General features: G+C 39.9%; 10 protein-coding genes across 10 annotated transcripts; all 10 read left to right on the top strand.

Annotated features, from left to right (window-relative positions):
- Window positions 1–5080: 5080 nt before the first annotated feature.
- LOC136959994 (olfactory receptor 4C3D-like) lies at window positions 5081–6019 on the top strand. Its single transcript, XM_067254275.1, has one exon. It carries the CDS (start codon window positions 5084–5086, stop codon window positions 6017–6019), a length of 936 nt encoding a protein of 311 aa, XP_067110376.1. The 5' UTR covers window positions 5081–5083.
- Window positions 6020–10730: 4711 nt separating this feature from the next.
- LOC136959989 (olfactory receptor 4C3D-like) lies at window positions 10731–11669 on the top strand. Its single transcript, XM_067254246.1, has one exon. The coding sequence runs from the start codon at window positions 10734–10736 to the stop codon at window positions 11667–11669; it is 936 nt and encodes a 311-aa protein (XP_067110347.1). The 5' UTR covers window positions 10731–10733.
- A 12879-nt stretch (window positions 11670–24548) lies between these two features.
- LOC136959961 (olfactory receptor 4M1-like) lies at window positions 24549–25411 on the top strand. The gene is given in 3 exon segments (XM_067254216.1): window positions 24549–24751; window positions 24753–25122; window positions 25382–25411. Coding segments are annotated over 3 exon segments (603 nt in total).
- Window positions 25412–26379: 968 nt separating this feature from the next.
- LOC136959952 (olfactory receptor 10J4-like) lies at window positions 26380–27327 on the top strand. The gene has a single exon (XM_067254205.1). The coding sequence runs from the start codon at window positions 26380–26382 to the stop codon at window positions 27325–27327; it is 948 nt and encodes a 315-aa protein (XP_067110306.1).
- A 1936-nt stretch (window positions 27328–29263) lies between these two features.
- On the top strand, window positions 29264–30211 carry LOC136959944 (olfactory receptor 2K2-like). The gene has a single exon (XM_067254193.1). It carries the CDS (start codon window positions 29264–29266, stop codon window positions 30209–30211), a length of 948 nt encoding a protein of 315 aa, XP_067110294.1.
- A 5723-nt stretch (window positions 30212–35934) lies between these two features.
- LOC136959934 (olfactory receptor 2B6-like) lies at window positions 35935–38255 on the top strand. The gene is made up of 3 exons (XM_067254182.1): window positions 35935–35954; window positions 36096–36366; window positions 37587–38255. The coding sequence occupies exons 1-3, from the start codon at window positions 35935–35937 to the stop codon at window positions 38253–38255; spliced, it is 960 nt and encodes a 319-aa protein (XP_067110283.1).
- Window positions 38256–39685: 1430 nt separating this feature from the next.
- On the top strand, window positions 39686–40824 carry LOC136964956 (olfactory receptor 5AN1-like). Its single transcript, XM_067258939.1, has 2 exons — window positions 39686–39695; window positions 39869–40824. Exon 2 carries the CDS (start codon window positions 39871–39873, stop codon window positions 40822–40824), a length of 954 nt encoding a protein of 317 aa, XP_067115040.1. The 5' UTR covers window positions 39686–39695; window positions 39869–39870.
- A 3104-nt stretch (window positions 40825–43928) lies between these two features.
- On the top strand, window positions 43929–49603 carry LOC136959926 (olfactory receptor 4C11-like). The gene is given in 3 exon segments (XM_067254170.1): window positions 43929–44468; window positions 44471–44564; window positions 49569–49603. Coding segments are annotated over 3 exon segments (669 nt in total).
- A 6205-nt stretch (window positions 49604–55808) lies between these two features.
- LOC136959917 (olfactory receptor 1D2-like) lies at window positions 55809–56756 on the top strand. Its single transcript, XM_067254157.1, has one exon. The coding sequence runs from the start codon at window positions 55809–55811 to the stop codon at window positions 56754–56756; it is 948 nt and encodes a 315-aa protein (XP_067110258.1).
- A 4158-nt stretch (window positions 56757–60914) lies between these two features.
- LOC136959909 (olfactory receptor 11A1-like) lies at window positions 60915–62012 on the top strand. The gene is made up of 2 exons (XM_067254147.1): window positions 60915–60934; window positions 61076–62012. The coding sequence occupies exons 1-2, from the start codon at window positions 60915–60917 to the stop codon at window positions 62010–62012; spliced, it is 957 nt and encodes a 318-aa protein (XP_067110248.1).
- The last annotated feature ends 2847 nt before the right edge of the window (window positions 62013–64859 follow it).

The following is a 64859-nucleotide window of genomic DNA, read 5'->3' as shown; positions in this document are numbered from 1 at the left end:
ATGGAATGTTTTCTTGTGTAAATATACAAGGATACAAATTACTCAAATAACATTATTGGTACCAGAACATCATGAATTCCATTTCAACTGAAGTATAACAACTGTACCTTAAGAAAAAGTAACTGCCTTATCAAAAATAAATCTGCTGTACTAGGAAATGCCTTCCAAAATATAAAATGTACTGTATGTCTTTTAGCATATGTCTCTCTGGAATTGACACCAATTTTCCCATATGGCAGGTTGCAGAAATCTCTCTGACCTCACATCTGTGTGAAATGTAATATCTGTGATATGACAACACCAGTTTGAACATGAGTGATTAGATTTGGTCAACTGCCTGTGGTTTAAAGTGTGGTCAACAGCATTTACTTGACAGTTTTATACATTTATCATTTCATTACCAACATTTTTTGTTAGGGCTCTGGGGAGGAGTCCATGAGAAAACTAAAAACTTAATGAACGCTGTCATTGTGTATTTTGTGAGATATATCTTATATTGCTTCCTCAATTTTAGGGTGGTTTGTTTCCCAAAAGTTAACCGTGAACATGTGGAGTAACATATACAATAAATCCTGCTATTAATTTATTTTAAACAAGTGCAACAACCATGAAATATCAATGTAGCACAGCAACACAGACTATAGAAAATGTAAACAGTAAACAGCAAACACACAATTCACCATACATACTGTACATACGTAACATAACTACTTTAGAAACAGCATGAACCAAGAACACATTCAAAATCATGCCTACTCCTAGGATGATGTCAATCTATATATATGAATTGGGTGTGAAGTCAACAACATGACCTCTTGAATTAAGAAGGAGAGAAGCCTCTCACAGAATTTCTGCATATCACATACTAAAATGGACAATACAGTGAACTACACTTTCAGATGTTTTGAAGACCAAACAAGCCATTGAGACAAGGGGGCCTTGTCAGCCATGGGACTTTGCAGCCAGTTGGCCTTGTTACCGACGCAAAGCCTCAGCCCAGCCCTTTACTCCTGGGTTGGGGAAGAGAGGTCCAACGAGGCACACGTGTTGCTCATCTACCCCACTCCTGGTGAGTACAAAAGGGGACAAAAAGGGGTGATATGTTTGTTGATGTGGACACGTTTTATGCTACACAGACTCGCCGAAAGGAGAGAAGAACCCTAAAGATTGAGCCAGGAGGGCCAGAGGCTAAGAGACCTGGCGACCGAAGAGACACGCCAACATAGTTTCCTTATTACTGTATTTGTAGGGATGGGCAAACCGAGGCTTTCGGAAACAGAAAGACAATTGAAACATTTGAGTCGGGGCCTTTGAAACGCTCGAAACTTTTACTTAACAGTGACATCTGCTGGCATCTACGACTATGGTTTAAACAACAGACTTATAGCTAATTCCACAACATAATTGTAATGGTCTTTGTAGTTGAACGGAATTATTGCCGTTCTGCAAAGCAAATGGCGTGGTATCGAATACGGGAGCAATGGTTTTCATTAAACAAAACAATCGGGTCAAATCATGATTTTCGAACTGTTTGAGACGATAAACTCAGTGTTAAGTTGTTACATTCATTCATTTCATTTATTCATTCATTTAGTCATTTAGCAGACGCTCTTATCCAGAGCGACTTACAGTAAGTACAGGGACATTCCCCCCGAGGCAAGTAGGGTGAAGTGCCTTGCCCAAGGACACAACGTCATTTTGCACTGCCTGGAATCGAACCAGCAACCTTCGGATTACTAGCCCAATTCCCTCACCGCTCAGCCACCTGACTCCCCTTACATATTCATAAATATATTTATACATCTTGAAGTGGCAGACAAATGATCAAACAGGATTTGCTGACAGCTAATGGTACACAAGCAACTAACTTTCTCTAACCTTCTCTAACTTTCTCAATCTCTCTCAAACTCTCACAATTCTCTCAACCAAGGTCTCACACATTCAAAACTTTTGGTTTTGCCGCCTCATTTTATGGTTTTACACCAAAAGGTGCTATTAAAAACCCTAGGGCTTACCTTCTCTCTCGCGAGTCTGTCTCAGTGCTTCACAAAGTGGTGGAGAATGCGGGCATCAACGAGCCCCAGTAAAGCACCCACGGCCTCTCCCGAAGACGGTTCCGGGAGGAACGGGTCTATCCCAGACCCCACCAACCCAACAGCGGTCCTCACTCACCTGTTACAGGTGACGGTAGAGCAGCAGAGTGCCACAACCAACCTGACGGACAGGCTTGGCCAGATAAAAGAGGAGCTGATCCATATGCGTGTCGCTGAGGGCGGGGTCCGACAGGCTGCATCACGGCATCTGACGAAGATGACCGACCGCGACCGATGATCCTGAAACCTATCTTCACACCTTTGAGGTGATTGCCCGGCGTGAAGGCTGGAACCCGGACGAGTGGGGTGGCATCCTGGCACCCTTCCTCACAGGGGAGGCTCAATGGACCTACCAGGCGTTAACCCCAGAGGACGCCCTCCAGTACCCGCTGCTGAAGGAAGAAATCCTGAACCGCCTCGGCCTTTCCCCACTGATGGCAGCGCAGCAGTACCATGCCTGGAGTCAGACCCCCAGCCTCCCTATCCGACAGCGAATTGATGATCTCCACAGGATCACACAACCTTGGCTGCAACCCGACCACCTCAACTCTGGCAAAATCACAGAACGTGTAACCGTAGAGCTGTTCCTGAGGACCTTGGGGCCCGACGAACGCCGCATGGCCAGCATACACACCCCATCCAACCTACAGGAGCTAACGCTGGCTGTCGAAAATGCTGAGGTTTTCCGGACCATCCCAGGCGCCCGGAAAACGGACTGGGAAGCTGTGCCTTTCCTCCCCAACCTCAAGGGGCTACCTCCGGTCAATCGGAGAGAAGATTGGCCCCGTCCAGGCCCGGCCTAAACCTTCCGGGGACCCACTGCCCGGGACGAGCCCATGCCTACAGACCCAGGCTTGACCACCAACCGATCCAGGCAGGTCGGGTGTGCTGTACATGGCTCGGCAGGGCCCAAAGCACCAACCCGGCCAGTGAAGGTGGGATGAAGGACCGTAGAGACCCTGCTGGATACAGTGGAATTATGAGCGGTGCCAAAGAAAAGTAAGTAACAAAAGTGTCCTATCTACCTAACCAAAAGATGTCCCTATACTAAAAAACATACATGGGTGGCACACACTCCTTACCTAGGGTGTTTTAACAGAGGTTAGCTACGTGATGGGGTGTATGCCCATGGGCAGCTTACCTGTTCCAAAGCCCCTGTGCGACTGAACTAATAACGAAAACAACGAAAAGCACGATACTGAGTATCGCCACTAACTGAACAAACAAACAGGAGGATGACAAACGTGCAACGATCAACAGGTCTCAAAGTATTGTCGATAGCGGAAAATTGGCACAAACACATACAGCTGAACACTCCAGTCAGTGTGGGAGGGGGGTATGTGAAAAGGGGGCCTTGTCAGCCATGGGACTTTGCAGCCAGTTGGCCTTGTTACCGACGCAAAGCCTCAGCCCAGCCCTTTACTCCTGGGCTGGGGAAGAGAGGCTCAACGAGGCACACCTGTTGCTCATCTACCCCACTCCTGGTGAGTACAAAAGTGGACAAAAAGGGGTGATATGTTGGTTGATGTGGACATGTTTTATGCTACACAGACTTGTCGTAAGGAGAGAAGAACCCTAAAGATTGAGCCAGGAGGGCCAGAGGCTAAGATACCTGGCGACCGAAGAGACACGCTGACATAGTTTCTTTATTACTGTATTTGTTTTACACCAAAAGGTGCACTAGGGCTTACCTTCTCTCTTGCGAGTCTGTCTCAGTGCTTCACAAAGTGGTGGAGAATGCGGGCATCAACGAGCCCCAGTGAAGCACCCACGGCCTCTCCCGAAGACGGTTCCGGGAGGAACGGGTCTATCCCAGACCCCACCAACCCAACAGCGGTCCTCACTCACCTGTTACAGGTGACGGTAGAGCAGCAGAGTGCCACAACCAACCTGACGGACAGGCTTGGCCAGATAAAAGAGGAGCTGATCCATATGCGTGTCGCTGAGGGCGGGGTCCGACAGGCTGCATCACGGCATCTGTCTCAGTGCTTCACACCATGTGCAGTAGCATATGGTACAGGGCCTTGGTGACTTGCACTATCACCTTACAGCTACATGATGATGAAACCACATGTGACGATTCGTCCCCTCCGTCACCGAGTACGTTCCCCCCCCCCGGGTGCAGGACAGCAAAAATGAGACGCTGAGACGGTCAATTGCAGCAATACTTCAGTTATATTTCTCTTGTTTCTTTTAAGCGGAGCCAGCCAATAGTAGACACACTGCCGTACTAGGTATTCAAAACGGGCAAAATAAACACTTCGCGTCAAACAAAGAATATCAGTAACTGGACAATTCTCCGGTGGTCCCTCAACCGCCGTTGCACCAGTCATTCTCCGGCTCCACTCCTCCCTTCCTTCATCTAATCGGGACCTTTTAAAGCAAGCACAATCAGGAATATGAGGTACACCTGTTTACTTGATCCCATCAATTAAGCGTCCTTAGGCCTACCTCCCAGGAGAGGGTGCCCCCGGACCCTGTATTCCACCTGACCCCTCACACACATTATTAAGTTTAATATTATTAGTGTTGGTATATATTTAACTTAAACTTAAACTGACTATTCACATTAACCTTCTCAGCCATATTTAGCCATGTTCAAACCTTTAGAAGCCTTGCAATAATTTACACTACGTCAACCAGTGACCATCTCTGTTGATATGCAACAACTGGTCGGGGTTAGAGTGAAGGTTAGTCAATAGTACGTTAATGTGTATCAATGTTTGAGATTTGATGCACAAACTATTGCAATAGTGTTACCATCGCCTGTGTTACAATTACACATTTTGTGAACACAAAGTAAATGTAACACTTGTTCCACACTGAATATGTCAACAAAGTTTACTGTTGCTATGCAGTCAGTGTCAAGGGTCCTGATGACAACTTGTAAACAGGACAGTGAGAAACATTAAATTGACACACGCAGCACGAGGAATCACATTTGTGGAAGGAGCCAAGACAACGGATCTTTACTTCAAGATTTAGTATTGATGGATAACATATCCACTTCATTTACTCTTTCTGGATTGGATATGACAATAGACTACAGAGCAACACTCTTCTCTCTCACTCTAATGTGTTACTGTGTGATTATTATGGTAAATGTTGCTCTCATTTTGACTATAGTCCTGGATGAAAACCTCCATGAGCCCATGTACATCTTCCTGTGTAACTTGTGCATCAGTGGACTTTTTGGGACTTCAGGATTCTACCCCAAGTTCCTTCTAGATCTACTGTATCATTATCATGTGATTTCTTATGCAGGATGTCTCATTCAAGCTTTTGTAATATATTCGTCTGCCTGTAGTGACTTTTCAATTCTAGCAGTGATGGCATATGACAGGTATGTGGCAATATGTAGACCACTGCAATATCATTCTGTTATGACTAAGCAGTGGGTCACTCAGTTAGTCTCTTATCCCTGGCTATCTACATGCTGTTTTTTCACTGCTGCTTATACATTAACCAGTACATTGAGGTTGTGTGGATCCCATATAGACAGACTTTACTGTGATAACTGGTCTATTGTTAAGTTATCTTGCACTTCAACCATTCCAAACAATATCATTGGATACATAATCATAGTCTTCTATTTTGGTCATTTTATTTTCATTGTGTGTTCTTATGTATATCTGATCAGATCAAGTTTAAAGTCTATTGAAAGCAAGGCAAAGTTCATGCAGACCTGTATGCCACATTTTCTGTCATTATTTAATGTAAGCGTTGCTTTGCTTTTTGATGTATTGTATACTCGATATGGTTCAAGAGATTTGCCACTAAGTCTTAAGAACTTTTTGGCAATAGAATTTCTTGTTGTCCCACCAATTCTTAACCCCTTAATTTATGGTCTTAAATTGACTCAGGTTCAAAACAGAATACTTCGTATATGTACAAAAGGTGAAAAAAATAAAATGTCTTTAATGTAAAATATATTTTCAGAAATATCTAAATTAATTTTGTGAAAGCACCTACCTTGTCATTGTCCATCAGTTAAACTGTTTAGTTTCACTTGATTGTTCTTGCTGACTGTGCCAGCTGAAAAAAAGTCTGAATTTCAAGAGCTAGGTTCAATGAATGAATTTAGAACCAGCGTTAAACATGCAAGCAAGCTGCCATTGTTTTTTTACTGTTAAATGTACCACATGTCTATGCTCTTAGACTTAGATGTGCTTAGATCTTTTAAGTAAGAGATTTGTTGTTTTGATATACAGAATGACGGAATGTTTTCTTGTGTAAATATACAAGGATACAAATTACTCAAATAACATTATTGGTACCAGAACATCATGAAGTTTCATTTCAACTGAAGTATAACAACTGTACCTTAAGAAAAAGTAACTGCCTTATCAAAAATAAATCTGCTGTACTAGGAAATGCCTTCCAAAATATAAAATGTACTGTATGTCTTTTAGCATATGTCTCTCTGGAATTGACACCAATTTTCCCATATGGCAGGTTGCAGAAATCTCTCTGACCTCACATCTGTGTGAAATGTAATATCTGTGATATGACAACACCAGTTTGAACATGAGTGATTAGATTTGGTCAACTGCCTGTGGTTTAAAGTGTGGTCAACAGCATTTACATTTATCATTTCATTACCGACATTTTTTGTTAGGGCCCTGGGGAGGAGTCCATGAGAAAACTAAAAACTTAATGAACGCTGTCATTGTGTATTTTGTGAGATATATCTTATATTGCTTCCTCAATTTTAGGGTGGTTTGTTTCCCAAAAGTTAACCGTGAACACGTGGAGTAACATATACAATAAATCCTGCTATTAATTTATTTTAAACAAGTGCAACAACCATGAAATATCAATTTAGCACAGCAACACAGACTATAGAAAATGTAAACAGTAAACAGCAAACACACAATTCACCATACATACTGTACATACGTAACATAACTACTTTAGAAACAGCATGAACCAAGAACACATTCAAAATCATGCCTACTGTTAGGATGATGTCAATCTATATATATGAATTGGGTGTGAAGTCAACAACATGACCTCTTGAATTAAGAAGGAGAGAAGCCTCTCACAGAATTTCTGCATATCACATACTAAAATGGACAATACAGTGAACTACACTTTCAGATGTTTTGAAGACCAAACAAGCCATTGTGACAAGGGGGCCTTGTCAGCCATGGGACTTTGCAGCCAGTTGGCCTTGTTACCGACGCAAAGCCTCAGCCCAGCCCTTTACTCTTGGGCTGGGGAAGAGAGGCCCAACGAGGCACACGTGTTGCTCATCTACCCCACTCCTGGTGAGTACAAAAGGGGACAAAAAGGGGTGATATGTTTGTTGATGTGGACACGTTTTATGCTACACAGACTCGCCGAAAGGAGAGAAGAACCCTAAAGATTGAGCCAGGAGGGCCAGAGGCTATGAGACCTGGCGACCGAAGAGACACGCCAACATAGTTTCCTTATTACTGTATTTGTAGGGATGGGCAAACCGAGGCTTTCGGAAACGGAAAGACAATTGAAACATTTGAGTCGGGCCTTTGAAATGCTCGAAACTTTTACTTAACAGTGACATCTGCTGGCATCTACGACTATGGCTTAAACAACAGACTTATAGCTAATTCCACAACATAATTGTAATGGTCTTTGTAGTTGAACGGAATTATTGCCGTTCTGCAAAGCAAATGGCGTGGTATCGAATACGGGAGCAATGGTTTTCATTTAACAAAACAATCGGGTCAAATCATGATTTTCGAACTGTTTGAGACGATAAACTCAGTGTTAAGTTGTTACATTCATTCATTTCATTTAGTCATTTAGCAGACGCTCTTATCCAGAGCGACTTACAGTAAGTACAGGGACATTCCCCCCGAGGCAAGTAGGGTGAAGTGCCTTGCCCAAGGACACAACATCATTTTGCACTGCCTGGAATCGAACCAGCAACCTTCGGATTACTAGCCCAATTCCCTCACCGCTCAGCCACCTGACTCCCCTTACATATTCATAAATATATTTATACATCTTGAAGTGGCAGACAAATGATCAAACAGGATTTGCTGACAGCTAATGGTACACAAGCAACTAACTTTCTCTAACCTTCTCTAACTGTCTCTAACTTTCTCAATCTCTCTCAAACTCTCACAATTCTCTCAACCAAGGTCTCACACATTCAAAACTTTTGGTTTTGCCGCCTCATTTTATACCCTGACACGTCAGAGTCTTTTGGCAAGTGTGACACATGTTCCGTTCAAGATCACGTCACAAAATGTTTCGAAACACTGTCACATGACCGGAAGTGTTTTTAAAACCCGTCTCGAAACGTTGTTCCGATGCAGTGAGTGTTGAATGTGTCGAGACGGTATCGACACCGTAGTACCGAGCGGTCCATCACTATGTATTTGTTTTACACCAAAAGGTGCTATTAAAAACCCTAGGGCTTACCTTCTCTCTCGCGAGTCTGTCTCAGTGCTTCACAAAGTGGTGGAGAATGCGGGCATCAACGAGCCCCAGTGAAGCACCCACGGCCTCTACCGAAGACGGTTCCGGGAGGAACGGGTCTATCCCAGACCCCACCAACCCAACAGCGGTCCTCACTCACCTGTTACAGGTGACGGTAGAGCAGCAGAGTGCCACAACCAACCTGACGGACAGGCTTGGCCAGATAAAAGAGGAGCTGATCCATATGCGTGTCGCTGAGGGCGGGGTCCGACAGGCTGCATCACGGCATCTGTCTCAGTGCTTCACACCATGTGCAGTAGCATATGGTACAGGGCCTTGGTGACTTGCACTATCACCTTACAGCTACATGATGATGAAACCACATTTACATTTACATTTATTCATTTAGTAGACGCTTTTATCCAAAGCGACTTCCAAGAGATAGCTTTACAAAGTGCATAGGTCACTGATCATAACAACAAGATAGCCAAAAAACATAGCGAGTAGCCAAAACATGAAGCACACATTGTGAACAACCAAAGTAAGTGCCAAAGGGAAGAACCATAAGAGCATGTAGTTAAACAAGTTACAATTAAACAACATGAACCGCTATAAGTGCAAGTGTACCTGTGGAAAAAAAAAGCAAGCAACAGTAATAAAAACAATATATCCCAGCGAGAACAACAATTTAAAACAATTACCACTAACCACAAGAGCAACAAGTCTCTAAGCAAGAGTCATTGTGATCCTTGAGGAAACTGACATTGGGTCAAGCGAACCATTCCTAAGTACCGTTGTACTCCCGGAAAAAGTGTGTCTTGAGCCTTTTCTTGAAGGTGGAGAGACAGTCAGTATCTCTGATGGAGGTGGGGAGTTGATTCCACCACTGGGGGGCCAGACAGGAGAAGAGCTTGTGTTGGGACCGGGCGGTCTTGAGCGGTGGGACCACCAGGCGGTTGTCTGAAGAAGACCGTAGGTGACGGGTGGGGGTGTAAGGCTGCAGGAGAGACTTGATGTAGACGGGTGCAGTCCCGTTCACTGCTCGGAAGGTCAATACCAGGGTCTTGAATCTGATACGGGCCATGATAGGTAGCCAGTGGAGAGAGATGAGGAGCGGGGTAACATGGGAGCGTCTGGGTAGATTGTAGACCAGGCGGGCCGCTGCGTTCTGAATCCTCTGAAGAGGGCGGGTTGCACATGCTGGGAGACCAGCGAGCAGCGAGTTGCAATTGTCCAACTTGGAGAGGACAAGTGCTTAGACTAGCAGCTGGGTGGAGTGCTCAGATAAGTATCTCCTGTCAGATGTGTCACATGTGACGATTCGTCCCCTCCGTCACCGAGTATGTTCCCCCCCCCCGGGTGCAGGACAGCAAAAATGAGACGCTGAGACGGTCAATTGCAGCAATACTTCAGTTATATTTATTTTGTTTCTTTTAAGCGGAGGCAGCACGCTAGTAGACACACTGCCGTACTAGGTATTCAAAACGGGCAAAATAAACACTTCGCGTCAAACAAAGAATATCAGTAACTGGACAATTCTCCGGTGGTCCCTCAACCGCCGTTGCACCAGTCCTTCTCCGGCTCCACTCCTCCCTTCCTTCATCTAATCGGGACCTTTTAAAGCAAGCACAATCAGGAATATGAGGTACACCTGTTTACTTGAGCCCATCAATTAAGCGTCCTTAGGCCTACCTCCCAGGAGAGGGTGCCCCCTGACCCTGTATTCCACCTGACCCCTCACACACATTATTAAGTTTAATATTATTAGTGTTGGTATATATTTAACTTCAACTTAAACTGACTATTCACATTAACCTTCTCAGCCATATTTAGCCATGTTCAAACCTTTAGAAGCCTTGCAATAATTTACACTACGTCAACCAGTGACCATCTCTGTTGATATGCAACAACTGGTCGGGGTTAGAGTGAAGGTTAGTCAATAGTACGTTAATGTGTATCAATGTTTTGAGATTTGATGCACAAACTATTCAAATAGTGTTACCATCGCCTGTGTTACAATTACACATTTTGTGAACACAAAGTAAATGTAACACTTGTTCCACACTGAATATGTCAACAATGTTTACTGTTGCTATGCAGTCAGCGTCAAGGGTCCTGATGACAACTTGTAAACAGGACAGTGAGAAACATTAAACTGACACACGCAGCACGAGGAATCACATTTGTGGAACGAGCCAAGACAAGGTATCTTTACTTCAAGATTTAGTATTGATGGATAACATATCCACTTCATTTACTCTTTCTGGATTGGATATGACAATAGACTACAGAGCAACACTCTTCTCTCTCACTTTAATGTGTTACTGTGTGATTATTATGGTAAATGTTGCTCTCATTTTGACTATAGTCCTGGATGAAAACCTCCATGAGCCCATGTACATCTTCCTGTGTAACTTGTGCATCAGTGGACTTTTGGGGACTTCAGGATTCTACCCCAAGTTCCTTCTAGATCTACTGTATCATTCTCATGTGATTTCTTATGCAGGATGTCTCATTCAAGCTTTTGTAATATATTCGTCTTCCTGTTGTGACTTTTCAATTCTAGCAGTGATGGCATATGACAGGTATGTGGCAATATGTAGACCACTGCAATATCATTCTGTTATGACTAAGCAGTGGGTCACTCAGTTAGTCTCTTATCCCTGGCTATCTACATGGTGTTTTTTCACTGCTGGTTATACATTAACCAGTATATTGAGGTTGTGTGGATCCCATATAGACAGACTTTACTGTGATAACTGGTCTATTGTTAAATTATCTTGCACTTCAACCATTCCAAACAATATCATTGGATACATAATCATAGTCTTCTATTTTGGTCATTTTATTTTCATTGTGTGTTCATATGTATATCTGATCAGATCAAGTTTAAAGTCTATTGTAAGCAAGGCAAAGTTCATGCAGACCTGTATGCCACATTTTCTGTCATTATTTAATGTAATCGTTGCTTTGCTTTTTGATGTATTGTATTCTCGATATGGTTCAAGAGATTTGCCACTAAGTCTTCAGAACTTTTTGGCAATAGAATTTCTTGTTGTCCCACCAATTCTTAACCCCTTAATATATGGTCTTAAATTGACTCGGGTTCAAAACAGAATACTTAGATTATGTACGAAAGTTAAAACAAATAAAATGTCTTTAATGTAAAATATATTTTAACTTCATAATTTGTAATGATGTACACTACATTACCAGGTTATTATGAACTCTTAATCTAAAATAATTTTGTGAAAGCACCTACCTTGTCATTGTCCATCAGTTAAACTGTGTTTAGTTTCACATGATTGTTCTTGCTGACTGTGCCAGCTGAAAAAAGTCTGAATTTCAAGAGCTAGGTTCAGTGAATGAGTTTTGAACCAGCGTTAAACATGCAAGCAAGCTGCCATTGTTTTTTACTGTTAAATGTACCACATTTCTATGCTCTTAGACTTAGATGTGCTTAGATCTTTTAAGTAAGAGATTTGTTGTTTTGATATACAGAATGACGGAATGTTTTCTTGTGTAAATATACACACTATACATCTGTGCAAAGTTTTGCACTGAAATTAGATGATCATCTGGTGAAAAGAAAGTCTGGGATACAAAGTACTCAAATAACATTATTGGTACCAGAACAACATGAAGTTCCAATTGAACTGTACATTATCAAAAAGTAACTGCCTTATCAAAAATGTGCTGCACCGGGAAATGCCTGCCAAATATAAAATGTACTGAATGTCTTTCAGCATCTATCATGTCTCTCTGGAATTGACACCAATGATTCCATATGGCAGGTTGCAGAAAGTGATCTGACCTCACATCTGTGTGAAATGTAGGCCTAATATCTGTGATATGACAACACCCGTTTGAACATGAGTGATCAGATTTGGTCAACTGCCTGTGGTTTAAAGTGTTGTCAACAGCATTTACTTGACAGTTTTTTACATCTATCACTTCATTACCGACATGTTTATTTAGGAACCTGGGGAGGAGTCCATGAGAAAACTAAAAACTTAATGAACGCTGTCATTGTGTATTTTGTAAGATATATCGGTAACACTTTACAATAAGGGTGCATTAATGAGCGTTCATTAATGCTTTAACTAATCCTTGAATCATCATAAATTAATACATAACTTAAAAGGTACTTAATTATGCATTAATCTTTAACACATCATTTGTTGATAGGGAGTCAAATATGTTTACAATTTATTAAATCTGGCATCATGGATCAATTCCTATTGATATTAACACATGAACTGATATGTGAGTTAACTGCTTTATTTAAATGTGTAAACTAATACTGTTAGTTAACTGTGTGAACTAAAACTCTGAGTTAACAGGGTAAACTAATGGTAATACCGTTAATTCATGTGTTAATTACCACAATGGCGGCATCCATGGATTGAGACAATACTTAATCATCATGGCCGGATTAACCATATGGGCAATTGGGCAACTGCCCAGGGGCACCAACACTCCAGGGGCACCAAGCAACCGATGTATTTTTTATAATAAAAAAATAATAATAACTAACTACTTACTAACCGAGTGAGGTCATGCCGGGAAATATCAAACTGATGTTTTAACGTATCGACCGAGCGATAGCGAGGCAAATCCGAGGCAAAGCGAGGCAAAGACGTAGTTTGATATTTCCCGGCATGACCGAACGGTCGAGGTTAGTAAGCTGTTTATTATATGGAATTTTTAGCTCTTCATTTAAAACATGTCGTTTTGTTCAGCTCTACTCAAGTCTTCTCACGGTGTGTTTCAGGAAATCGGAAATCTGAGCAACCAAACCTAGCAATCTGCCTAGCGCTTGTCGTTTTTCTCTCTGTGTTCACACTTTTCTGCTCTTTTAGAAAGTTAAGAATGTCCTCATCGCTGTTGATGTCTTCATTGTCATATGGATACTAAAACTCCTCGATATCGCTCATTTTGAAGATGACATTAGCGGAGGGCAATAAGAATACGTATCAGACCGCAGACCGGCGATCAGGTCAATACGCGGCTGGCATGACTACCCATTAGCCAATCAGAACGCTCGTACTGTCGTTGCCATATAATAAATAAATGTATTACTGTTCTTAATGCAGTAGAATGCTCCATTCACTTGAATGGGGCTTCCCAAAGTTCTGCGGTCAATTAGGCAATTTTTTATATTTGACCGTTGCTATGTATAATTGACCGCTGTCAAGGGAAGTGGCCCTTTGCCTCGGATTCACGTCTTTCGTAGCCATAGAGTTAATATAACTAGAGGAAGCAACTTTTGTCTTCCAAGATGGCGTCCCCATTCATTTCTATGAAAAGTGCTCAGTGGCGCAGTGAGGCAAGCGAGAGTACGAAACTGGACCGCGCCATCTTTCCACTTCCGACTCTTCTGGTGTAGCTTTAAACAGTGGCTCTTTTTTCCCCCTAGCTCCGAGACCTCGTGCACGCTTGCAACTAGCTGTACACGTGGGGGGGGGGGCTATCCGTCCACTGCAAAAACTTATCATATTCTCATGTAGGTTAGTGCATGACATGTGCACCAGCAGATACTATTTTAAAAGAAATTCCTGCATTAAAATAATGTATCATGACAGTTTGTATGATTTGGTCATTTATTATCACACTAGCATTTAATTATCACGGCAAACAATTACACTGCACTAAACTGTAAGTGTAAATGTAAAGTGAAAATAACAAAACCAGTCAGTATGATGACTTGAGCGAATGTCATTCACATCTTACTAAAACAGCGGCCACGCGAAAGGGAATGAGGAAACTGTTTCCTCTACTAAAAAATACAATGCGGGTCACGTGAAAAAAGATCCAAAGACTCGTAGAAAGACAGAGTCGGGAAATTAACGAATCGTTCGTTTCCTCTAGCTACCAGTACAGAGCCTATGCAGGTCACGTGAAAAATGATCCAAAGACTCGTAGAAAGACCGAGTCGGGAAATTAACGAATCGTTCGTTTCCTCTAGCTACCACTACAGAGCCTATGCAGGTCACGTGAAAAATGATCCAAAGACTCGTAGAAAGACCGAGTCGGGAAATGAACGAATCGTTCCCTCTAGCGTTTCCTCTAGCTACCACTACAGAGCCTATGCAGGTCACGTGAAAAATGATCTAAAGACTCGTACCCGAAGACCGAGTCGGGAAATGAACGAATAATTTCTGCTTACTTGGACGAGCCTATGCAACAGTCCCGATGCGCGGCCACGAGAAAATGAACGAATCACTCTTTGAGAGGACTCGTTACTCCCGAGTCCTTGTAAGGATTCGTTCAAAATGAACGAATCGTTCACGAACGACACATCACTACATTGCAGTGGCAGAATGGGGTACAAGTCCGATAAGAATCAGAGACATGATGCAAACTTTACGGAAATGTATGCTGTCACTGTATAGTATTCCTTTCACTTGTTTTTTAGAAATAGGCTATAGGGCTAAATATAGGGCTATTCTAGATGGAACTCATCACATGTTGTTTTTTTTCTTCGTGATTTGAGTATGATTTCCAACGCATTGTATCGGATTAAATAAACTGTTAACATGAACACTTAGCTCCGCCGTTGTTCTCGCCAGGCAAAGAAAGCTTAATAGTTATTTTTGTAACAGAAATCTTCCATAATGCAGACTTACCATAGCTTACTGTCAACTTTATATTCAAACGAAATGCCACGAAAATCACACTGCCTTCAATTTAACATCAGTGTAGAAATGTGGCTTGTGTTTTATATGTTCAACCTACAATTGGTTTTGTAGGGTTAACCCTAACCCAAACGCCTATTAATGGATATAACGTGATCTAACAAGACTTGGTAATAATGTAATAAATTGCCAAAAGGGAGTCAGTTGGCTGAGAGGTGAGGGAGTCTGGCTAGTAATCCGAAGGTTGCCAGTTCGATTCCCGGTCATGCCAACTGACGTTGTGTCCTTGGGCAAGGCACTTCACCCTACTTGCCTCGGGGGAATGTCCCTGTACTTACTGTAAGTCGCTCTGGATAAGAGCGTCTGCTAAATGACTAAATGTAAATTGAGAAGTGTGTCTAAAATATAATCTACTTTATTGAACGTGCCTTTGAAAGGGGCATATTAACAGAACTATATACAAGACGTTTCCATCAGATTTAAGTGGGGGTGAAACACAGGGGCGCAACTACCCAGTGTCGGAGGGGTATGCAGCAACAATTTTGGCGCCCCCCCCCCCCCCCACCAACATGCCGTGCCTTTGCACTTGCCCATTTATCTAGTATTGCATCAAATGAAATACTTCGTGCCACACTGTTTTCTATTGAAATGACTGCTAATTGGGTTAAGCGATCATTACTCATGTTGGAACGAAGGTATGTCTTAATTGGGTTAAGCGATCATTACTCATGTTGGAACGAAGGTATGTCTTTATCAGGTTTAGCTTGCTGAACGATCTCTCCGCAGAGGCAACTGTCATAGGCATTGTCAGGAAAACTCTCAGGGCTACCGTTAGATTTGGAAAAACCAAATCAAGGTTCTCCTGTAGGAGGACATTTAATTTATCCAGAGCCTTTTCATGACCCCTAAGTAGACGGCTTGCTGGGTAAATTTCCTGAATGATATCACTTGAAACATCATTGGTAGCCAGGGCATATCTTGTCACTGATTCCTCCAACTCAGCTTTTGTCATGTGTTCCATTTTAAAGATGAACTTAAACTTTTCGGACATTAGCTGAAGATTGATAAATCTGTCAGACAACTCCTGAATTACTGTGTCAACAATTACATTGAAAACCATGCACCTAAAATGGGTCTCGGGTTCCTGCTCATAATGGCCAGTGCTGGAATCATCACCATGAAATCTCTTTTGCTTTCTGAAATGTCTGTCTCTAAACTCAGGGGAAGCATCCATCTCAATGGCTATTTGGCATGCAATGTCAAGGGATTTTTGAAAGCCCTCCACTCTATACTTAAGCAAGAATTCTTTAAGAGAATCTATCATTCTAATGGCAGTGTCCATTGAGATGTTCACTGCTTGCATTGCCTTGCTGACATAGGTGATCTCTGACAATAGATCATACCAAACCAAGAGGCACATGAGAAACTCCATGCTGACAATCTCGCCAGACAGTGACTTTGCTTCTGAGACAGTTTTGCCATCTTTTTCCACTTCCTCAAGCTTTTCCAAAGCATCAAGAATCCCCCTTAACTGGAAAGCTTTGACAGAGTCTAGTTTTGCCTCCCACCTGGTATCACTCAGAGGCTTCAGTGTAATGTCCACAAATTATTTTAAAATATCCCACCTCTTCACTGAAGCCGAAAACATGGTGTACAGTCTTTGGAGAGTGCCAAAAAAGGTAAGACACACTGTTTGATGACGCAGCATCGCATAACAGGAGGTTCAGACTGTGGCTACAGCAGGGGATGAATAGTGCCTCTGGACACTTCTGCTGCACCAATGCTTGCACACCCTTGTGTATACCCCTCATATTTGAGCCATTGTCATAGCTCTGCCCCCTACAGTTAGCCAACTCCAAACCCAGATTATCCAGCACCCCAGTCAGTGTTTCTGTGAGGCCTTTACCAGTTGTGTCCTTCACGACTGTGAAGCCAACAAAAGACTCATTGATGGTGGCATTCTTGTTGTCGTCTGTATGAACATACCGGATTATTACTGAGGCCTGCTCCTGCTTTGAAATGTCAGGTGTGCAATCCAACTCCACTGCAAAGTACTTGGAGGCTTTGACCTGGGCACAAATTTTAACAAGTACACATGCTGAAATTGAATCTAAAAATTCATTTTGAGTGCACCAGGAAAGATATCCTGTGGTTTCTTTAGAGGCTACCTTTCTGAGATGCTCTGCTAGTGTGACATCATATTGTGCTATGACCTCAAGGACACCCAGGAAATTTCCATTTTTAGGATCTCCTAACTTAGCATTCTTCCCCCTCAGTGGCAAGTTCCTTTCTGCAAGGAAGAGTATGCAGTCGATCACTCTCATTAACACACTTCTCCAGTGTGCCTTTTCAGCATCTATGGCTCTTTGCAATGTTCTGTCAATGGTTTTACCAAGGCCTAAGCGGGATGCTAATTCGTTCCACAACAGATAAGCATTTATGTGATAACCACTGGTTTCATGGGGCTGCAACGTTTTTGAAAGACACTGCCAGTTATTGTACCCCACCACAAAGAGTGTGTTAACAACTCTAGCTCCACCAAAAAGCTTACATACAAAACAATAAACTTTATTCGTACTTTTGGAGTACAGTAACCAATCCCGATACACTTTTTCTCCATTGGACATTGAACGAAAACAGTATGCTTTGGAAAAACACCTTCTACTCTTGTCTGATCTTGGATACGGCCCATCAGGACATTTCTGTGGGCCATTCTCAACCATACACTGCCTAAACGAGTCCTCAATCTGGTGTGGTGGTGGCCAGTCAGATGGATCTTCTGAGTAAGGCCTTGTCTCAGTCCTCTCCTCTTCACCTCTCTGTTCCACATTCTCTTCCACCTCATCTTCACCTATCTGTTCCACACTCTCTTCCACCTCATCTTCACCTCTCTGTTCCACATTCTCTTCCACCTCATCTTCACCTATCTGTTCCACATTCTCCCCCAATTCCTCCTCAGTGGTGAGTGGCTTTCCATCTCTGTCTGCACTATTTTACCCCCCAAAAGGACACAATGAATAGGTTGGTCAACAGAACTTCAAACCATACTGGACATTTCGTTTTGTGTGGTCTAACTAACAGAACTCCTACCTGATGTCATCACTGGCCTCATCTCTACTTGCCATCGCCGACATCATGTCTGTCTCATTCACTTGCCTGTGTTCTTCTCCACTAACACACATTGTCAAAAAAACATTATGTAATAGATTTTCCATATGAGTTTTTCCATATTAATAATATTAAGAAATTAATCTGTTGGTATCAAGTGGCTCCCCCTACACTACCACCTAATGTTAGACCTACCTGTTGTCCTCCCGTGTCTTTCCTGATCCACCATCCTCACACCTGAATGAAATGAACTCACTGTTAAATATAGCAGCCTACATTCATTTCTTAAATCAGCCTAGTGATAGCATCAGATAAGACAACTATTATGCAGTAAGGTTGTGCTGCTGTTTTAAAAAGTAGAAATATGGAGAGCCACTTAGCACAGACAGAAAGAGAGATATGTGACCCTGTAATTACAGCTTCCATGTCACCTAACAGATGTAACTAACGCTATAGCCTGTATGTCTGACAGCACAGCTAATATGAACAGCTAATGGTAAAACTGAATATATTATTGATTCCATGGTAAACCAGAGTTTTTGCACAAGTTATGTTTTCCAGCTTCTTGTCATTTATTGTGCAGGCTACCTTATATTTACCAGTTGTTATTTTATCTTAATAAAATTGAGATATGTCATGCATGGGATTGGTACCATTGGGTTTAACCAAAATCTAAATCTTGCTATCATAAACATTGGTTTGCATTAAGATAGCCGTAAACCCCACTTCAGCTGCTAGTGTTAGAAAACACTAGCGTTAGCTAATCTGAGAACAGTCTGTTAACATGAATATTTGCAAGCCTCCAAGTTTGGTATCTAGCTTGATGCATGATGGTAAACCAGAGTTATTGCATTAGTTATGTTTTCCAGATTCTTGTCATTTATTGTACATGATGCTACTTTTTATTTTCCAGTTTTCAACCTCGTTTTTGCATATTCTAAACTAGCCTTAAACCCCAATTTGGCTGCTACATTCCCAGTGTTGGCAAACGCTAGCTGTTAACATGAATATTTGCAAGCCTTCAAGCACAGGCGTGACACTTGTAATCCTACCTTTTGGCTTTCACAATCCACGTATTCAATTGCTGTTGCATCCCTCGACATGTCATCTCCCTTTCCCTCTTTCTTTTTCTATTTTTCGCCCCCGACAACTTTTTTGCTTTATCCATCTTCGCTCAGCGCTCACGGCGCCCCCTCTCCCTCTTCTATTTTAAAATTCTATGACGGAGTCTTATGAGATAGGGCGCCTACTCTAGCCTGTTAGTCCTCTAAAATATTATATAACATTGAGGAAATGCAGAAACGCACAACAGAAGCTAAATATTGAAAATATATATATATATATATATATTTTAAATTTATTATTTTTCACCATCGCATTGGCGCCCCCATGGAGCTGCGCCCCTATGCGCCGCATATAGAGCATACCCACTTTTTGCGCCCCATAGTCACTGAGGACCTTCATTGTCCGACAAAAGCAGTCTGGCTTTGACACGATTAAAAAAATAATAATGAGTGTTTAACAAAAGCTTCTGAAGGCAAGACTAATATTATTTAAATATATATATCATTTCCTATTGTGGTTATCAGTTAAAGTACTATTAATCTTCGTCTTTGCTCCAGATAGACATGTCAACAATCTATGTTCACGCTTAACATAGGCTAATATAATATTTGCCATCATGTCATGAACGTTTTTACAAAAATAAAATCAATTTTAAAATAACGGGAATAAACTATATTAACAACATTTCATGTATGTGTGACAACCATTTGCTAAACTTGCTACAACAGGGCAGGCAACTCAAGCCATTTCTTTCAGCTCCAGGTAAATCGGCTATCGGCCAATGTGAACCTTTGTGCTCGTGCCCTGTTAGTATCCGCGAGCACATTTGCAGGCAACTTTTATTGACGTAAGCAAATAAATGGGGTGCTAGTTTACCCATTTCGGATTGGTTTCAAACTTAGCAAAAATCTGGAAAAATTCTTCTATGAAAAAGCTAGTAGTATGACCCAGGTTTGAGAATCTAACAAAATCTTTTGGGGGAGATAGTTTTGTAAATGTTGACTGGAGTTAATAGAATAAAAACGACCGGAAGAGTCGGAAGTCAAACACGAAATGCGATACCACCTACACCCACCGGGGCCGTTGCTTCAAGCCGAGGGGCGAGGGGTGGGGGCTTGTTCGTAGCACTCCGCAAGTAGTCCGGTAACTTTTCAACCCCAGCGTACTCCGTTGCTTAGCGACGTTAGTGAAGTTATACATATTTGGCGAACTATTTAGTCTATCTGCTGATCAACACTACGAATGGTAACAAATAAATTGTAAAGAGACACACTGTGTTAAGTTAACACTTGGCAAGTTAGCTGTGATATAAGCGGGATAATGCACTGGGAGCAAGTGAGTTATGGAAAATAACCGCACTTCAGGGAGGTAAACGGATCCCCCTGTCGTACGGTTATTTTCTCATAACTGACTTGCTCCCAGTTTATTATTCCTTACATAGGTCACATCAATGTATGGAAAATGTAGTGGAGCAGCATTAAGCAAAAAGTATGTATAAAAAAACAATAAAGTAAAGTACAGATACTCAGAAATAATACTTGCGTACAGTAAGAAAGTATTTCTACTCAAGGACCAATACACCCCTGTGGATAGGTATGGTTTGTGTTCTGCTGGGTGGGGGTAGGTGGGCACCAGAGAGTCACTGTTGCCCAGGGGCACCATGAAGTCTTAATACAGGCATGTTAATCATTTGTTAATAGTCATGTGCCTCCCCAGGTAAAGTCATAATATAATGATACATTCACAAATCATTAAAGATCCTGTAAAGTAAATTCCATGTTTTGCTTCTAAGTACATTATATATGTGTGAAATGCGTTCCTGAAAGTATGTGCAAAGCGCTAAAACTTTGTCGCACTGAAATGTGGAGTTAGACCGAAGAACAGTTTCTCTTCCGTTTTCAGATCAGGTTTTAATGGGCAGAGCCCAAAAACTACCTATCTACGTCATTTCGACCTATTTACGTCAGATCACTGAATGGCTCCTTCTGCTGTACTGTTATTGTAGCTTACATCAGCTAGCTAGCTAGCTTCAGGATGTCTCTCACCACCCGCAACTGCATCTTCCCTGATGCAAGAACTCCAGCTGCGCTGCAACATTTACATTTACATTTAGCAGACGCTCTTATCCAGAGCGACTTACAGTAAGTACAGGGACATTCTCCCGGAGGCAAGTAGGGTGAAGTGCCTTGCCCAAGACACAATGTAATTTTGGCACGGCCAGGGATCGACCCAACAACCTTCTGATTAATATCCCAACTCCCTAACCGCTCAGCCATCTGGCAACGCCATTTAAGTTCCCTATTGATAATGAAAGGAAAATAGGTGGATAGATTTTGTGAAGATCCACGCTCATGGAAAGCTTCGGATAAACTACAACAGCCGCCTCTGCACTGACCATTTCACGGCGGACAGTTTTAACATGGACCAGAGACAGACGGGGTTCACCAACACACGGCTTCTCTTGCAGCGCGGAGCCGTTAGGCTACTCGGTGTAGAATTGGCGTCAGGTGGCTGAGCGGTTAGGGAATCAGGCTAGTAATCTGAAGGTTGCCAGTTCGATTCCCGGCCATGCCAAATGATGTTGTGTCCTTGGGCAAGGCACTTCACCCTACTTGCCTCGGAGGAATGTCCCTGTACTTATTGTAAGTCGCTCTGTATAAGAGCGTCTACTAAATGTAGAATGATGGTATTTTGGTGAAATGATAGCTAATGTGCTAGAAGTAGTTGGAGAGCTCACTGTCTGCTGTCTCTGTCCATTTTTACTCCTGTGTTACAGCTCAGGGGAACATTTCATTTATATGCATCTGTATGTTTCACTCATTGAACAAATAAATTCTATACTGTTTTGTTCGGCTTGACGTAGCGTCCATTATCTGGGTCGTAGGTAGCTCACTTGAGAGAGGTGGCGCCTTCCAGCGAGGGGCGGAGCTTCAGCTCCTTCAGGCGACACACCCCCCAGTCTCGAACAGAGAAGACTGCTGATTTTCTTACGATTTAAAAGCCTAATTTAACATACTTGTCAGTGTTTTTTTTCCATTCGAATTTGGATGGGTAGTTAATAACACATTATTCTGTGGAGTGGTGAACTTGAAACTTGTTTTTAATTCCACTTTACAGGATCTTTAACTAATTATTCACAAAAAAAAAAACTTAGTTTTTTCAGAGAGACAACTATTATGAGTTGGAATCCTGCATTACAGTCAAAATCACTTTTTTGACAAATTGATAACTACCATGCCGTTCGCAAAACTTTCGGACAACACATGCAAGGCCACCTTTCTAAGACGATGAAGTCCACTCAAATTTTCGATCAGATCTTCTGTAGAACATGCCTGGCTGCAACACATCCTGGAGTCTGGACCGATCCATGACGGTGAACTTCTATCTTCGAATGATAACTTTCCACTATCCCCTAAGCTCAGCATCAACTTGAAAAGGGTGAAAGCTGACAGAGAAGAATTTAGCCTTTGAAGGGTAAAGGCAAACTACGTAGAGCTGACTGCCCTCCTCAACTCATACAAACTTAACAATGCTTTCTCCATGGGTGACTTGCACTATCACCTTACAGCATGAAGGTCTATGGTTCGATTCCCACTTGGAACACAGTTTGGTCCTTGGGTGTCACCCTGGCTCGTCTGTTCTCCCCGTGCACCCATGGGTTTCCTCCACCCCAAAGATCATGCTAAAAAGATGGCCAGGACATTGGTGAGCACTGGAACTTGGCCCGCGGTTGCGTTGAAATGGCTGGTCAGTGCACCTGGCTGGTCAGTGCACCTGGCTGGTCAGCTTTGCTTCAACAATCACTGTAGTATTCATTGAAAACCCAACAAGACTCATAGAAACTAGCTACTGCATACGGAATGGGTTTCACAAGAAACCAAAGAGTCAAGGATAGGTTTCCTGTTATATGAGGAAGCCGTCAATAGAGGTAAAGCATGGCTTTTGTCACCACATTAGTTTGGGATAAATGCTGGCTCTCAGCAGCTAACGTGAGCAAGAAAGCTACCCACATGAAAAACTAGTTGTATGGCCAGCTTGCTTTAGTAGAGGCTAAGCTGACAAAGTTATTCAGGAAATTGTGAAACATGGAAATGTACAAGAGAATGCACATTCTGTCTAACTGGAAAAACTGGCAATGAGGCACAGTCTGAAAAAAAAAAAATTAAGATAGCAGAAGATACATTCACACTTCATAACTACTCAGTTTTGGGCTCTGAATGTGTCTGTATGAGCTTGCTTTAACCCTTGTGTTATCTTCGGGTCATTCTGACCCATCAGTCATTGTGACCCACCGTCGTATTGCGACAAATTTACCTCATACAAAAACAAAGTGAAGCATTTTCTTTTAACTGTCGGGCTGTCTCAGACCCCCCACATTGGAATGGTTAAAAGAAAATGATTTTTATTTGTTTTTGTATTGGGTAAAATTGGGTAAACACAACGATGGTTCGTTATGAACCTTTGGGTCACGTGACCGGAAGGCAGCACGAGGGTTAACAATGTGTCATGTCACCACAATGAAGTGTCAGTGTAGCTTGGCAGTATCGTTTTCCTCCTCACATTCCCTGCACCAGACCTTTACCAGTGAAGGTCCTTTACCTACGAACATAACAGACATCTTGTCATAAACATTGTTTCAGTCAGCTACAGGGTCAACGATCCAAGAACTTAATAGGCTGGTTGAGCTATGTTTACACGTTAAATTTAAAATGTATAGGTATGATAGTAGATTATCCCGTATGTTTCCTGCTAATATTAGACAGCCCTGGCTTAAATGTGTACAGATATCCAACTTGAAGCCTATTTTAGGTCTATATATTTGTGACATAAGCAACAAAAATATTAGAAGCAAGATGGCGTATAATCATTGTGCTGTAACACTTTCAAATTTTGTATAATTTGTTTACAAAGAGTTGACTCAAACATAGGACTATATTTACATACATTTGGTATTCTCTCATTTAGTCAAAGTCAAGACAGCATCCTCTAAGGCTTTGTGAGTTGCCGCTGTATAAAACTACCACATCTATCAGTGCCTACAGTGTTGTAAAGTGCAAAGTGTTGTGATCACACAGGTCCCTTCTATGGAACCACCAAGCACACAAAACAGGTATCTGCTTTCTCTTATGTTTTAAATACATGACACACTTGAATTTCTTAATAAGCTTGAGCTGTCACAATATGGTGAGAAAACCATGTACATTGTATGTATAAAACTAATCAATAATAAGTGAAAATGTCTTTTTTCTTCCCAGATATTATTTTGGATGAAAATGTCTCTATCATTACAGTGTTTACTCTTTCTGGGTTGGGTGAGACAATGGACTACAGAACCACTCTCTTCTCGCTCACTTTATTGTATTACATTGTGATTATTATGGTAAATGTTGCTCTCATTTTGACTATAATTTTGGACGGAAATCTCCATCAACCCATGTTGATGTAACTTGTGCATCAGTGGTCTTTTTGGCACTTCAAGATTCTATCCCAAGTTCCTTCTGGATTTGTTGTCCTATCATCATGTCATCTCTTATGCAGGATGTCTGTTTCAAGCTTTTGTAATATATTCTTCAGCCTGTAGTGACCTTGCTATTCTGTCAGTGATGGCTTACGACAGGTATGTGGCAATCTGTAGACCACTGGAGTATCACTCTGTTATGACTAAGCAGAGGGTCACTCAGTTTGTCTGTTATCCATGGATTTTGACTTTTTCTTTATTTACTATTGCTGTTACAATTAGCAGTCAAATGAAACTATGTCAAACTCATATTGAAAGACTTTACTGTTCAAACTGGTCTGTGGTTAAGCTCGTCTGTGGGGGGCGAAAGCTCGCCTTGGGGGGGGGGGGGGGGGGGGGGGGGAGAGTGAAGCTCGTGAAAGCGTGCCTCGGTGTGTGTGTGTGTGGGGGGCTTTTGCGGGGGGAAAATTGGGGTTGGCCCCCCAAAATACCAAATCTCACTCCAAGGTTTTTGGAAAAGTTTTTTTTAAAGCCTCCTGCCTTCTCTTAAAAGAATGCCACCAGCCAAGCGTTTAGAGCTCAAATTCAATATACACCGCTTGTTTTATGAGGCAGAGGCTGAGTTGCGGGCCACAGAGTGACAGGCCTACTAAATAAAAATGTGTCACTGACAGAATCTTGTGTCCATTTTATGTAATTGGTACTATGAATCGTTGGTATACAAATAAATATATATATGACATAACAATAGGTTGTGCTCTTGCCAAAGGCAACACACCCAATTACACAAATACTGTCAGGGTGTGAGGTAGGGCATGACCCAAATGCAAGGGAGTTGCGAGGCATTGCGTTGAACAGAGGGTTTATTATCAAAAACGGGAAAACAGCTAGGGTACTCACAGTGACATGGGTAGTAAAGACAAGACAAAGACTGGACACAAAACAGAAACCTAAATACACAGAACCAAACGACACACTGTGGACACAATGACGCTAACGAGACAGGTGAAGACAATGACAGGGAAACACTAGGGCAGGGCAAAAAACTGAAACCGGGGGGGCACGGCTGTGGCCGTGACAAATGCTGTAAATTTTAAACACTGATTAGACATTGGAGGTGTTGTGTACTGCAAGACCAGAACAAGCAGACTTCCATGACATAAACACATCTGTAGTTTACAAAGATCTATGGTCAATACTATGACGTTTAAATAAATCACTAAATTGACCAAACATATCTAGACAACAGCCCCTCACTAGAACATAAAATATAATGACAGTGATTTGAAGTCTGTGATTCTCTCTCTAGTCAGTTGAAAAGGTCATAAAAATGGATGACCAAAATGACCAATACCTGATGTTCATTATCAATGATATCAGTTAGGGTATATATACGCATTACCTTGTGAGTTTAACTTTTTCAAGATTTTTTATATGATCCCATTTACATGTTCTGTATCCAAAGATTTAAACATAAACCTGGATATACTTCATTTATACTTCATATTTTTACAATAATTGCTGCAAATTCACCACTGTGTGACCAGCTGCTGTACTGATCTTTGTTTTGTCTTAAGTTACTGTACATCCAGCACCATCAGTAGGTCACATGGAAAATGACACTTCTCCATTCTACTTCACCCTCACCCTCTTTAAGGACCTAGGATTGTACAGATATCTTTATTTTATGATATGTTTCCTTCTGTATGCTTTAATGTTGTCTCTAAACATCATGATCATAGTAATCGTATTGTTAGAGAGAACACTGCATGAACCCATGTATGTTTTTATTTCATGTCTATCCATCAATTCTCTTTATGGCTCTACTGGTTTATTTCCTAGACTCATGGTGGATCTCTTCTCTGACACGCATCTAATCTCCCGTCCTGCTTGTTTTACACAGATTTATGTTGTTTATACGTATGCATCCTATGAACTCATCATTCTGGGCATCATGGCTTATGACAGATATGTTGCAATATGTAAACCGTTACATTACAACAGCATCATGAATTCAAAGACAGTTGTTCTCTTAGTGGGTTTTGGTTTGGTCTATCCAATTTGTTCCATTGGATCTTTACTGTACCTATCTGTTAGGTTGCCGTTATGTGGTAATGAAATAGCAAGGGTTTTTTGTGTCAACTGGCCTGTAGTCCAGCTTTCATGTGTGGACACCACACAAAACAATGCTGCAGGACTGCTTGTTACTATTACAACAGTATTTTTACCACTGGGCTTTGTTTTGTATACTTACTTTAGAATTATAGTTGTTTGTCAGAAAAGCTCCACTGAATACCGTGGGAAAGCCTTAAAAACCTGTTTACCTCATATTGTTACATTTGTTATCTATTCCATAGCTTTGTTTTGTGAAGTATCTCTAAGTCGATATAAACATGATGAACTGAATCCAGTTGTGACTGTGATTCTGTCACTTGAGTTTTTAATAATTCCACCTATACTAAATCCACTTGTTTATGGTTTAAACCTGCCACAAATTCGAGGCATGATATTGAGATTGTTACAGACACCTAGAATAGTTGCCTGCATGTTACGATAATTACCTTCTATTTCAAGGCAAAAACAGAGCCTTCCTGCACATGGAAGGCAGTATGGATGTACATTTTCTTCTGTCTTTTTCAATGTGATACTTGGCTGGTCAGGAGGAAGAGTTACTTAGCAGCAGAGCAGGATTTTGCAAACTGATTAAGTTCTTACTCTCATTTCTATACTTTTTTCAAAACATTTGTTTCCAACTTAATATTTATAGTCTTATTTTTTCATATAATGCTTTGATTGTACACCATTTGTTTATGGCTTTCATCCAGGACAATGAAAATAATAAATAAAACGAATTCTCTAGATATCTGATTTGTACAGTATCTGGATACAACAGGTTTACTCTATGACCTCGTTCAGTAACCCTCCACCCCCCTCACATCCACATCAGTATCAAAGGACCTGACCCATATGTTCATCCACTAGGAATATGATCATAACGTTACCTTAGGACAATAAATAACGATGACATGTTGTGTGAACTGTGAGAAGCTCTCATCTAAAGTCCCTCCCAACCTGAGGAACAGTATCTGCTGACAGTATCTCTCTGTGTCCAACTGCTACGTGGAAGGAGCACAGTGGTAGAATTTTGAATGAAATGTTTTTGCTTCATTGACATGATGAATAATGCATCAGTAGTTAAATTGTTTACTATTTCTGGGTTTGATGAGATAATGGAAAACAGAGTAACACTCATCTCTTACATTACTGTTACTGTGTGTTATACAATTAAATGTGCTCTTATTTTATTATTTGATAAAACACCTAAAGAAGCCCATGTATATACTTGTTTGTGACTTGTTCATGAGTGGACTTTTTATGGTCTTAAACCGAAGCAGATTAGAAACAGAATTTTGAGTTATAACAAGTGAAATAAAGAAAGAATTGTCAAATACCTGCATTTCTGCTGAAATTGATGTGTTTCAATGGAACATTTCAAAGCATACACAGTCTCAAATGTAAGAATTATGTTTATTTCAAAAGATAATCGACTCATGTAAAAAGGCCACATGATGTAAATGAAACATATTGTTGCTGTGAATGTTTGGTCATCATTCCTTACATTTTAGCCTTCATTCAACAAAAATCTCACGTAATAAAATACACCAACACTACATAATGAAAGGTAATGAAATGAAGACTGAAGAAAAATAATTGCAACATTGCACTTTTATACTGCAGAACAAATACCCAAAATATTGGGTGTTAGCTGACTTTTGCAAACTACTGTAAGTAATAACAAAGCAGTTTGTGTGCAATCAAAGATTGTTTTTTGACTTTAACATACAGCATCGTCACAATATGGTTTTCGGGTTGGGTTTAAGGAGTTTAGTCGTAGACTGTCTATTGAAATAACATATTTAGATTTTAAACAGCCCCATCTTTAGGTGCTGCTTTTTCTCTGAGTTCACTAAATAGATAAAAACAGATTTAAGGGTTAGGGCCTGAATTCCCTGTCCTTCCACATAGTATATTATATGTATTTACATTTAGTTATTTAGCAGACACTCTTATCCAGAGCGACTAACAGTAAGTACAGGGACATTCCCCCGAGGCAAGTAGGGTGAAGTGCCTTGCCCAAGGACCCAACGTCAGTTGGCATGACCGGGAATCGAACTGGCAACCTTCGGATTACTAGCCCGATTCCCTCACCGCTCAGCCACCTGACTCCCTGAGGTAATCGTGCTAGAGGGCATAAAATACTGCTACATGTAGGGTGCATCGGTGACTCTTAAAATATCTCATCGATGGTGTATCCCAACACAAGGTAATGTACATGTATGTGCTGAATCTATTTGTCATGTACCATTGTAGCCCTTGCACTGTTACACTGTGATTTTCTTTACAAATTAACCATACCTTACTATGGTAAGGTATGGTATTATGGTCTCTGTGTAAGAAGCACAATTATTATAATATTTTTTTTCTTTACAGATATGACCTTTGTCGACAATGCATCAACAGTGACATGGTTTACTCTTTCTGGGTTTGATGAGATGATGGGACAAAGAGCCACATTCTTCTCTCTTACTTTACTGTGTTACTGTGCGATTATACTAGTAAACGTTGCTCTAATTTTGACCATCATCCTGGATGAAAACCTCCATGAGCCCATGTACATCTTCCTGTGTAACTTGTGCATCAGTGGTCTTTTTGGCACAACAGGATTCTATCCCAAGTTCCTTCTGGATCTACTGTCTGATCTGCAGGTTATCTCTAATGCAGGATGTCTCACTCAGTCTTTCGTTATATACTGTTCAGCCTGTGCAGATGTTGTTATTCTAGCAGTGATGGCTTATGACAGGTATGTGGCAATCTGTACACCACTGGAGTATCACTCTGTTATGACTAAACAGAGGGTCACTGTGTTAGTCTATTATCCCTGGCTTTCTATATTCTGTTTATTCAGTGTTGGTATAGTAATAACTAGTAGACTCAGGTTGTGTGGATCACATATAGAGAAGCTCTACTGTACTAACTGGTCTATTGTTAAACTTTCCTGCTCTTCAATTACAGCAAACAATATAATAGGGTATATTGCTATTCTGTTCTATGTTGCACATATAATATTAATTGTTTGTTCCTATGTATATCTTATCAGGACATGTTTGAAGTCTATTGAGGACAGGGGAAAGTTTATGCAAACCTGCATGCCACATTTGCTGTCATTACTCAATGTAGCAGTTGCTCTGTTGTTTGAGCTCATGTACAGTAGATTTGGATCATCAGATTTGTCACAAAGCTTTCAGAATTTCATGGCTGTTCAATTTTTAATATTCCCTCCAATTCTAAATCCTCTTATTTATGGTCTGCAACTGACACAGATTCGTATTCGAATGCTGAGTTTTTGTATAAAATCAGGAAAAAATAACATTCTAAAATGAAAGGGGGAAAATGTATGCTGACCTGCAGCCACCCTTACTCTTAATATGAAACAGACAGTTGTTTAGCATTTTTGATTCTTTGTACAATTCAGATAGATTTGTATTGAAATGGTTTTAACAACATCATGTATGGAAAAAATTGATCTTACTATACTTTTTACACCAGTTAAAGAATCTACACCACAAATTCTATAGTCTGTCTACATTCATATGTTGGAAATGTCTAAATCTACAGTAAAATGCTATTCTTGCTACATTATATCAATGCTATATTGTGACTTAAAAGTACATGTATTTTTCGTTTTACCATTATTACAGCTCTGACATTTTGTCTTTGTCATAAAAAACATCTATGCACCTTCGTTTGGGAGCATCAATGGAAAGCTAGATTACAAACTTTTTTAGACTGTAGATGTTTGATCTTATTAAGCCTTGAACTGGATTTCTCTATAGTCTAGAACATTCCCCAGGGTGTTTAGACAGCCTCCGCATTGTGGCTTTAGCTCTGTGACTGACATCTGACATAAAGAAGCCAACAAGAACAAACATTTACATTTAGTCATTTAGCAGACGCTCTTATCCAGAGCGACTTACAGTAAGTACAGGGACAATCCCCCGAGGCAAGTAGGGTGAAGTGCCTTGCCCAAGGACACAACATCAGTTGGCATGACCGGGAACCGAACTGGCAACCTTCGTATTACTAGCCCGATTCCCTCACCGCTCAGCCACCTGACTCCCCAAACAACAAAAAAACACAGAAACAGTAGATGGACAGGATTGGAATAGGACTAGGACACATAGACGCTTGGTTGGGAACAGTTGTGATTATGGTGATGAAAGAACAGTTGTGATTATGGTGATGAAAGAACAGTTGTGATTATGGTGATGAAAGAACAGTTGTGATTATGGTGATGAAAGAAATTGAATCACAGACGGAAAACAAAAAATATACATTGACATAGAAACCTTCTTCTAGACCAGTGGGCCTATACCCATTGTAGCTCTATTAGAATTAGGGTGGATTCAGCAAATGTAAACTGAAAAGGGACACTTTAAATTGCCATTCACATCTACAGATCTACACATCTAAAAAAGAAAAAATACAAAAACATTATAACATTGTTGCTGCAACCTAAGAACTAGAGTCAGGAAGGAAATACAGCAATAAGATGATCATGTCTGTCCTCATGTTCTCAGTGGCTCAGTTAATAATGCTAATAAAGAAAGGATCACATATAGAGAAGCTCCACTGTGCAAACTGGCCTATTGTTAAACCATCTTGCTCTTGAACCATATAAAACAATATTATAGGGTAGGGCTGACTGATTAATTGCATTTGCGATTATATCGCGATGTGACAAAACAAGATTTTGTAATCGCAAAGGCTGCGATTTTACTTTGGTGCACGTTATGGTACGTGTCCACCACAGCATTTTTTAACGCTCTGCACCGCTTGCCTTCCCACAGTACACTACACTCGGGGGCGTGTAAGACAAGTTAATAAAGAGTTACATTACATTTAGTCATTTGCAGACGCTCTTATCCAGAGCGACTTACAGTAAGTACAGGGACATTCCCCCGAGGCAAGTAGGGTGAAGTGCCTTGCCCAAGGACACAACGTCAGTTGGCATGACCGGGAATTGAACTGGCAACCTTTGGATTACTAGCCCGATTCCCTCACCGCTCAGCCACCTGATTCCCCACCTGCCAACCTGAGTTGTAGTTCTCTAAGGTCACTTTTGTAGTCATGGCCAAGCACACAGACTGAATTTAAAGATCCTGTAAAGTAAATTTCATGTTTTGCTTCTAAGTACATTATATACGTGTGAAATGAGTTCCTGAAAGCATGTGCAAAGCCTAAAACTTTGTCGCACTGAAATGTGGAGTTAAACCAAGCCCCCACCCCTCGCCCCTCGGCTTGAAGCAACGGCCCCGGTGGATGTAGGTGGTATTGCATTTCTTGTTAGACTTCCGGCTCTTCCGGTCGTTTTTATTCTATTAACTCCAGTCAACATTTACAAAACTATCTCCCCCAATAATTTTTGTTCGATTCTCGAACCTGGCTCATACTACTAGCTTTTTCATAGAATAATTTTTCCAGATTTTTGCTAAGTTTGAAACCAATCCAAAATGGGTAAAGTAGCACCCCATTTATTTGCTTACGTCAATAAAAGTTGCCTGCAAATGTGCTCGCGGATACGAACAGGGCACGAGCACAAATGTTCACATTGGCCGATTGCCGATTTACCTGGAGCTGAATGAGACAGACTTATATTGAATGAGCACAGGGAAAAATGGCTTGAGTTGCCTGCCCTGATGCAAGTTTAGCAAATGGTTGTCACACATACATGAAATGTTGTTAATATAGTTTATTCCCGTTATTTTAAAACAGATTACATTTTTCATGATGGCAAATATTGGCCTATTGTTAAACTATCTTGTTCTTGAACCATACAAAACAATATTACAGGGTATATTAACATACTTTTCTTTGCTGGATGTAGTATAATATTAATTATATTTTCATGCATCTTATCAGGTCATGTTTAAAGTCTATTGAGGACAGGGGAAAGTCCTTGATGAATGTAGCAGTTGCTCTGTGTTTTGAGGCTTTCTGCGGTAGATATGGTTCAACAGATGTAGGCTATCACAAAACATAAGGAACTTTATGGCAGTACTACAATTCTTAGTTTTTACACCAATTCTAAATCCGCTTATTTATGGTATTAAACTGAAGCAGGTTAGAAAATCAGATTTTCTTCATGACGAGTAAAAGAAAGATAAAGTCTTTAATATAAAGGTAACTCAAGTATGTTCTGGTGAAAATATTAATTTGACTATAGACGCTGTTTAACAACCCAGGTGGAGTAGGCCTACCTGTGAAATACTTTTATTTCAGACCAATGATGAAATGTTATTCAAGATAAATTAAACTTTTTTATTTAATTCAGCTTGTTGAATATTTCAAAATAAAGTAAAATTAGCAGTCAAACCTTGTATATTCGCAATATGTATTTAGTTCTGACTGTACAGTGTTGTTGGCGATTCTACAGCAGCAAACGGCGATTCTACATCAGCAAATGGCAGCTCAGAGTACCCACCCTTTTTGGAGTCTCTGGGGGGAGTGCTGGAAAGCCCTCCTCCCGGAGATGCCCTCGTCCTCCTGGGGGACTTCAATGCTCATGTGGGCAATGAAAGTGAGACCTGGAGGGGCGTGATTGGGAGGAACGGCCCCCCCAATCTGAACCCGAGCGGTGTTTTGTTGTTGGACTTCTGTGCTAGACACGGCTTGTCCATAACGAACACCATGTTCAAGCATTAGGGTGTCCATATGTGCACTTGGCACCAGGACACCTGAGGTCTCAGTTCGATGATCGACTTTGTAGTCGTGTTGTCGGACCTGAGGCCAAATGTCTTGGACACTCGGGTGAGGAGAGGGGCGGAGCTGTCAACTGATCACCACCTGGTGGTGGTTCCCCTCTTTAAAATGGGGGACCGGAGGGTGTGTTCCAACTTTAGGGGGATCACACTCCTCAGCCTCCCTGGGAAAGTCTATTCAGGGATTCTGGAGAGGAGGGTCCGTTGGATTGTTGAAAATTTATACTGGCGATGATGTCATCACATAGTGTCGCGGCAGTGTGATTGGCTAGATAGACGGCACCCGTCGTTGACTTCATTGTTTGAATTTTCAGCGAGCGCTCAACAGCTGTTTTCCCCTGCTCTCTTGCTAACAGAAATACTGTTAATAATTCCTCCTCCTCTAAACCAAATTCCTCCTCCACTGACATGCTCTCCTAATCAATCCAGGGAGTCAGGTGGCTGAGCGGTTAAAGAATCGGGCTAGTAATCAGAAGGTCGCTGGTTTGATTCCCAGCAGTGCCAAATGACGTTGTGTCCTTGGGCAAGGCACTTCACCCTACAGGCCTCGGGGGAATGTCCCTGTAATTACTGTAAGTCGCTCTGGATAAGAGCGTCTGCTGAATGACTAAATCCAAACCCTCTCGCTCCCTCGCCCCAACCCTCCTCCTCTAATGTACTCACTATCTTCATCTCAAAATTCGCTACGGCCATTTTCTACGATCGATCACCTAAAAAGCGTTAACGATGTGAAGGTGAAATAATTCATTTGATGTTGTCCGCCTATGTCAGTACGTTGAGTGTCACGTGAACGTTAAGCACAGGCGACTGTTCGCAGAAGTATAAATGCAGCAGCCTGAGCAACGCTTTTTTTTTTTTGGCGACCATTTCAAAAGTGTCAGCGAAATAAGTATAAATTCAGCGTCAGTGTGCAAGGGCGTTAACACGTAATACTAGCATGGTAGTAGCATTGCTACAAGTATTATGCTAGATAACTTAGCCCGGAAGCTAACGTCACTGTGTCCAATCCCGACCGCTGTAAACTACTATTGTCCAAACCCGAACGGGGTTTGGACACTCAGTTTCCGGTCTTTTTGCCAGCATTTTCTTTTGCTATCGCCACCAAGGTATGTAAGTAGTATTATTTTAGGCATACCAAACAATCTACGTGTAAAATTTCAAGAACATATATGGACGTTTACATGTCTAAATAATATAGGAAAGTTACTTTGGCCGAAAGACCACTCGGCGACACTCGGGCGACGCTTGGGCGACGATCTTTACTCTGACAGGTGTGTCTGTGTTGTCATCGTACTGCTACTATGGGTTAGCATATGAGTGTCTTTCAACGCTAGCTTAACATTACTTTGTCTTGCCAATGAAAATACACGATCATGTGTGACGTGATCTGTAGTCGAGGGGAGGAAGGGATGGGGGCTAGCAAACTTTGAGAAGAGTTCAACAAAACATCCAGCAGGTGGTGGTATACAGTCAAATTGAGATTTTATCGCATAGTTTGGAGATGTTGAAGCGTGATATCTTATTGTGGAGGACATAACTACGTCCCGGATATGTTGACAGCATTGATGGTCAGTTTGGTGACCCTGGATCAAGTTAATATACCCGGAAAAACCGCAGCGGCCAGTGTTTAGAAGTGCGGTCGGGTTTGGACAAGGGTAGCGCAAGGCTAATTTACTGGCGCCAGCATCATTTTACCGGCTCTAGTAAAGGCTAAGATAACTCCAATTTTTTTAACTATATTTAGCTCGAAAGGTAAGAAGTTAAAGCTTAACGTGAAGTCAGTAAATCAGCTGAAAACGTGATACGATACGATACATACATTACGCACTTACTTTCGTTTTCGAAGTAAACAACGGCATGCTGTAAGATCGCCTACTCGTGCATTACTTGGTATCATTGTTCCCGTATCAAGTGCGACAAATATTCGAGTGCGGTTTATACTCAGATTTACAAACACAAAGCTTCCATTCTGGTGGGATGCTGCTTTTAGAAAACGCGGCTTATTTTCCGCAAAATACGGTATGTTGCTAATAAATACATTGCCATGCTTAAACATGTCAACCCATCATCTCAACATTGGTCTTTACGTTTTTGTTGTGACTACTTGCAAAATGTAGGTTCTTCGAATGTACTGTGTTTTTGTGGAAATGTTTTCCCCTTCACTGGTGACAAAGATTAACATCTAAAAATTTAAGTTGTCTGTGGTATACCAACATTCAACATAACCCCCCCCCCCACACACACACACAATTTAAAGTATCAAAGGATCTAAATTCCCTGTTCATTTACAAGGCATGATTGTATTGGGCTGGAGGGGAATAAAATAGTGCGACAAGGTCTCATCTATGGAACCAACTAACCACAGGTAATGTACAATAGAGTATGGTAAATCTCTTTTTCCCTTGAATGAATATCTCACCCTCCACATACTTTACATATTGCGGCTTATCTAAGGAGCAGCACAGTGGTTTAACTCTGACTGAATTGTTTTCCTCTTGCTTCACAGATATGACCTTGATAATGCATCAACAGTGACATGGTTTACTCTTTCTGGGTTTGATGAGATGATAGAACACAGAGCCACATTCTTCTCTCTTACTTTGCTGTGTTACTGTGCGATTATACTAGTAAATGTTGCTCTCATTTTGATGATAGTCCTGGATGAAAACCTCCATGAGCCCATGTACATCTTCCTGTGTAACTTGTGCATCAGTGGCCTGTTTGGGACTGCAGGATTCTACCCCAAGTTCCTTCTAGATCTACTGTCTGATCTGCAGGTTATCTCTTATGCTGGATGTTTAATCCACACTTTTGTCATTTATTCGTCTACCTGTGGAGAGTGTGTTTGGTGAAGAAACAGGGCCCTGTATAAACGGTGCCTCGTGGACCTACGTATCCAAACTGTAATGAATTACTTGTCTTGTGCTTATCAGAAGGTGTTCTGTCCATCTACCTACCTTGTCAGATTTTCCTACCGTAGCGCTAAACTAACCGTAACCCTGATCTTGGTGTGTGCATGTGCCATGAGCCCTTGTAGGACAATCTGACAGGTGTGTTGAAATGTCAGGACACCTGCACCCTGCTACAGACTCACACACTCTACCTTCTGCAAGCCTCCATGCTGACATCTATCTGAACGGCTTTTACGATGAGTTCACTAATCAGATTTTAACAGATGTAACATATTTACAAAACAAGCAGAATTTCACCCCCCCCCCTGCTATGAATACTGATATTTGAAGCAAATAGTCAAAATATGTTTACTCTAAGTAACAAACAGTAGTGGAAAATAAAATGAAATGCAGCATGAAAATTCTGCATTAGGAATACATTTCTTCGACCTTCTGATTAGAGTTCTAAAGGTTTATAGTATGACCACATTTAGCAACACCCCTCCTCCCTTCACTCCTTTCTAATCAAATGGTGTCAAGGGCCTGAATTCCCTGTCCTTCCACATGGTATGAGGTAATCGTGCTAGAGGGCATAAGATACTGCTACATGTAGGGTGCCTTTAGGGTTAAGATCTCATCTATGGTGTGTCCCAACACCAGGTAACATACACATATACATTTGTGCTCTATTTTTCTCTCTTGTACCATTGTAGATATTACAAAGTTACAATGTATGCCTTTATTCATACACATGTTGATATGAGTTGATATATTATGGTCAGTCTATATTTAAGATGGTCGACTTTTTTTAATCCTTTGATTTCTCAACAGATATGACCTTTAGTGACAATGCATCAACAGTGACATGGTTTACTCTTTCTGGGTTTGATGAGATGATGGGACACAGATCCACGTTCTTCTCTCTTACTTTACTGTGTTACTGTGCGATTATACTTTTAAATGTTGCTCTAATTTTGACGATAGTCCTGGATGAAAACCTCCATGAGCCCATGTACATCTTCCTGTGTAACTTGTGCATTAGTGGACTTTTTGGCACAACAGGATTCTATCCCAAATTCCTTTTTGATCTACTGTCTGATCTGCAGGTTATCTCTTATGCAGGATGTTTGATCCAAACTTTTGTCATTTATTCTTCTGCCGGTGGAGACTTTGTAATTCTTGCAGTGATGGCTTATGACAGGTATGTGGCAATCTGTAGACCACTGGAGTATCACTCTGTTATGACCAGGCAGAGGGTTGCTTGGTTAGTGTCTTATCCTTGGCTCTCTACATTCAGTTTAATAACTGTTCTAATTATTTTAACAAGTAAACTGAGGTTATGTGGATCACATATAGAGAAGCTTTACTGTGCAAACTGGTCTATTGTTAAACTCTCTTGCACTTCAACCACAGCAAACAACATATCTGGTTATACTGGCATTCTGTTCTATACTGGGCATGTAACATTCATTGTGTGTTCCTATGTATATCTTATCAGGTCATGTTTGAAGTCTATTGAGGAAAGGGGAAAGTTTATGCAGACCTGCATGCCACATTTGTTGTCATTAATTATTGTAGCAGTTGCTCTATTGTTTGATGTTTTCTACAGCAGATATGGTTCAACAGATATGTCACAAAACTTTCAGAATTTTATATCTGTACAATTTTTAGTTATTCCTCCAATTTTAAATCCCCTTATTTATGGTCTTAAACTGAAGCAGATTAGAAACCACATTTTCTGCAGGACAAGTAAAAGAAAGAAGTCTTTGAAGTAAAGACAACAATTGTAGGTTTTGGGGAGAATAGTAATTTAAATACCTCTGTATAAATTTGATATCTGACAACCTTTTTAGAAAATCATAACCTGTTAAGGTTTGCAGTTCTGACCGATTATACAATCTAATTCAGCCTTACTGTACTTTATGGCAGCATTCAACGTATCCCTCCTTCACACTTTTCAAATCGAAACAAGTATAAAAATACCTAATTTCCCTGCTCATCCAGCCTACATGGTGCAAGGTTATTATGCTAGTTCATGACAATTTCATCTCATGTTTAATTTATCAACCCTCTGAGTAAATCCCATCTACATGCAAACATTCAACAGCAGGTCAAGTCTGTGTTAACAGGGTACATGAATATGTTACATGCTGTGCAACCTTACAGCACCATTTAGCATAAGCAGCTATACTGTGTTCTTAAAGTAACTTTTAGAGAGGTGATTGTTCGTATTTTATATACTTTTAATTGTTTTACAGACACCACCATGATCTTTTGAGTGTGTGAGTGATGTTAGATTGTGTTGTTTTTTAACGATGTTACTTAGAATCCTTCATTGTATTTCTTGAATAAAGAGTTGAGGACGACATGATATGGAGAGAGGACTTTATTGATGCAGTCGCCAACAATGTCAATGATGTTACAAGTCTTAGACTTTCTTTCCGTCTTTCTGTACGTTTTCTTACAACAGACTTATAACAGTGTGAAAACGGTGTTTGGTGAAGAAACAGGGGCCTGTCATAATGATGCCTCGTGGACCCACATATCCAAACTATGATAAAAAATACTGGGCTTGTGCTTATCAGAAGGCCAGGTGTTCTGTCAATTTACCCTACTATGTCAGATTTTCCTACCGTAACACTAAATTTACCGTAACCCTAATCTTGGTGTGCGCATGTGCCATAAGCCCTGGTAGTACAATCTGACAGGTGTGTTGAAATGTCAGGACACCTGCACCCTGCTACAGACTCACACACTCTACCTTCTGCAAGCCTCCATGCTGACACATCTGAACGGCTTTTACGATGAGTTCACAAAACAGATTTTAACAGATGTAAAAGATTTACAAAACAAGTCAAATCTCACATTCCCCTAATATGAATACTGAAACTTAAAGCAAATTGTCAAATACATACTATATATGTATACACTAAGTAACAAACAGTAGTGGAAAATAGAATGAAATGCAGCATGAAAATTCTACATTAGGAATACATTTCTTCGACCTTCTTAGAGAGTTCTAAAGGTTTACGGTATGACCACATTTAGCAACACCCCTCCTCCCTTTACTCCTTTCAAATCAAAACGGTGTCAAGGGTCTGAATTCCCTGTCCTTCCACATGGTATGAGGTAATCGTGCTAGAGGGCATAAGATACTGCTACATGTAGGGTGCCTTTAAGGTTAAGATCTCATCTATGGTGTGTCCCAGCACCAGGTAACATACACATGTACATTTCTGCTATATTTTTCTCTCTTGTACCATTGTAGATATTACAAAGTTACAATGTATGTCTTTATTTCATACACATATGTTGATATGAGTTGATATATTATGGTCAGTCTATATTTAAGATGGTCGACTTTTTTAATCCTTTGATTTCTTCACAGATATGACCTTTAGCGACAATGCATCAACAGTGACATGGTTTACTCTTTCTGGGTTTGATGAGATGATGGAACACAGAGCCACATTCTTCTCTCTTACTTTACTGTGTTACTGTGCGATTATACTAGTAAATGTTGCTCTCATTTTGACCATCATCTTTGATGAAAACCTCCATGAGCCCATGTACATCTTCCTGTGTAACTTGTGCATCAGTGGCCTGTTTGGCACAACAGGATTCTATCCCAAATTCCTTTTTGATCTACTGTCTCATCTGCAGGTCATCTCTTATGCAGGATGTCTCATTCAGTCTTTTGTCATTTATTCTGCTGCCTGTGGAGACTTTGCAATTCTAGCAGTGATGGCATATGACAGGTATGTGGCAATCTGTAGACCACTGGAGTATCACTCTGTTATGACCAGGCAGTGGGTCACTTGGTTAGTCTTTTATCCATGGCTCTCTACATTCTTTTTATTAGGTATACAAAGTATTTTAACAAGTATACTGAGATTATGTGGATCACACATAGAGAAGCTCTACTGTGCAAATTGGCCCACAGTTAAACTGTCTTGCACTTCAACAACAGCAAGCAATATAATGGGGTATATTAACACACTTTTCTATGCTGGACATATAATATTCATTGTGTGTTCCTATGTATATCTTATCAGGTCATGTTTGAAGTCTATTGAGGACAGGGGAAAGTTTATGCAGACCTGCATGCCACATTTACTGTCATTGATTAATGTAACAGGTGCTCTGCTGTTTGAGGTTTTCTACAGTAGATATGGTTCAACAGTGATATCACAACACTTTCAGAATTTTATGGCAGTACAATTTTTAGTTATTCCTCCAATTCTAAACCCGCTTATTTATGGTCTTAAACTGAAGCAGATTAGAAACCGAATTATGAGTTTGTGCATAAGTAAAAGAATGTCATTAAAAAAGACATTACAGTAATTTAAAGGCAACCATAGTAAGTTTTGGGAAGAGCAGCAATTTAAGTATCACAGTACAAATTTTACATTTTACTATGTAACAATGTTGACAAACCTGTTTAGTGGTTTTAGTATTTTTTATACTTTTGTTTGTTTTACAGATACCATCACTGTGATGTTTTTTATGATGTTACTTAGAATCTTCCATTGTGTTTCTTGAATGTATGCAGTTGCCAGGAATGTCAATGATGTTACAAGTCTCAGACTCTCTCTCTCTCTCCCTCTCTCAGTTTACTCATAACAGACTAATAACAGTGCAAAAACACTGTTTGGTGAAAAACATTGCAGTTTTCCTTCTGTAGGTCAAAACTAACTGTCACCTTAACCTTGGTGTGGGCATGCAATGTAAGTCCTGGTAGGGCAATCTGACAGGTGTGTTGAAATGTCAGGACACCTGCACCCTGCTACAGACTGACACACTCTACCTTTTCTAAAAGAGAGATGCTTATTAAGAATCTTGGAGGCTTAACCCCCTGTCTTAAACCAGACGTGACGAGTCTCGGTGTAATCCTGGACTCAGATTTGAATTTCAACTCTCACATTAATAAAGTGACCAAAACAGCTTTCTTTCACCAGAGGAATATAGCAAAGGTACGACCATTCATAAACAAAAATGATGCAGAGAAGTTAATTCATGCTTTTATATCCAGCCGGCTGGACTACTGTAACGCACTTTTCACTGGTCTTCCCAAGAAAACCACTGAAAGACTACAGCTCATTGAACATTCTGCAGCTAGATTATTAACCAAAACTAAAAGGAGAGAACACATTAGTCCTGTCCTCGCTACTTTACACTGGCTCCCTGTTACCTTCAGAATTGACTTTAAGGTCCTTTTCCTCACATACAAAGCTCTACAGGGACAAGGACCTAGCTACATTGCTAACTCCTTTATAAACTACACACCAGCTAGAACACTGCGATCATCAAATGCAGGCCTATTAGAGGTCACCAGAAGCAGTCATAAGAAGATTGTCAATTATGCCCCAAAACTATGAAACACATTACCCATAAATATTAGGGAAGCAAACACGCTAGACATTTTAAAACCTATCTTTTTACCTAAGCATTTAACTAATTTGATCTCAGAAGGGTTTTATTACTTTTATTAGTTGTATTATTGTTTTTATTGATTTTTGGGATTCCTGCAAAGACTGTGGCTTGTGTTTTGACTTGTATTATGTTTTTATTGATTGTGTTTTGGATTCCCACAAAGATTGCGACCTGTGTTTTGTTACATTTTATTTATATTCGGAAACCACAATGACTGTGGCTCGAGATACCGCAAAGACTGTGGCTCGAGATACCGCAAAGACTGTGGCTCGAGATACCGCAAAGACTGTGGCTCGAGATACCGCAAAGACTGCGGCTTGTATCAAAAGGCTTGAGCAACATGGCCTTTTGGACTGCTATGCAAAAGGCCTCAGATTGTTCTGGATTACTGTAAAGACTGCGGCCTGTGTTCAGAGGGATTTTATTACTTTCATTACTCATAATATTGTTTTTATTGATTTGATGTAAAGCACTTTGAGCTGCAATTCCTGTATAAAATGTGCTATTAAAAAATTAAGTCTTATTGTTATTATTATTATTATTACCCGTACTGTAATTTTTCTCAGTAGCTTTGGTACCTACATTTCTCAGATCACATGACATTCTCAAAAGTACTTGTTCAAACTCCACATCATTAAGTCACTAATGCACATATTATTATTTTAATAATATTGCTAATGTTCTGGAACATTCATACAAATTATTAGGCATAAATCTGATCTTGACAATCAGGTTTGCATATTGAGGCATTTTGAGGATTTCCAAATAAGTAATTGATCATATCTAGGTAGTTTAGCAGTTGCAAATCTTCTACAAAAATACATTGTAACTTTTATCTTCCTGCTTCAGTCTCTACATTTCTAATAGTTTGGAAATATATAGAAAATATATACAGTAGTATATGCAGAAGTCTTTCCCACCCAAGATTTTTTCACATGAATGTTGTCTTTTTAAATTGTGGCTAAGACTTCTGTACTGTATATAAAAAAATACATATATACCACCTTTATTTGTATGTTGTAAAAAAATATAAGACTAATTATTTTATGATAATTATAAAGGTATATTTATCTGTGACTTACCCCTGTGCTCTATTGTTATAGCTCCCTCTGTTGACCGAGACTGGCCCTCAGTTTGTACACTGCTTTCACCATCATGCTTATCTCTTTCCTTGTGAAATGACACTACAGTATGTTGTAGGTTCTAGCAAATCGTTTTCATTTCTTTTTTTAGCATTTTGATTGAAATATGAACACAAGTCGAGGTACCTAATGAAACATGATGAGATTGTGTTTGTTATCATAGTCATCAACTCAGATTTTATCATCTCGTTTTTTTACTTGCACTGCAATGTATAAATAAAAGTAGAAAACTGCAGGTCATCTTCCAGGCATTTCTGTGGTGCATTCACCACCGTTATGTCTGTGGACTGACAAGATGTGAGGGTGATTTGAAGTCTATTTCTATTTAGTCAGATGAAAAGGTCATCAAGATGGCTGGTTTGACATTAAACCAGTAGGCGACGCGTACTTCATGTCATGTAGCACCTTGGGACAGACCCCTCAATTCCCTGTCAAGAGTCTTTCTGCAACAACACAATGCTAACCTATAACAGCATCAAAACTCTTCCACCTCACCCCACTTCCACTGAGCAGGGAGGCAACAGCTGAGGCAGCAGATATTCTGAACCAGAGGGGTCTGTATAATGTACATATATAACTAGTGAAGAATAACATGTCAATGACTGGATACTAAATACCTGATGTTCATTATCAATGATATCAGTTATATTATTAATACTCATTACCTTGTCAGTTTAACTATTTTCATGATTATTTAAATGATCCCATTAACATGTTCTTCATCTAAAGATTTACACATAAACCTGGATATACTTCATTCGTACTTCATTTATTTTACAATAATTGCTGCAAATTCACCACTGTGTGACTGCTACTGTACTGATCTTTGTTTTGTTTTCAGTTACTGTAGCTCCAACACCACCAATAGGTCACATGGAAAATGACACTTCTCCATTCTATTTCACCCTCACCCTCTTTAAGGACCAAGGATTGTACAGATATCTTTATTTTATTATATGTTTCCTTCTGTATGCTTTAATGTTGTCTCTAAACATCATGATCATAGTAATCGTATTGTTGGAGAGAACACTGCACGAACCCATGTATGTTTTTATTTCATGTCTATCCATCAATTCTCTTTATGGCTCTACTGGTTTATTTCCTAGACTCATGGTGGATCTCCTCTCTGACATGCATCTAATCTCCCGTCCTGCTTGTTTTACACAGATTTATGTCATTTGTACGTATGTATCTTATGAACTCATCATTCTGGGCATCATGGCTTATGACAGATATGTTGCAATATGTAAACCATTACATTACAACAGCATCATGAATTCAAAGACAGTTGTTCTCTTAGTGGGTCTTGGCTGGGCCTATCCAATTTGTTCCATTGGATCTTTACTGTACCTATCTGTTAGGTTGCCGTTATGTGGTAATGAAATAGCAAGGGTCAACTGCTTATTTCAACATCTTTTTGTGTCAACTGGCCTGTAGTCCAGCTTTCATGTGTGGACACCACACAAAACAATGCTGCAGGACTGCTTGTTGGGTGTGCTCAAGCCTTCGGCGAGAGCACAACCTTTGTTCTCTCACATATATATTATTATTGGGTGTGCTCAAGCCTTCGGCGAGAGCACAACCTTTGTTCTCTCACATATATATTTCTTTCTTTCTTTCTTTATTTTCGCCCCCTAAGGATCAGTCAATATTTGGACTACATACACAACGGCGGTGTCAAAAGGTTCGTCTTGGGAGCGATTGCGTTGGTTGTATTTTTATTTACGTTCCGTTGCATGGTTTAAGTAGAAATTGCGTTTTTGTGGTGAAAAGTGAAGCTAACGGTGGCTAATTTGCTAGCCACAGTCACTGACGTTACTAACGTCACTACGTCACTAACGTCACGAAAACACGCGTGACTACCTGTAGCAGAACATTCGTTTCACATCTGTTAACTTGGGGGATAGCTAGGCTAACTATAGCTTTACTGCAAGGCAGCTGCAGGAACGCCACAAGCAAAGAGGCCAGGGTGATAACTATTTACTCATTTTACTTTGTGATGTGAAACACAATTATGAAATGTAATGTACAATATTAGCTGATATTATTAAGGAAGTAGGCCCACATCTACTTTTGGAAACGGTAGTCTACTATTTCACTGAAGCATTAGCATCATGACATTAGCCTCTGTTGCCCGGGCAACACATACTACAGTGGTCTATGATGCATCTGTTTTCAATCTTTAAAATAAACATTCCTCACAAATACATTTTCGTTGTAGGATTTATTATGACATTACATTACAAGTAAACGATTTGTGGGTGAAATTATCATTACCTGGGGTTTCAAACCAGTGTTGCTCACTGCAATGCTGTAGCCTACGCGAGACACTACAAAAACATCTACACAGCTGTAGGAAGTCAAACGGCGACAGAACATGTTCGGCACTCCCCTTACTTAATCAAAAGTCTATCTAACTACTAACCTGAACTTCATTGCCACAGCCTAAACGTTGCCAATCTGTTCATGAAAATAATTAATTTCAGCCTAAACCGTACAACGGAACGTTAAATCCAATTCAACCACAGAATCGCTACCAAGACGAACACAGCAGTAGTCTACTAGTACTGTACCGTAGTAGTACAATTTACCGGGGCAGCTTCTCCACACAGGGCTATATCGCATTTTGCGTTGTTACTGACAATGATCGCTACCAGTGAGCTTTTTATGAATGAGCGATTTTCCACTAAATAAATGTCAAGCTTATTTACGTTTTGGGGGGCATATTTTCAGTTAGCAGATGGGACTGTCTGAATCGCGATTCCATCTTCTACTGCCGGGTAACGTCGTAGAATAATCTTCAAAGGGGGTTCTTTATTAATGAATGAATGCAATGAGTAGGCTACATGCCTGAAAATATCACGAGAAGGGAAAAACTTAAAATGACATTTAAGTCATAGAGCCAAATTTATTCGTTTTGATTCAACGATGAGGCTGCCTCTTGCAGGGGAAATGAGAAGACATCTATTTCATTCTACACTTCACTCGTATTTTCAGTTGTAAATGAGCAGCAAAAAAAAAATCCTTTAAATCTATTTAATCTTTATAAATAATAAGTATGCATTTTCATATAAAATATACAGAAATCAGTTGTAAAAATTTCATTCAAAAACGGACCCCTGTGCAACCGACGCAAGCAAGCACACCCTACAATTTCCCCAGAAATTGTACCCTCTCTAGTTGGGTGTGCTCAAGCCTTCGGCGAGAGCACAACCTTTGTTCTCTCACATATATATTATTATTTTTATTTCTTTTTGCCCCCCTAAAACTCAGTCAATATTTGGCCTACATAGACAACGTAGGTGTCAAAAGTTTCGTCTTGGTAGCGATTGAGTTGCTTCTATTGGAATTTACGTTCCGTTGCATGGTTTAAGCTTAAGTTAAGTTTTTGTGGCGAAAAGTGAAGCTAACGGTGGCTAATTTGCTAGCCACAGTCACTGACGTTACTAACGTCACTGCGTCACTAACGTCACGAAAACACGCGTGACTACCTTTGCCAGAACATTCGTTTAGCATCTGTTAACTTGGGGGATAGCTAGGCTAACTATAGCTTTACTGCAAGGCAGCTGCAGAAACGCCACAAGAAAAGAGGCCAGGGTGATAACTATTTACTCATTTTACTTTGTGATATGACACACAATTGTGATGTGTAATGTACAATATAAGCTGATATTATTAAGGAAGTACATCTACTTTCGGAAACAGTAGTCTACTATTTCACTGAAGTATGAGCATCATGACATTAGCCTGTGTTGCCCGGGCAACACATACTACAGTGGTCTATGATGTAGCGTTATCTGTTTTCAATCGTTAAAATAAACATTCCTCACATATACATTTTCGTTGTAGGATTTATTCTGACATTAGAAAACGATTTGTTGGTGAAATTACCATTACCTGTGGTTTCAAACCAGTGTAGCTCACTGCAACGCTGTAGCTTACGCGAGACACACTACTGTACAAAAACATCTACACTAAACAGCTGTTTAGGAAGTCAAACGGCGACAGAACATGTTCGGTACTCCCCTTACTTAAATCAAAAGTCTATCTAACTACTAACCTGAACTTCATTGCCACAGCCTAAACGTTGTCAATCTGTTCATGAAAATAATTAATTTCAGCTTAAACCGTACAACGGAACGTTAAATCCAATTCAACCAACGCAATCGCTACCAAGACGAACACAGTAGTAGTCTAGTACTGTACCGTAGTAGTACAATTTACCGGGGCAGCTTCTCCACACAGGGCTATATCGCATTTTGCGTTGTTACTGACAATGATCGCTACCACTGAGCTTTTTATGAATGAGCGATTTTCCACTAAATAAATGTAAAGCTTATTTACGTTTTGGGGGGCATATTTTCAGTTAGCAGATGGTACTGTTTGAATCGCGATTCCATCTTCTACTGCCGGGTAACGTCATAGAATAATCTTCAAAGGGGGTTCTTTATTAATGAATGAATGCAATGAGTAGGCTAAATGCCTGAAAATATCATGAGAAGGGAAAAACTTAAAATGACGTTTAAATCATAGAGATTAGGTCCATTTTTACACCGGTCTGCCCAATTTATTCGTTTTGTTTCAACGATGAGGCTGCCTCTTGCAGGGGAAATGAGAAGACATCTATTTCATTCTACACTTCACTCGTATTTTCAGTTGTAAATGAGCAGCAAAAAAAAAATGCTTTTAAATCTATGTCATCTTTATAAATAATAAGTATGCATTTTTATATAAAATATACAGAAATATCAGTTGTAAAAATGTCATTCAAAAACGGACCCCTGTGCAACCGACCCAAGCAAGCACACCCTACAATTTCCCCAGAAATTGTACCCTCTCTAGTTATTATTATTGGGTGTGCTCAAGCCTTCGGCGAGAGCACAACCTTTGTTCTCTCACATATACAACGTAGGTGTCAAAAGTTTCGTCTTGGTAGCGATTGAGTTGCTTCTATTGGAATTTACGTTCCAATGCATGGTTTAAGCTTCAGTTAAGTTTTTGTGGCGAAAAGTGAAGCTAACGGTGGCTAATTTGCTAGCCACAGTCACTGACGTTACTAACGTCACTGCGTCACTAACGTCACGAAAACACGCGTGACTACCTTTGCCAGAACATTCGTTTAGCATCTGTTAACTTGGGGGATAGCTAGGCTAACTATAGCTTTACTGCAAGGCAGCTGCAGAAACGCCACAAGAAAAGAGGCCAGGGTGATAACTATTTACTCATTTTACTTTGTGATATGACACACAATTGTGATGTGTAATGTACAATATAAGATGATATTATTAAGGAAGTACATCTACTTTCGGAAACAGTAGTCTACTATTTCACTGAAGTATTAGCATCATGACATTAGCCTGTGTTTCCCGGGCAACACATACTACAGTGGTCTATGATGTAGCGTTATCTGTTTTCAATCCTTAAAATAAACATTCCTCACATATACATTTTCGTTGTAGGATTTATTCTGACATTAGAAAACGATTTGTTGGTGAAATTACCATTACCTGTGGTTTCAAACCAGTGTAGCTCACTGCAACGCTGTAGCTTACGTGAGACACACTACAAAAACATCTAGCTACACAGCTGTTTAGGAAGTCAAACGGCGACAGAAAATGTTCGGCACTCCCCTTACTTAAATCAAAAGTCTATCTAACGACTAACCTGAACTTCATTGCCACAGCCTAAACGTTGTCAATCTGTTCATGAAAATAATTAATTTCAGCCTAAACCGTACAACGGAACGTTAAATCCAATTCAACCAACGCAATCGCTACCAAGACGAACACAGCAGTAGTCTAGTACTGTACCGTAGTAGTACAATTTACCGGGGCAGCTTCTCCACACAGGGCTATATCGCATTTTGCGTTGTTACTGACAATGATCGCTACCAGTGAGCTTTTTATGAATGAGCAATTTTCCACTAAATAAATGTCAAGCTTATTTACGTTTTGGGGGGCATATTTTCAGTTAGCAGATGGTACCGTTTGAATCGCGATTCCATCTTCTACTGCCGGGTAACGTCGTAGAATAATCTTCAAAGGGGTTGTTTATTCATGAATGAATGCTATATGAGTAGGCTAAATGCCTGAAAATATCATGAGAAGGGAAAAACTTAAAATGACGTTTAAATCATAGAGATTAGGTAAATTTTTACACCGTTCTGCACTAATGTCACGAAAACACGCGTGACTACCTTTGGCAGAATATTCGTTTTGCATCTGTTAACTTGGGGGATAGCTAGGCTAACTATAGCTTTACTGCAAGGCAGCTGCAGGAACGCCACAAGCAAAGAGCAAACATTTGTTTCAATGTTTTGAAAAAGATTTATATTCTTATTTTTTCATATAATGCTTTGATTGTACACCATTTGTTTATGGCTTTCATCCAGGACAATGAAAGTAATAAATAAAACGAATTCTCTAGATCTCTGATTTGTACAGTATCTGGATACAACAGGTTTACTCTATGAACTCGTTCAGTAACCCTCCACCCCCCTCATATCCACATCAGTATCAAAGGACCTGACCCATATGTTCATCCACTAGGAATATGATCATAACGTTACCTTAGGACAATAAATAACGATGACATGTTGTGTGAACTTTGAGAAGCGCTCATCTAAAGTTCCTCCCAACCTGAGGAACAGTATCTGCTGACAGTATCTCTCTGTGTCCAACTGCTACGTGGAAGGAGCACAGTGGTAGAATTTTGAATGAAATGTTTTTGCTTCACTGACATGATGAATAATGCATCAGTAGTTAAATTGTTTACTATTTCTGGGTTTGATGACATAATGGAAAACAGAGTAACACTCATCTCTTACATTACTGTTACTGTGTGTTATACAATTAAATTAGCTCTTATTTTAGTATTTGATAAAAAACCTAAAGAAGCCCATGTATATACTCATGTGTAGCTTGTGCATGAACATGGACTTTTTATGGTTTTAAACCGAAACAGATTAGAAACAGAATTTTGGGTTTCTGAATAACAAGTGAAAGAAAAAAAGAACTCAAGAGCTCTCTCTTGTAAGTCGCTTTGGATAAAAGCGTCTGCTAAAAAGTGTAAATGATGTAACATACAGCATAGTCACAATATGGTTTTTGGTTTTGGTTTAAGGAGTTTAGCCATAGACTGTCTATTGAAATAGCATATTTTAAACCGACCCATCTTTAGGTGCTGTTCTTTCTCTGAGTTCACTAAATAGATAATAACAGATTTAATATGCATAATAAGCCAAATCCTGTAGTCCCCCTATGATTATAGAAATGTGAAGCAATCAAACCAAAACATGTATAAATTACGCAATCAAACAGGATGAAAGACAATAAAATGGAACAAGAACATAAAAAAAACATAAGAAGTCATGTGGTAATGTAGTGTGTATATATTGTAATCATGATAATGACAGTAATAGTATTAAACAATCCCTATGTGGAATAGCGAGATGATTATACTGAAACATCTGGAATTGGACATGATTATGCTAGTGAGCGGGGTCTGTGTAGGGTGAACAGCACCACCTGCTGTTTTCATATACCTGACTACTCCCAATCTCTAGAAGAACAACTTGGTAACATACAGGAGTTCTGTTCACGTACAGCCATCATCATCATCATCATGATGTAGGATCCCTTCTGTGGAAGAAATTGGGATTTCCTGTGTGCTTACATTAATCACTAATCAATAGAACTAGTCATTGGATACTAGTTAGTACGTTTATCATGTAAGCTTGCTATCAATAACAGTATATTGTGTCTATGTGTCAGGTTAATAGATGTTCGGGGTCAGGAGAAAGTACTGGCTAAACGGTCCTTGTCATGACTACAAGGAGAGCTCCAACTATGAACTCTCTAGTGTGAGAGTTGTTATGTGTTGGGAGCAGTGAATCTTTTTCTCTGAGACTGTTGTAACGTCATTCCTGCCTGACTGTCACAATCTATGTTTACATTCTTGTGCCCTATAAAAGATGGTCCTCCGGCTTTCGGAGCTGAGAGAGACCTGGTTGAGACCTAAGCTTGGTGTTGTGTTGTCATTTATGGTCAGAAGACTGGTTTTCTCTCCCAATCTGCAGATTGATAAATACATATTAAAATCCAGAACTTAACTGAACTTAGTCACTCCGTTTATGAAGAGACGGACAAAACACTTTCTTCATCACTTCTCATGGGCATCACCGATGCTGCAGTCAACAATGTAGCAGATCAACCTGACTTGTTGCTGCTCCAGTACATCCTATTCAGTCTTCTCAAGTGCTCCACACAACTCTTCAGATTAGCAACACACAGAAAAAGAGAACAGAACTTTCTTCACAGAAATCAAATGACCTTTAGTGACAATGCATCAACAGTGACATGGTTTACTCTTTCTGGCTTTGATGAGATGATGGAACACAGAGCCACGTTCTTCTCTCTTACTTTACTGTGTTACTGTGCGATTAAACTATCTTGCTCTTCAATTACAGCAAACAATATATTAGGGTATATTAACATACTTTTCTATGTTATACATATACAATTAATTATATGTTCATATGCATATCTTATCAGGACATGTTTGACGTCTATCGAGGACAGGGGAAAGTTTATGCAGACCTGCATGCCACATTTACTGTCCTTGATGAATGTAGCAGTTGCTCTGTTGTTTGATGTTCTGTACAGTAGATATAGTTCTGCAGACACATCACAACACTTTCAGAATTTCATGGCAGTACAATTTTTTGTTATTCCTCCAATTCTAAACCCGCTTGTTTATGGTCTGAAACTGAAGCAGATTGGAAACAGAATTTTGAGTTTCTGTATGATAAGTACAAAAAAGAAAAAGTCTTTAATGTAAAGAGTACCCAATTAGGTTTTGGGGAGAATAGTAATTTTAGTACCACTGTACAAAGTTGATAAAACCTGGTAGAGAAGCAATACCTGACCAATGATAAAATCTTATTCAGCCTTACTGTACTCTATGGCAGCATTCGATATATCCCTCCTTCACACTTCAAATCTAAACAAGTATCAAAGGACCTAATTTCCCTGCTCATCTTGCCTACATGGCGCAAAATTATTATGCTGTTCATAACAATTTCATCTCATGTTGAATTTATCATTCTTTTAAGTAAATCTCATCTAAATGCAAACATTCAACAGCAGGTCAAGTCTGTGTACACTGGGAACATGTTACACGTCTCAGACGTGTAACATGCTCTTTCTATGAGTTCACTAATCAGATCCTACCAGATTTCAATGACAAAACAAGAACAATTCCACAGTCCCCCCCTATGATTATTGGGTGTGCTTTGCCTTCGGCAAGGGCACAACCTTTGTTCTCTCACATATATATTATTGGGTGTGCTTTGCCTTCGGCAAGGGCACAACCTTTGTTCTCTCACATATATATTATTATAATTTTTTTAATTTCTTTTTGCCCCCCTAAAACTCAGTCAATATTTGGCCTACATAGACAACGTAGGTGTCAAAAGTTTCGTCTTGGTAGCGATTGAGATGCTTCTATTGAAATTTACGTTCCGTTGCATGGTTTAGGCTCAAGTTAAGTTTTTGTGGCGAAAAGTGAAGCTAACGTGGCTAACTTGCTAGCCACAGTCACTGACATTACTAACGTCACTAACGTCACGAAAACACGCGTGACTACCTTTGGCAGAACATTCGTTTCGCATCTGTTAACTTGGGGGATAGCTAGGCTAACTATAGCTTTACTGCAAGGCAGCTGCAGAAACACCACAAGAAAAGAGGCCAGGGTGATAACTATTTACTCATTTTACTTTGTGATATGACACACAATTGTGATGTGTAATGTACAATATAAGCTGATATTATTAAGGAAGTACATCTACTTTCGGAAACAGTAGTCTACTATTTCACTGAAGCATTAGCATCATGACATTAGCCTCTGTTGCCCGGGCAACACATACTACAGTGGTCTATGATGCATCTGTTTTCAATCTTTAAAATAAACATTCCCCACAAATACATTTTCGTTGTAGGATTTATTATGACATTACATTACAAGTAAACGAATTGTGGGTGAAATGATCATTACCTGTGGTTTCAAACCAGTGTTGCTCACTGCAACGCTGTAGCCTACGCGAGACACTACAAAAACATCTACACAGCTGTAGGAAGTCAAACAGCGACAGAACATGTTCGGCACTCCCCTTACTTAAATCAAAAGTCTATCTAACTACTAACCTGAACTTCATTGCCACAGCCTAAACGTTGTCAATCTGTTCATGAAAATAATTAATTTCAGCCTAAACCGTACAACGGAACGTTAAATCCAATTCAACCAACGCAATCGCTACCAAGACGAACACAGCAGCAGTCTACTAGTACTGTACCGTAGTAGTACAATTTACCGGGGCAGCTTCTCCACACAGGGCTATATCGCATTTTGCGTTGTTACTGACAATGATCGCTACCAGTGAGCTTTTTATGAATGAGCGATTTTTCACTAAATAAATGTCAAGCTTATTTACGTTTTGGGGGGCATATTTTCAGTTAGCAGATGTGACTGTCTGAATCGCGATTCCATCTTCTACTGCCGGGTAACGTCGTAGAATAATCTTCAAAGGGGGTTCTTTATTAATGAATGTATGCAATGAGTAGGCTACATGCCTGAAAATATCACGAGAAGGGAAAAACTTAAAATGACGTTTAAGTCATAGAGATTAGGTCCACTTTTACACCGGTCTGCCAAATTTATTCGTTTTGATTCAATGATGAGGCTGCCTCTTGCAGGGGAAATGAGAAGACATCTATTTCATTCTACACTTAACTCGTATTTTGAGTTGTAAATGAGCAGCAAAAAAAATGCTTTTAAATCTATGTAATCTTTATAAATAATAAGTAGGCCCTATGCATTTTTATATAAAATATACAGAAATATTAGTTGTAAAAATGTCATTAAAAAACTGACCCCTGTGCAACCAACGCAAGCAAGCACACCCTACAATTTCCCCAGAAATTGTACCCTCTCTATTTGATGTTGAAATATGAAGGAAGTAATCTAAAGCATATAAGTAGACAATAAGTATAAAACTGTATACAGAGAAAATGGAATTGAATGTGGGAATGGTAAAGAAAACACAAGAAGTAATGTGGTGATGTAGTGTGTATAGATCGTAATCATGAAAGTGACAGTAGTGGTGTAAAACAATCCCTATGGAGAAAAGAGAGATGGTTATTGTTGCAACGATTTCCATCGGTGGCCATGGAAATGCAGAAACAATTGAAAAGGGTAGACTGAGTTTATTGATGCGAATTTGGATCATTAAATAATCCCAGGCTTGCACTTGGTGGTCGAACGAATGACATGGGTTGGTTACAAGGTAATTTAAATACCCTGAAATGAACAAGAACAATGAAAGTCGCTATATATATGAATATATATATATATAGAGAGAGAGATAAATAAACAGATAGAGTACACCAAGTAACCTATTGACTCCAAGAGAGGAGTCTTAATACACAAAAAATACATACAGGAGCTTCTGTTCACGTACAGCCATCATCATCATCATCATGATATAGGATCTCTTCTCACCGATACTGCAGTCAACAATGTAGCAGATGAACCTGACTTGTTGCTGCTCCAGTACATCCTATCTTCTCAAGTGCTCCACACTACTCTCCAGATTCGCAATAATCAGATGAGTACAGCGCCAGGAATGCAGACCCCGGACAGTGTTGGGATTGTTCCTGTACTGTTGTTTAGTATGCTTAGGTGTATGTTGAGAACCTTCTGGACTTTTACAGGTCCCTAGTGACATTTTCCCTTGGCTGAGCATGACGCTGAAAATGAACGACAGTGTCAAAGCAGTCATGATGCCACCTGTGATTCCTGCAAAAGCAAAACCTCCAGTAGGTAACATGTTCCCACCAGTGGAAGGGCAGAGTAGATTATGCTCTGTGGTCGCATGTTCAAAGAGTGTTATTCAGTCATCCTTTCCACCCCTGCATGGCCCCAGGAGTGAAGTCATGTACCTAGATGAGACAGCAGTCTCATTCTTATTAAGGAACCCTCTATTATTTTAAGAGGAGAAAGTAGAAAAAAGTTACAGTGGGTTAGAGATGGTTAGTAGGAGTTGATTTTGGAGAAGTGGAAGAGACACATCACTAACGTTGTTGTGGCCATGAAGGCAGCCAGCAGGGAATGGTAGGAGGTCAGGTCATCGAGGGATCTGGGCTTCCCCCTCTTCCTCTCCACAGTCAGGTAGTTCTATTGCAGAGGAACTCTATGCTCATGCTTAATGAATGTAGCTATAATGTAATTAGCCTGAAAATGGCTTTTTGGTTACAGGGGTATACATTTCTTTGAACTTCTCATGAGAGTTCTAAAGGTTTACAGTATGACCACATCTAGCAACACCCCTCCTCCTTTCACTCCTTTCTAATCCAAACAGTTTCAAGGGCCTGAATTCCCTGTCCTTCCACATGGTATGAGGTCATCATGCTAGAGGGCATAAAATACTGCTACATGTAGGGTGCATGGGTGATTCTTAAAATATCCCATCGATGGTGTATCCCAACACAAGGTAATGTACATGTATGTGCTGAATTTATTTCTCATGTACCATTGTTGTCAGTGCACTGTTAAACTGTATTTTTCTTTACAAATAGTTTAAGTATTGCGCAACCTTCTTACTTACTTACTTCTATGAGCAGGAATACTATGGTAAGGTATGGTATTATGGTCTCTGTGTAACGAGCACACTTAATAGTTTTTTTTTTCTTCACAGATATGACCTTTAGTGACAATGCATCAACAGTGACATGGTTTACTCTTTCTGGGTTTGATGAGATGATGGGACAAAGAGCCACATTCTTCTCTCTTACTTTACTGTGTTACTGTGCGATTATACTAGTAAATGTTGCTCTCATTTTGACGATAGTCCTGGATGAAAACCTCCATGAGCCCATGTACATCTTCCTGTGTAACTTGTGCATCAGTGGCCTGTTTGGCACAACAGGATTCTACCCCAAGTTTCTTCTGGATCTACTGTCTGATCTGCAGGTTATCTCTTATGCAGGATGTCTAACTCAGTCTTTCGTTATATACTGTTCAGCCTGTGCAGATGTTGTTATTCTAGCAGTGATGGCTTACGACAGGTATGTGGCAATCTGTAGACCACTGGAGTATCACTCTGTTATGACTAAACAGAAGGTCACTGTGTTAATCTATTATCCATGGCTCTCTATATTCTGTTTATTCTCTGTTGCTATAGTAATAACTAGTAAACTGAGGTTGTGTGGATCACATATAGAGAAGCTCTACTGTGCAAACTGGCTTATTGTTAAACTATCTTGCTCTTCAATTACAGCAAACAATATTATAGGGTATATTGGCATTCTGTTCTATGTGGTACATATACTATTAATTATATGTTCATATGCTTATCTGATCAGGTCATGTTTAAAGTCTATTGAAAAAAGGGGGAAATTTATGCAGACCTGCATGCCACATTTACTGTCATTACTCAATGTAGCAGTTGCTCTGTTGTTTGAGCTCATGTACAGTAGATTTGGATCATCAGATTTGTCACAAAGCTTTCAGAATTTCATGGCTGTTCAATTTTTAATATTCCCTCCAATTCTAAATCCTCTTATTTATGGTCTGCAACTGACACAGATTCGTATTCGAATGCTGAGTTTTTGTATAAAATCTGGAAAAAATAACATTCTAAAATGAAAGGGGGAAAATGTATGCTGACCTGCAGCCACCCTTACTCTTAATATGAAACAGACAGTTGTTTAGCATTTTTGATTCTTCGACAACCAATGCTCGAGAGAATTACTCCCAATAATTCAGACAGATTGATATTGAAATGTCTCTAACTTTTTTAATATCATGTATGGAAACATTTGATATTACTATACTTTTTACACCAGTTAAAGAATCTACACCACAAATTCTATAGTCGGTCTACATTCATATGTGAGAAATGTCTAAATCTACAGTAAAATGTTATTCTTGCTACATTATATAAATGCTATATTGTGACTTACAAGTACATGTATTTTTCGTTTTACCATTATTACAGCTCTGACATTTTGTCTTTGTCATAAAAAACATCTATGCACCTTCGTTTGGGAGCATCAATGGAAAGCTGGATTACAAACTTTTTTAGACTATAGATGTTTGATTTTATTAAGCCTTGAACTGGATTTAGAGTCTAGAACATTCCCCATGGTGTTTAGACAGCCTCCTCATCGTGACTGACATCTGACATTAAAAAAAGCCAACACGAACAAACAACAAAAAAACACAGAAAAAGTTGACTAGCAAATGATAAACAGACAATGGAATAGGACCTGGATACATAAACAATTGGTTGGGAACAGTTGCGATTAAGGTGATGAAAGAAGTTGAATCACAGACGGACAACAAAAAATATACATTGACATAGAAACCCTCTTTGAGACCAGTGGGCCATACCCATTGTAGCTCTATTTGAATTATGGTGGATTCAGCAAATGTCAACTGAAAAGGGACAAATTGCCATTCACATCTACAGACAAAATATACAAAAAATACAAAAACATTATAACATTGTTGCTGCAACCTAAGAACTAGAGTCAGGAAGGAAATACAGCAATAAGATGATCATGTCTGTCCTCATGTTCTCAGTGGCTCAGTTAATAATGCTAATTAAGAAAGGATCACATATAGAGAAGCTCCACTGTGCAAACTGGCCTATTGTTAAACCATCTTGCTCTTGAACCATATAAAACAATATTATAGGGTAGGGCTGACTGATTAATTGCATTTGCGATTATATCGCGATGTGACAAAACAAGATTTTGTAATCGCAAAGGCTGCGATTTTACTTTGGTGCACGTTATGGTACGTGTCCACTACAGCGTTTTTTAACGCTCTGCACCGCTTGCCTTCCCACAGTACACCACGCTCGGGAGTAGGGCTGTGCAATTAAGCAAATTTTTATTGCAATTTCGATTTTTGGGTCAAACGATCTCCAAACTCGTATAATCGAGTTGAAACGATTAATTTGGCATTTTTCGTTTTACAGTAGGCCTAGAGAGTTTCTGAAAGAGACGCGCACGCGCAATTCAGTCCTTCCCCCAAAAGTATTCAACGCGGCGAGAGGGAGTTCAATCTTTAACCTGCATGTGGCATCAGGAAGTATATGCCATTGGCAGGAGGCGGGACATGCCAGTGAGCCGCCAATCAGCAGCATCGACCGTTGACAGCCAATTACACGAACGAATACCGAGCGAGTTCGTTGTTAAAATGTAATTTATCTACAAGCTAATAAAAGTTGTAGCAGACCTACAGTGTGTTGAATATTAAAGTTTCAGTAACGTTACAGTTTGATAGTCAAGTCATTTGTCAGTATGTGTTCGGGCATTTGGCAGTCAATGCTGGTCGATGCTGCTGATTGGCAGCTCACTGGCATGTCCCGCCAGTGGCATATACTTCTTCCTCATGCCACATTAGACACAGTTAAAGATCTAACACCTACTGAACGCGGCCCTACTGACTAGCAACACTCACTCACTAGCAGCGGTACTCAAAAAACAGCAAAAACAGCTCAACTCGAATATGGCAGAAGGAAGACAGCACCGTTTGACCGTGAAAAAGGGGAGAACAATTTAGATGGTATGGGAACACTTCGGATTCGAAGTATCTGACGAGGAGCAGCGTCACACAATGTGCAAGATTAGCTATAAGGTGATAGCTGCACCACATGGCAACACAACTAATTTATTTAACCATTTGAAACTAAAACACAGAGTTACTCATGACGAATTGATAAAGAAACAAAAATATAAGGCCACAACCCCCACGACATCAACACATAGTCAGAAAATCCAACTTGCAACGCTCCGCTCTGCTCGCCTTCCCATAATGCCCTACGCGAGCGCCAACGCCCGATTTCATTGAAAATTAATTGGAAGCCGACGCCCCACGCCGCCCGCTCTGCTTTAGTGGACACACACCGTTACACTTTACCTTGACCTGTAGGATAGCCTCAGGCTCGACAGAACCTGACACTACAGAGACTTTGCCAATTTTGCCTTGAAAAAAGATGCTGCGCAGTGTCAAGTATTGTGCAAAACCTGCCTGGCAATTAGCTTATTCTCTGAAATCGTTCAGCCCTATTATAGGGTATATTAACATCCTTTCTTTGCTGGATATGAGTTCTATTTTCATACATCTTATCAGGTCATGTTTAAAGGCTATTGAGGACAGGGGAAAGTTTATGCAGACCTGCACAGAACATTTACCGTCCTTGATGAATTTAGCAGTTGCTCTGTGTTTTGAGGCTTTCTGCGGTAGATATGGTTCAACAGATGTATCACGAAACTTAAGGAACTTTATGGCAGTACTACAATTCTTAGTTATTCCACCATTTCTAAATCCGCTTATTTATGGTATTAAACGGAAGCAGGTTAGAAAATCAGATTTTCTTCATGACAAGTAAAAGAAAGATAACTGAAGTAGGTTCTGGTGAAAATATTAATTTGACTAGACACTGTTTACCAACCCAGGTAGAGTAGGCCTACCTGTGAAATACTTTCATTTCTGACCAATGATGAAATGTAATTCAAGATAAATTAAACATTTTAATTTAATTCAGCTTGTTGAATATTTCAAAATAAAGTAAAATTAGCGATCAAACCTTGTATATTCGCAATATGTATTTAGTTCTGACTGTACAGTTTTGTTGGATATTCTACAGACTCTCTTGTAATGTATGACAGCATTCAGCATATTCCTATTTCACTCTTCAAACCCAAACAAGTATAAAAAGAACTGAATTCATCCACATGGCTATTATGGCTATTCATTAGATTTTCTTTCTCATGTTGAGTTTATCATCCCTCCCTTAGGTCTCATCTAAATGCTACCACTCCAGCAGATTCAGTCCGGGTCCACTGTATCTCTACACGCCTTAATGTATCAAGACATCTTATTAAAAACACAGATTGCATACTGCGCAACCTTACAGTATGTAAGTAGGGCTGCAACTAACGATTATTTAAATAATCGAGAGATGTCGTTATGCCACTGCATAATTCTATTCTATAAAAAAAAAAAAAACATAATTATTCATAAGTATGCAGTGGCATAACGACATCTCTGACGTTGATAACAAACCAAACCGTTTAAAAATCGGTTGAAAATTGAGCAAGTTATGGTTATTTAAAAAAGTAAGCTACATATAGCACCAACAAAATGTTATGGGTGAGCGAGTTGACTGTAGCAAGATGGCCGCCATGTGCGGACGTTCGACTCCGTTGGCCGGCAACGCGGACGAGACATCTAGCCTTTATATATATCTATGATTTAACCCGTTAAGGAGTAGCGTCGCACATATGTGATCGTTCGAATGCGGGTCTCACAGCGACTTCGAACATTCCAACTGAATATTTTTAGATGGACAAAATGTATGCCACAAACGCTTTAGTATGGCTTCAAAATGTACTAATGAAAAGGCTAACAAGTAACACTAGCATGGTAGTAGCATTGCTACGAGTATTATGCTAGATAACTTAGCCCAGAAGCTATCTAGCTACCGTTTTTGTTGTGACTACTTGCAAAATGTTGGTTCTTCAATGTGCTGTGTTTTTGTGGACATTGTTTCCCCTTCACTGGTGACAAAGATTAACATCTAAAAACGGAAGTGATCTGTGGTATACCAACATTCAACATAACCTCCCCCCCCCCCCCTCCCCCCCACACACACACACACACTTTAAAATTCAAACAAGTCTCCAAGGACCTAAATTCCCTGTTCATTTACAAGGTGTGATTGTATTGGGCTGGAGGGCATAAAATAGTGCAACTTGTTGAGTTCATGAGTACTCAAACAAGGTCTCATCTATGGAACCAACTAACCACGGGTAATGTACAATAGAGTATGGTAAATCTCTTTTTCCCTTGAATGAATATCTCCCCCTCCACATACTTTACATATTGCAGCTTATCTAAGGAGCAGCACAGTGGTTTGATTCTGACTGAATTGGTTTCCTCTTGCTTTGCAGATATGACCTTGATAATGCATCAACAGTGACATGGTTTACTCTTTCAGGGTTTGATGAGATAATGGAACACAGAGCCACGTTCTTCTCTCTTACTTTACTGTGTTACTGTGCGATTATACTAGTAAATGTTGCTCTCATTTTGACGATAGTCCTGGATGAAAACCTCCATGAGCCCATGTACATCTTCCTGTGTAACTTGTGCATCAGTGGCCTGTTTGGGACTGCAGGTTTCTACCCCAAGTTCCTTCTGGATCTACTGTCTTATCTGCAGGTCATCTCTTATGCAGGATGTTTGATCCAAACTTTTGTCATTTATTCTTCTGCCTGTAGTGACTTTTTAATTCTAGCAGTGATGGCATATGACAGGTATGTGGCAATCTGTAGACCACTGGAGTATCACTCTGTTATGACCAGGCAGAGGGTTGCTTGGTTAGTCTCTTATCCCTGGCTCTCTACATTCTTTTTAATAGATGTGCAATGTATTTTAACAAGTAAACTGAGGTTATGTGGATCACACATAGAGAAGCTCTACTGTGCAAACTGGCCAATTGTTAAACTCTCGTGCAGTTCAACATCAGTAAGCAATATAATGGGATTCATAATCATAGTTTTCTATCTCTGGCATATACTTTTTATTCTGTGTTCTTATGCATATCTTATCAGGTCATGTTTGAAGTCTATTGAGAATAGGGGAAGGTTTATGCAGACCTGCATGCCACATTTACTGTCTTTGATGAATGTATCAGTTTCTCTATTGTTTGATGTTCTGTACAGTAGATATGGTTCTGCAGACACATCACAAAACTTTAGGAACTTTATGGCTTTACAATTTTTAGTTGTTCCTCCTATTATGAATCCGCTTATTTATGGTCTTAAACTCAAGCAGGTTAGAAACCGAATTCAGAGTTTTTGTAAGACAAGTAAAATAAATAAGTAGTCTTTAATGTGAAGATAACCATAGGTGAGAATAGTAATGTAAGTACCGGCCTTTGCTACATACTATAGAAGGCTATATGAAGAGGAAGCAGACCCCCATAAAAATGAGAAGTAATAAGTAAGTAATAAGTAAGAGGAACTAGAGAGGGTACAATTTCTGGGGAAATTGTAGGGTGTGCTTGCTTGCGTCGGTTGAACAGGGATTTTAATGCAATTTTTACAACTGATATTCCTGTATATTTAATATAAAAATGCATAGGGCCTACTTATTATGCATAAATATTACATAGATTTAAAAGCATCTTTTTTTTGCTGCTCATTTACAACTCAAAATACGAGTGAAGTGTAGAATGAAATATGATGTCTTCTCATTTCCCCTGCAAGAGGCAGCCTCATAGCTGAATCAAAACGAATACATTTGGCAGACCGGTGTAAAAATGGACCTAATCTCTATGACTTAAACGTCCTTTTAAGTTTTCCCTTCTCGTGATATTTTCAGGCATTTAGCCTACTCATATTGCATTCATTCATTAATAAAGAACCCCCTTTGAAGATTATTCTACGACGTTACCGGCAGAAGATAGAATCGCGATTCAAACAGTACCATCTGCTAACTGAAAATATGCCCCCAAAAACGTAAATAAGCTTGACATTTATTTAGTGGAAAATCGCTCATTCATAAAAAGCTCACTGGTAGCGATCATTGTCAGTAACAACGCAAAATGCGATATAGCCCTGTGTGGAGAAGCTGCCCCGGTAAATTCTACTACTACGGTACAGTACTAGACTACTGCTGTATTCGTCTCGGTAGCGATTGCGTTGGTTGAATTGGATTTAACGTTCCGTTGTACGGTTTAGGCTGAAATTAATTATTTTCATGAACAGATTGACAAAGTTTAGGCTGTGGCAATGAAGTTCAGGTTAGTAGTCAGATAGTTTCCCTATTGAAAGACTTTTGAGTAAGGGGAGTGCCGAACATGTTCTGTCGCAGTTTGACTTAAACAGCTGAGGAGTTTTTGTTAGCTACTCACACTAGTGTCTCGGGTAGGCTACAGCGTTGCAGTGAGCTACACTGGTTTGAAACCACGGGTAATGGTAATTTCACCAACAAATCGTTTACTAATGTCAGAATAAATCCTACAACGAAAATGTATATGTGAGGAATGTTTATTTTAACGATTGAAAACAGATACATCATAGACCACTGTAGTATGTGTTGCCCGGGCAACACAGGCTAATGTCATGATGCTAATACTTCAGTGAAATAGTAGACTACTGTTTCCGAAAGTAGATGTACTTCCTTAATAATATCAGCTTATATTGTACATTACACATCACAATTGTGTGTCATATCACAAAGTAAAATTAGTAAATAGTTATCACCCTGGCCTCTTTTCTTGTGGCGTTTCTGCAGCTGCCTTGCAGTAAAGCTATAGTTAGCCTAGCTATCCCCCAAGTTAACAGATGCGAAACGAATGTTCTGCCAAAGGTAGTCACGCGTGTTTTCGTGACGTTAGTGACGCAGTGACGTTAGTAACGTCAGTGACTGTGGCTAGCAAATTAGCCACCGTTAGCTTCACTTTTCGCCACAAAAACTTAACTTAAGCCTAAACCATGCAACGGAACGTAAATTCCAATAGAAGCAACTCAATCGCTACCAAGACGAAACTTTTGACACCTACGTTGTCTATGTAGGCCAAATATTGACTGAGTTTTAGGGGGGCAAAAAGAAATAAAAATAATAATAATATATATGTGAGAGAACAAAGGTGCTCTCGCCGAAGGCTTGAGCACACCCAATTAATAAGTAAGAAGAAATAAATGCCTGCAATGTTCATCATGGCCAATAAAGTAAAAAAAAAACTAAAAAAAACAGTAATGTAAGTACCGCAGTACAACATTGTTGTCTGACAACCTGGTAAAGGAGTAATACCTGTTTAATACTCTCAGTTCTGACCAATGAGGAAATCTAATTCAAATAAATACTTACTTGAATTACTCATGTTACTGATGGATCTTCCAATAAAATAATTAAACCTGATACATGAGTAAAATTTATTTATTTATGAATCAACAGTCCTGTGGGATATTCTTCATAGTTACTTTATAATAGCATTCAGCATAACCCCCTTCAATCTTTTTTTTTATCCAAACAAGTGTCAAAAGACTTGAATTTTCTGTTCATCCACATGGCATGAGGATATTTTTCCAGTTCAGAACATTTTCGTCTCATGTTGAGTTTATCATTTCTCTAAGAAGGATTTATTTAAAGGCCCCTATTTTAAGGATCTGAAACGCAAGTATCAAACGCGAAACGCAAGTAACGTTGTGGGCGGAACTCGGGCACTGTTGCTATGAGATGCTGCGCAGTGTCAAGTATTGTGCAAAACCTGCCTGGCAATTAGCTTATTCTCTGAAATCGTTCAGCCTTATTATAGGGTATATTAACATCCTTTTCTTTGCTGGATATTAGTTCTATTTTCATACATCTTATCAGGTCATGTTTAAAGTCTATTGAGGACAGGGGAAGGTTTATGCAGGCCTGCACACCACATTTACCGTCCTTGATTAATTTAACAGTTGCTCTGTGTTTTGAGGCTTTCTGCGGTAGATATGGTTCAACAGATGTATCATAAAACTTGATGGCAGTACTACAATTCTTAGTTTTTCCACCAATTCTAGATCCGATTATTTATGGTATTAAAGTAAAAGAAAGATAGAAGTCTTTAATGTAAAGATAACTGAAGTAGGTTCTGGTAAAAATATTAATTTGACTATAGACGCTGTTTAACAACCCAGGTAGAGTAGGCCTACCTGTGAAATATGTATATTAGCTAAATGTATTTAG

Source organism: Osmerus mordax, chromosome 2 (genome assembly GCF_038355195.1).
Source record: "Osmerus mordax isolate fOsmMor3 chromosome 2, fOsmMor3.pri, whole genome shotgun sequence".
NCBI classification, from domain to species: Eukaryota; Metazoa; Chordata; class Actinopteri; order Osmeriformes; family Osmeridae; genus Osmerus; species Osmerus mordax.
The sequence above is the reverse complement of the archived record's forward strand: the minus strand, read 5'-3'. Positions and strand labels throughout refer to the sequence as shown.

Excerpts from the sequence above, each read along its gene's own strand:
- LOC136959994 (XM_067254275.1), top strand. The coding sequence starts at position 5,084 with ATGGATAACATATCCACTTCATTTACTCTTTCTGGATTGGATATGACA.
- LOC136959989 (XM_067254246.1), top strand. The coding sequence starts at position 10,734 with ATGGATAACATATCCACTTCATTTACTCTTTCTGGATTGGATATGACA.
- LOC136959952 (XM_067254205.1), top strand. The coding sequence starts at position 26,380 with ATGGAAAATGACACTTCTCCATTCTACTTCACCCTCACCCTCTTTAAG.
- LOC136959944 (XM_067254193.1), top strand. The coding sequence starts at position 29,264 with ATGACCTTTGTCGACAATGCATCAACAGTGACATGGTTTACTCTTTCT.
- LOC136959934 (XM_067254182.1), top strand. The coding sequence starts at position 35,935 with ATGGAACCAACTAACCACAG. Across the intron at positions 35,955-36,095 it reads ATGGAACCAACTAACCACAG|ATATGACCTTGATAATGCAT; the intron begins GTAATGTACAAT and ends CTTGCTTCACAG. Across the intron at positions 36,367-37,586 it reads ATCTACTGTCTGATCTGCAG|GTTATCTCTTATGCAGGATG; the intron begins GTTATCTCTTAT and ends TCTGATCTGCAG.
- LOC136964956 (XM_067258939.1), top strand. The coding sequence starts at position 39,871 with ATGACCTTTAGCGACAATGCATCAACAGTGACATGGTTTACTCTTTCT.
- LOC136959917 (XM_067254157.1), top strand. The coding sequence starts at position 55,809 with ATGACCTTTAGTGACAATGCATCAACAGTGACATGGTTTACTCTTTCT.
- LOC136959909 (XM_067254147.1), top strand. The coding sequence starts at position 60,915 with ATGGAACCAACTAACCACGG. Across the intron at positions 60,935-61,075 it reads ATGGAACCAACTAACCACGG|ATATGACCTTGATAATGCAT; the intron begins GTAATGTACAAT and ends CTTGCTTTGCAG.